This window comes from Nelumbo lutea, chromosome 6, assembly GCF_056320005.1.
Source record: "Nelumbo lutea isolate HS-2025 chromosome 6, American lotus-T2T, whole genome shotgun sequence".
Lineage (NCBI taxonomy): Eukaryota > Viridiplantae > Streptophyta > Magnoliopsida > Proteales > Nelumbonaceae > Nelumbo > Nelumbo lutea.
The window spans coordinates 5,236,854-5,304,066 of NC_142689.1; the positions used below are offsets into that span (position 1 = coordinate 5,236,854).

The 67,213-nt window shown below is 41.6% G+C and overlaps 5 protein-coding genes across 12 annotated transcripts; 2 read left to right on the forward strand and 3 right to left on the reverse strand.

Annotated features, from left to right (window-relative positions):
* Window positions 1-14,595: 14,595 nt before the first annotated feature.
* On the forward strand, window positions 14,596-23,207 carry LOC148846986 (uncharacterized). Of its 4 annotated transcripts, none has more exons than XM_088951479.1 (6): window positions 14,596-14,779; window positions 15,540-15,772; window positions 19,135-20,666; window positions 21,367-21,716; window positions 22,437-22,497; window positions 22,660-23,207. In XM_088951479.1, the coding sequence occupies exons 3-6, from the start codon at window positions 19,404-19,406 to the stop codon at window positions 22,789-22,791; spliced, it is 1,806 nt and encodes a 601-aa protein (XP_088807605.1). In that variant the 5' UTR covers window positions 14,596-14,779; window positions 15,540-15,772; window positions 19,135-19,403; the 3' UTR covers window positions 22,792-23,207. The 4 variants fall into 4 exon arrangements, with proteins under 4 accessions (XP_088807605.1, XP_088807606.1, XP_088807607.1 ...); XM_088951480.1 differs by having other exon boundaries at window positions 14,718-15,269; XM_088951481.1 differs by lacking the exon at window positions 14,596-14,779 and adding an exon at window positions 15,006-15,287.
* Window positions 23,208-24,543: 1,336 nt separating this feature from the next.
* On the forward strand, window positions 24,544-25,934 carry LOC148846987 (serine acetyltransferase 5-like). Its single transcript, XM_088951483.1, has one exon. It carries the CDS (start codon window positions 24,690-24,692, stop codon window positions 25,740-25,742), a length of 1,053 nt encoding a protein of 350 aa, XP_088807609.1. The 5' UTR covers window positions 24,544-24,689; the 3' UTR covers window positions 25,743-25,934.
* Window positions 25,935-31,666: 5,732 nt separating this feature from the next.
* LOC148846988 (Mitochondrial substrate carrier family protein) lies at window positions 31,667-39,499 on the reverse strand. Of its 5 annotated transcripts, none has more exons than XM_088951487.1 (8): window positions 38,659-39,499; window positions 37,287-37,372; window positions 36,959-37,166; window positions 36,391-36,517; window positions 36,108-36,292; window positions 35,911-36,033; window positions 35,730-35,818; window positions 31,667-32,541 (listed from the first exon to the last, which is right to left on the reverse strand). In XM_088951487.1, the coding sequence occupies exons 1-8, from the start codon at window positions 38,815-38,817 to the stop codon at window positions 32,493-32,495; spliced, it is 1,026 nt and encodes a 341-aa protein (XP_088807613.1). In that variant the 5' UTR covers window positions 38,818-39,499; the 3' UTR covers window positions 31,667-32,492. The 5 variants fall into 5 exon arrangements, with proteins under 5 accessions (XP_088807613.1, XP_088807612.1, XP_088807614.1 ...); XM_088951486.1 differs by having other exon boundaries at window positions 35,646-35,818; XM_088951488.1 differs by lacking the exon at window positions 31,667-32,541 and adding an exon at window positions 34,557-35,195.
* A 3,203-nt stretch (window positions 39,500-42,702) lies between these two features.
* Window positions 42,703-44,674, reverse strand: LOC148846989 (inorganic pyrophosphatase 1-like). The gene is made up of 4 exons (XM_088951489.1): window positions 44,082-44,674; window positions 43,823-43,944; window positions 43,513-43,708; window positions 42,703-43,254 (listed from the first exon to the last, which is right to left on the reverse strand). The coding sequence occupies exons 1-4, from the start codon at window positions 44,217-44,219 to the stop codon at window positions 42,898-42,900; spliced, it is 813 nt and encodes a 270-aa protein (XP_088807615.1). The 5' UTR covers window positions 44,220-44,674; the 3' UTR covers window positions 42,703-42,897.
* A 6,689-nt stretch (window positions 44,675-51,363) lies between these two features.
* Window positions 51,364-57,152, reverse strand: NDL2 (N-MYC downregulated-like 2). The gene is made up of 11 exons (XM_088951490.1): window positions 56,857-57,152; window positions 55,192-55,291; window positions 53,565-53,662; window positions 53,316-53,404; window positions 53,038-53,098; window positions 52,853-52,939; window positions 52,670-52,747; window positions 52,528-52,584; window positions 52,338-52,393; window positions 52,098-52,233; window positions 51,364-51,934 (listed from the first exon to the last, which is right to left on the reverse strand). The coding sequence occupies exons 1-11, from the start codon at window positions 56,914-56,916 to the stop codon at window positions 51,713-51,715; spliced, it is 1,044 nt and encodes a 347-aa protein (XP_088807616.1). The 5' UTR covers window positions 56,917-57,152; the 3' UTR covers window positions 51,364-51,712.
* Between the last annotated feature and the right edge of the window lie 10,061 nt (window positions 57,153-67,213).

Sequence of the window (67,213 nt, forward strand, 5' to 3'; positions counted from 1 at the left end):
GCGGTGGCAGGTGGTCGTTTAGAGTGCGGCCGCCAAACGTTAGATCCCAAGTCAGTCAGGCACGGCGCCCTCGGGCACGAACTTCCTTAGTGTCAGGCATGGTACGACTTGTTTGGTTTTGATGCCCAGAAGGTGATGCGAAGTGCTGAGCGAGGCAAAGTCTTGAGCTCGAAGGTATCTATAGGGCAGGTCAGTTCGGCGAGGTGTATCCCAAACTATTACAAGGTGGCCAATTCGGCGAGGTATATCCCGAGCTGTTACAAGGTGGGTCAGTCCAGCGAAGTGTATCCCGAGCTGTTACAAAGTGGGTCAGTTCGGCGAAGTGTATCCTAAGCTATTACAAAGTTGGCCAGTTCGACGAGGTGTATTCCGAGCTGTTACAAAGTTGGCCAGTTCGGCGAGGTATATCTCGAGTTGTTACAAAGGGAGAGTTCGGGCCCCCCGTAGGGAGTTCGGTCCGCTGGTGTCCCCTTGTTCCCGCCTAGGCTTGGCCCCTTTTGCCGAGCTGTTGTTTCTGCCACATGTCACATAATAGTGAGGTCGGGCCAAATCTTCCTTCATCAGAAGACGTCATAGATAATGCTTTTTCTAGGGTTCTTTCGGTTTCCGAGAAGGCTGGAAAAGTGCTTACTCAAGAATACTGATGGTTGTGACAGCGCTCGTTTTAAATTTCAAACCAATTCGTGCCGCTGGGACGTGACAGCGGGTCATTTCAAAAAGGCGCGCCACTGCTGTACGTGCGCGGGCGACTGTCAAGGAGACGTGCAGCGCGTTAGTTTTGGAAAGACGCATGTCGAAGCGACGTCGGTTTCAAAAAGACGTGCGCTGACGTTTCACTTTTTTCAGAAAGACGTGTGCCAATCACGTCTCAACCTTAAGGGTCGTGCGGTCAATAAGAACGTGGGCTATCGAATCGTCTTCGATCTGCACGGTCGATTCTTGGTTACTATAGCTATAAATAGTGGGGGACCCCAGTCGGTTTGTCACTTCAGCGGTTTGTCTACTGAGCTCGCGTCCAACCTTTCAGCTCGCGTCCAAGTCTTTTCCAGCTCGCGTCAAGGCAGGTTATATAGCCTTCACGATTCTTTGGCTTGTTCTTCAAACTTTCTGGTGAGTACTTTCCTGAATCCATCTTTTCCCCAATGTCTAGCTTTGATAGCTCAGACGATTCTTCGAGTAGGGCCGACATAGGTTCCACCAACCGAGCCATGTGCCCCGACTACCTCAGTGATCCTGAGGTGGAGCTTGAGGACTATGAACCAGTAGGCCGAGCCGCTTCGAGTAGTTTGGCGTCTACCTCCCGTCGAGGTCGGATGCTAGACAGGTTTGGTCCTTCGACCATGACGCCTGAGGGGCTTCAATCCATACTTATGTCTTACAACCTTCCTGGGGGGTATACATATTTTATTCCTTCGGGTAGCTTTCCTTGGGAACACGGTCCTGACGAGATCGTGATTTTTCGAGAGCAGCTCGCTGTGGGGTTGCGACTTCCTTTTCATCCCCTTCTCGTCGAAGTCATAAACCACTTCGGTGTCACCATTGGCCAACTTCATCCGAACTCTATTCGGAACCTGGTGGGGATAGTTTCCCTTTTTTGCGAGCAGAACTTCCCCTTGGACTTAGAGATACTCTCCTCTATCTTGATGCTCAAGAGACAGGCGGGTTCTCTTCCTGGGGGGAGACGGGCATATTACCTTTCTCCTCACCAGGGTTTTAAGCTTCTGCACGATCTTCCTAATAAGGTCCCGGCGTGGAAGTGGGACTACTTCGACGTGCAAAGTGCACAAGGATGGCCCTTTCAGACCGGGTGGGGAGAGGCCGCTCCTGATTTAGGCGTGACTCTCGATAAAGAGACGGTGAAGGGCCTCCGGCAATGGGCACGACAAGGTTTAAAGTGCCACCACTACTTAACGGAGGCCAAGCTTATTGCAGTCCGCCTGAGTTCGGGTAGGTTTCTAGCTATGCGGTTTTCTTGCTTGCTCTGTTCTTTTCGTTTTTTTTTTATGTCGAACTCGTTTCTGCAGGTGTGATGGACACGGAGAGAACTTGTGGGGGGCGTTTGTTCCAAGGTATGAAGAGGAGGAAGCGGGTCGCCAAGCGAACTCGTACCGAGCTGCCCTTAGATGAGGAGCCCCAAGTTCTAGACCATACGCCAGAGGATCTGCCCAGGGAGCCCGAAGTGACTCCACCGATGCACGAAACTGACGGGGCGCCTTACGCTGAGACCACTCATATGGGCGCTCCTGCATACTCAACTACTCCTGCTCACTCCGGGTCCGCTCATACGCGGGCTGGGCCCTCGGGCTTGGGAGCTCAAGGGGAGTTCAGGAGCGTGTTGACGCCGAACTACGCTCTTCAGAAGAGTAGGGACGCTACTTTCCCAGAGGAGGTCGCGGCGTGGACCGATCTTCCCTTGAATCAACTCGCTTGCCGCGTCGTAACACATGCCATGGTGGTAAGTTAGATTCCGTCTTCCTTTTTCATTTTTGTTGCTTCTGCTGTTATTGCTCACTTGTTTCTTTTGGTAGGTGAATTCTTCAATTCATGCCTTGGCGGCCCAAGTGGAGAGGAGCTCGCGACAGGCGCGAGCTGCTGAGGCTGCCGCTCATGCTGTTGAAGAAGCTTTCCGTGCTGCAGAGGCAAATACCCGGGCTGCTGAGGTGGCTGCTTACGCTGCTGAAGAGGCTGCTCGCGTCACGATGGCCAGGCAGGCAAGATCTCAGCGTGACGCCGAAGCCATGGGGGTAGTTGTCATGCATATGGCGGACTTGAAGTTGGATTTGTAGCATCAAGTCGAATATCTTCAGGAGGACATCAGGGAGAGAACACAGGTTTTTTTCCCAAGGCATTGAAGACACCAAGAAGAAGGTAGTTGAGGACTACATTGCCTCTCCGTGTTTTGACGATCTAATGGTGGATTCTTACAGGAGGGGGTTCAAGTTGAGCAAGTGGATGATCCGGAATACGTACCCCGACCTCGATGTAAGTGCCATATCCACTCCGCGTATAACTCAGGAGATGGTCAATGCTGTTGATGGCGAGTCGGACTCTGAAGGAGAGGCAGGGCCTTCAGGTGTTGTTGAAGTGCCTTCTGATGGCGAAGAGGTAGCTTCGGGCATGTAATTTTTTTTTTGTAAGTCCTTTCTGATGGCCAATGTACTCCTGTTTCTTGCAATGGAATAGATGGTCTTTTTGCCCGTGTTATTTTTCCCCGAACTGATTCTTTGTCGGTCACTTTGTCCGGGTTATTATACTTCCGCGATCTGTTCTGCCGCGAACTGGTTTTTTACCGAGCTGATAATATGCTCTTCTTTGCTTGTTTACACCGAGGTATCTCTTGGCTTGCATCGTGGCACATAGGACCTGATATACTTCCGCGATCTGTTCTGCCGCGAACTGATTTTTTACCGAGCTGATAATATGCTCTTCTTTGCTTGTTTACACCGAGGTATCTCTTGGCTTGCATCGTGGCACATAGGACCTGATTTTGTCCCCTTCGCTTGGTGGTTTATAGGTAGTATCGCCTTAAGTTCATGATGTTCCACGCTCGAGGTACTTGTTTGCCTTCCAAGGTTTCGAGTTTGTATGCCCCCCCGAGTGCTCTTTTTAATTTATAGGACCCTTCCCAGTTAGGTCCAAGCTTGCCCACGCCGGGTTCGGGCACCATAATTTTACGTAGGACCAGGTCGCCGACTCGGAAGCTTCGTTGATTTACTCTGCTATTGTAGTAGCGAGCTACCTGCCACTGGTATGCCGCTGTTCGGATGTGCGCGAGGTCCCTTACCTCGTCCAATAGGTCAAGTTGGTACGTAACTCGTCTCCATTCGTTCGATCGTTGTATGTTTCTAATCGCAATGTTGGTACTTTGATTTCCGTCGGGATCACTGCTTTAGTGCCGTAGGTGAGGTTGAAGGGGGTTTCTCCCGTGGCGATTTTTTCGGTAGTTCGGTGAGCCCATAAGACACTTGGTAGCTCTTCGGCCCACAATCCCTTAGCTCGATCCAGATGTGCTTTCAGTTCGCACAGGATGGCTCTGTTCATTACTTCCGTTTGACCGTTTGCCTGCGGGTGCGCGACTGATGTGAAGTTTTGCCGAATCCCCATGTTCTAGCACCACTCTTGGAACTTGATATCCTCGAACTGCTTGCCGTTGTCGGAGATTAGTACCCGAGGTAACCCGAAGTGACATACTATGTTCTTCCAAAAGATGTTCTGTATGTTTCGAGCCGCAACAGTTGCCAGAGGTTCGACTTCTATCCACTTCGTAAAGTAATCAACTGCAACAACTAGGAATTTTCTTCCACCTGTTGCTGGTGGGAATGGCCCCAGGAGGTCGATGCCCCGTTGTGCAAAGGGCCACGGGCTGGCGAGGTATTTGAGGTCGGAGGCAGGTTGATGGTGGGTATTGGTGCGCTTCTGACACTTGTCGCAGGTTCTGACGAGCTCGACAGCTTCTGCCTTCATTGTTGGCCAGTAGTATCCTTGTCGAAGTGCTTTTTGGGCGAGTGCTCTGCCCCCCAAGTGTCCGCCACACAGGCCTTCATGAGTGTCACGGAGTACGAACTCGACTTCGGTAGGTCGCAGGCAACGCAAGTAGGGGAGCGTGTAGGACCTTCGGTATAACCGTTCGTCTATTATAACGTATTTGGCTGCCTGGCGCTGCACCCTCTTGGCTGCATTGCATTCTGCAGGGAGGGTTCCGTCTATCAAGAAGCTCGCGAGCGGGTCGATCCAGCTCAACTCTGCCTCCAAGACGGGAGCGACCTCCTCTGTCCCCCCGAGAATACTAGGCCGAGGTAAGTCCTCTATGTAAACAGTTCTCATGTTGTTGTGACTTGTACTGGCTAACCGGGACAGGGCGTCGACCTCAGTGTTCTCTGACCTCGAGATTTGCCTGATGAAGTGTGACTGGAAGTTGAGCAGGGCTTCTTTTACTTTGGCCAAATATGCGATCATGGAGAGCTCGCATGCTTCGTACTCGCCTGTAACTTGGTTGACCACGAGCTGAGAATCGCTGCAGATGACCAAGTGTTTTTGCCTTTACCTTTCGCGCTAGGTCCAGCCCGGCGATCAGTGCTTCGTACTCTGCCTCGTTGTTGGATGCCGCGAACTCAAAGTGTAGTGCGTATTATAATTTTGTGCCGCCCGGGCCACACAAGACTATTCCAGCTCCGTTGCCTTGCCGGTTCGAGGAACCATCCACGTGAAGGATCCAGGGCTCCTCGTCCCAGTTCGTACTTCACCTGACCAAGAGAGATGCCACACTGGCTGCTACTTCACGGGGTTCAAACTCTATGGGCTCGGGATCTCTGGGTTCGCCCGAACTGGGGACCTCGGGCTCGACCTGTGGGACTTCGTGGCTGAAAATGCACTCGGCAATAAAATCTGCCAAAGCTTGGGCCTTAATAGCGGTTATTGGTTTGTACTGGAGGTCGTACTCGCTGAGTTTGATGGCCCATTTCGTCAGTCGACCGGAAACCTCGGGTTTGAGTAAAACTTATCTCAGAGGTTTGTCAGTCAAGACGATGACGGTGTGAGCCTGGAAGTATGGGCGGAGTTTCCGAGCTGCTATCACTAGGGCGTATGCTAGTTTTTCTATCTGCGGGTACCTTGCCTCTGCTCCCTGCAAAATTTTACTAACATAATAGATGGGTCGTTGGACCCAGTCTGTTTCTTTTATTAGTACCGAACTGACCACCTCGTCGCTTGCCGAGAGGTACAGTTCTAAGACCTCACCCACCTCAGGTCGGGTTAAGGTTGGCACACTAGCGAGGTAACCTTTTAGCTCGTCGAACACGAGCTGGCAGTCTTGGGTACACTCGAACCCTTTGCCTTTGATTGCCTTGAAGAAGGGTAGGCAGCGGTCTGCTGATTTGGACATGAAGCGGCTTAGAGCGGCTATGCGGCCGTTTAGCCTCTAAACCTCTTTTACTTTCCGAGGTGGTCTCATATCTAGAATGGCCTTTATTTTGTCCGGGTTGGCCTCAATACCGCGCCGATTGACAATGTACCCTAGGAACTTGCCCGGGGTGACGCCGAAGACACATTTGTTGGGGTTCAATTTCATGCTAAACTGACGCAGGATTTGGAAGACAGAATCTAAGTCTTGTATTAATTCTTGTGAAAACTGAGTCTTGACGACCATGTCGTCTACATAGCACTCTATCTTCGTGCCAATCAGGGGTCGAAATAGCCTATTTACAAGTCTTTGGAAAGTCGCCCCGGCATTTTTTAGTCCGAAGGGCATGACCTTGTAGCAATACAGGCCAAACTCGGTTATGAAGCCGGTTTTTTCCTCATCGGATGGGTCCATCCTAACTTGGTTGTAGCCCGAGTAGGCGTCCAGGAAGCTTAGCAACTCGTTTCCCGAGGTCGCGTCCACTAGGCGGTCAATTCTGGGGAGGGGGAAGCAATCTTTCGGGCAAGCTCGGTTCAGGTCGGTGTAGTCGACGCACATGCGCCACTTGCCGTTTTCCTTTTTTACCAACACCGAGTTGGCCACCCAGCTCGGGTAATGGACTTCCCTTATGAAGTTTGCTGCGAGGAGCTTCTTGACCTCCTCGTCGACCGCCCTCCAGCGTTCTGGGGCTAAGTTGCGTTTCTTCTGTCTAACGGGTCTGACTACAGGGTCAGTATTAAGTTTGTATGTTATCAGTCTGGGGCTAATGCCGGGCACGTCGGCCGCAGACCAGGCAAGAATATCTAAATTTTGAAGTAAAAAACTCACCAGTTCGGTTCGTAGGGGATCCTCGATGGAAGCTCCGATATGAAGTGTGCGAGCTGGGTCCTTAGCCGAAGTCGGGATTACGACCGTTTCTTCCGTGGGCGAAGCTCGTTCCTCACCTTGCTCCGCAGGCCGCTCCAGTTCGAGGTCGTCGGCCGCCTTGGTTTTTACCTTCAGGGCAGTAACATAACACTTGCGGGACTCGAGCTGGTCGCCCGGTGCTACCCCTACACCGAAGTCCGTAGGGAACTTCGTGGCCAAATAGTAGGTGGAGACCGCCGCCCGTAGGATATGCGTGATCGGCCGCCCTATTATGGCATTGTATGGGGAGGGGGTCGCGACTACCAGGAAATCATGGTTGAGTCTGACTGCACAAGGCCATGTGCCGACTTCCACAAGGACGGTTATTTTTCCGAGGGGTCTGACTTCCTCTCCGTTGAAACCCACCAGGGGAGTGTTCGCGGGCTTCAGCTCGCTCCTCTGTAACTGCAGCTGGTCAAATGTCGATTTAAAGAGGATGTCCGCTGAGCTGCCTGAATCTACGAGTACGCGTCTGACCTCGAAGTCGCTGATCCTTAGTTTAATGACAAGCGCGTCATCATGGGGGTAGTGGACCCCTCGCACGTCGTCCTCCGTGAAGAAGATTGGTTCTTCGGTCTTTGGTCTCTTTGGAGGGTTACGTTCTTCAAGGGCCGCTTCGCGAACTGAAGTCCGGGCTGCTGCCGAGGTACACCCCGCTACCACCGAACCTCCCACGATTACATGGATGGTTCCCCGAATTGGCCTCTCTTCCGGAGGCTGCCGCTGCAACAGTTCGGCAGGTCTATTGCTAGACTCGGGGGCATCCTTTTCGTGCTCCCCTTGCCGACCTGCCTTATTGTTATTATTGTTGTGCTGTACAAAGTTTCTCAAGTATCCGCGATGGATGAGCCCCTCTATCTCGTCCCGGAGGTTATTACACTGCTCGGTACTATGACCATGGTCTCTATGGAAACTACAATACAAATTCTTATTTCTCTCGTTCGGTTTCCCTTTAGGCGAGGTGGCCACTTCACGTACGAGGCATCTTTGATCGTCATTAAGATCTCCGTCCGCCTCGTGTTTAATGGCGTGTAGTCTGTCCGAACTGCTAGGGGAGCCCAGAATGACTAGTTCAGCTTCGGCTCCCGGGTCGGGTTTTTTTTGTCCACCGGGTTGGAGAGCTCGCCTTCTCTCTTTCTTTTCTCGTTCCCGCCTTCGGTCCGTTGGTTGATTTCTTCCTCTGTCCTCATGAACTTATCCGCGAGCTTAAGGAACTCGGCCACGGTTGCGGGCTGGTTAGCCACCATGTGCCATTTGAATTCTTTGTGCGTCACCCCTCTTTTGGCTGCAGCGAGCTGCACTGCGGGGTCCAACCGCAGTATCTGCAAGCATGCTTCGTTGAATCGCTTGATGTAGCCCCGGATGGATTCTCCTTCTCTTTGGACTACTCCGAAGATGCTTTCCTCTGTTCTAGGGCACCGTTGGCTAGTGATGAAGTGTGCGGTGAAGACGTGCATGAACTGGGCCCAACACTTTATCGACCCGGGGGCCAGGTTCCTGTACCAAGTGCGGGCTACCCCCCTGAGGGTGGTGGTAAAGGCCACGCACATGCACGATTCGCTGGCCTTGACGAGGTGCATTTGGGACTGAAAGGCGTCAACGTGGTCGTTGGGGTCGAAGGACCCGTCGTACTTGTCTAGAGGTGGAAGCTTGAAATCTCTGGGTAAGGGGACCGCTAGGAGTTCTGATGCGAGGGGGGAAGGAACCGAGAGAATCGGGGCAGCCCCTACCTCGTCCGAGCATGTATCTTTGCCTCTGAGTTCCGACAAGGCACGGGTGGCGGTTCGACGACTTCGCCGGCGCCTTCGTTGCTGAGCGGGCCTTGTACTGGCGCTGCTGGCCTCCGTGTTATCGAGCTTGATGGGCCCGGAACGCTGGTAGTCTGCCGCCAGGGTGCCGAATCGGTTTTCGGTGAGCGGGAACTCAAGCTTGGAGCACCGGGGTGCCGACCTCGCGGGCGAGGTTCCCGACCCGCCTACGGGTTGCGAGGCGGGGATGACATTTTTCTTTCTTCAGCCTGGGGACAAGGCCTGGCTATTAGGGGGGTTCTGGGGCCGGGAGGCCTTCGCCTGGTGGGGGCGTCCATCCTGCGGGGAGGCCTTGACCGGCCTCGGAGCGGGGTGGCGAGGTGGAAGTAGTGGTTGGTTCAGTGGCAGTTGGGGGAACTGCTGTTGGTAGTGATACTGGGAGATGTTGTGCAGTACTTGGTGCTGGTGAAGTTGGTGCTGCTAGAACTGTTGCATTTGGGCTTGCATTGCCCGCATGCACTGCATCAGGTCGTCTAACCGGTTTTGGCTGGCTGCCAGGGGGACGGCAGTCGGTTCAGTGAAGGTTGTCTCAATGGGGAGAGGAAAGGGGATGCTTGTGGTATGAGGGTTTACAGGCGCCACTGCTTGTGGCGCGTTCAAGCTGGGGATCCCATCCACCGAAAGGGGGATGGTGAACTGTCCAACGCACACCACGGGGACTTGAAGTTGTTCTCCGATGGCATTTGCCTCCGTGCCACGTCCTGTGTTGCTGGAGGAGGCCATGAGTGTTGGGTTTTTTGAAGAAAAGGGGTTATGGAAGTTTGGAGGGAGGCTTTTTGAAGCGTTTCCCACAAACGACGCCAATTGATGGAGCGCAATCCAGCCGGTCTTAGCTGTCCACGGCCTTGCTTCTGAACGGGATAGTAGGGAACCTGAAACGGAGGAGATGGGGAAGCTCCAAGGGGAACCCGGTGTAGAGGCTCTGAAGCTCAAGTTAGAATCCTTCAAAAGCAAGGTAATACCAGATAGCGCGAAGTTTGCATACCTCGTTTGTCGGGGGGCAGGGGGCTCTTATAATCGCTTCGTGCACTCGCCCCGAGGCCCTTGTCAGGTCGGGTATGATTACCCTTGTGCTTGTCAATTCGGCCGTCGTCCTTTCTGCTGGGACAAAACCGTCACTGCCTAACCGTCTTTCTAACTGGAGATGGCGGTGTCAGTGGCGGTGGCAGGTGGCCGTTTAGAGTGTGGCCGCCAAACGTCAGATCCCAAGTCAGTCAGGCGCGACGCCCTCGGGCATGGACTTCCTTAGTGTCAGGCATGGTATGACTTGTTTGGTTTTGATGCCCAGAAGGTGATGCGAAGTGCTGAGCGAGGCGAAGCCTTGAGCTCGGAGGTATCTATAGGACAGGTCAATTCGGCGAGGTGTATCTTGAACTGTTACAAGGTGGCCAATTCGGCGAGGTATATCCCGAGCTGTTACAAAGGGTGAGTTCGGGCCCCCCGTAGGGAGTTCGGTCCACTGGTGTCCCCTTGTTCCCGCCTAGACTTGGCCCCTCTTGCCGAGCTGTTGTTTCTGCCACATCTCACGTAATAGTTCCTTCATTAGAAGACGTCATAGATAATGCTACATTTGCATTATGTTCTTTGCATTATGTTATTTGCATTCTGTCATCTTATTCTTTTCTTCTTTTGAGCACAAGTTAGGGTATGTTTTATTTTATTCTTTTAAAAGGTTTTCTGGCAAAATTTTACAAAAGATTTGGGAGTTATTGAGGTTAATTTTTCTTGGTGCCATTAGAAGATCAGTATTTTTTTTTTTTTTTTTGTGTTAATGACCTTCTACTTTTTTAGGTTGGTCATGCTAGGATCAAAGAGAGGTTAGTTAAATTAAATTAACTTGAGTACCTTAACTAATTTACTTCATTTGCTTAATAAAAATAAGTTAATTAGTTATACTAATTAATTAGTAGTTAGTTAACTTTGTGTACGCCTAACCTGGGTTATTTAATAATTTACTTTTATTTGTTATTTTACTTTTATTGGTTAAAGTAGCAAATTATTAATTAAGCTTCTTCTAATTAATACTTTTTATTAATTTAATAAAAAGAAAGTAAACCCAATCTTATAATTGAATCGAAGAAAGTGAACCCACATTTAATAAAAAGAAAGCAAATTATTAATTAATATTTTTTATTAATTTAATAAAAAGAAAGTGAACCCACAATTAAATCTTATAATTTGATAATGACACTACAATTATTTTATAAAAATTAAAAAGTAATTAAATTATTACATTCATCTATTATTAATTTAAAATCCTTTAATCCATTTAAAATAATAAAAACTACTACTAAATAAAAATTTAGTAAAAGTTAAAACAATGTAATAAAAATTAAAAACTCTTTTTTGGGGTGCAACTTAAGCGGGTTGGGTCAGATTAAGGGTCAACCCAATCATAAGTCTCAAACCTCGAGCTTAGGCTTGGCTCAAGTCAAGGTTAAGCTTGAGTTTACCAAACTAGGCGCAATTTCTTCCATACCCGATAGATACCCACCCCAATGGGGCTGATTTTTGCTTGAAGGATGGGTTGTGGAGCAAGTTGGGTTTTGGGATTCTACAACCTGTACGTTATGAGTAGGGTATGGTACTAGACTAACCTGACCCTCCGATCCCCAACCCACATATTGTTGGAAAGCATATAAATTTTTGTAAATTAGGTGTTGAATTTAATAACATTTTGATTTTGATGTGAAGGATAATTGACAGTTTGTGTTTTTTTGTTTTTTTTTACATCTTAATAAAATATTTGGAAACTTTGTTGTTTATTTTTGTTACTTTAATATACTTATTTATTAGTTTATATAACAATAAATAATAGGAAATTAGATGTGGGTTCTAAACCCTATCACCCCTATCCTTGAATGTGGGGTTGAGAAGGTTTTACATTTTTACTGTGGGTACATGTTGTGAGGTTTAGGGAGACGGGTAGAGTCTAGAATTTACAAAAACTTGAACCCACTTTGTTGCCATCCCTACTTGGGATAGGCTTGGACTTAGGCATATTGATCTTTGTAGCTCAATTTCCATGTAAAATAGATTTATAATAAATAGATATGTATAACATAAAGTGTTGAGCAGGCTTAGATTGCATTGGATTAGTACCCAAGGCTTCAACCTAAGCCTACTCAGAGTTTAGTTAGGCCTAAATCTTTTGACCCAAGCCCAGCATAAAGTTCAAGAACTCAAGTCCAACCTATGCAAAAGTTTTGGTTGAGCAGGGTTGGGCTTGGATTGGGTCCACCCAATTTTAACCCTTAGCTCATTTTGTTTCAAATTATTTTAACAAAGCCCTTACATCGCACCTGACTGATTTGTATAGGACAATCCAGCGGGATCTAGGGAGGGATAGATGTATGCAACCTTATCCCTCCACACATAGAAGATGTTTTCTAGGATTTCAGCCTTGGCCACATAGGTTGCATAAATATTGAAATACTCGAGTAAAGAATGTAATACATAAATACACGTGTGATGTACATGTAATATATAGAAAACAATGAACTTTCGTATATGAATAGGGAATGATATATATAGCATATTAGCTATTCTTAATTTCTAAGGGGTTCTAATTTAAAAACCCATCCAAAACTATTGCAATAATGGGGTCTTCTGCAAGTAAAGAAATCAGTTTCTATCAGGGCAAATCTATGTTCACATCATTTTAACATCTTTTTGTAATCTTGCATTAGGAATATCTCCTTATAAAATAAAGCGCACAAGTATAAAAATATTCTCAATGCAAGACAGTAAAAGATGCCCAAATAGGATTTGCCCTAACTGAAGTAGAACGCCGGATGCCACATTTTTAAAATGAGCCTTATTTTGTAGGTACATTTTACATTAAAAAATAAATAAACTTTGAAAAGTTAACATTTATTTTGAATATCAACAATAAAAGGTGGTGAGGCATATGGATTGGGGCCACAGATGAAACAATTGGCCAATACAGTGGGTCCTTTATTTGATGGACGGTTCGTGTAGGGTTAGTGAAATTCACTAGTTAAACAGTTGTCTAGTTGACCTAGAGTCATAACAAAAGTCCTTTAATTGAGTTGATTTTACTTGCATCCCAATGAGCAAGCATATAGAGTTCCACCATTTGATGACTTTACAATCTGAGGTGGTCTTCACCAACTTAATCAATTATCCATGGGTGCCTTTTTCATGTAATGTGGCCCACACTTGTACTAGAATCTGGCTATTCATGAAATTGAAATCATATGAAGTTTACTATTTTTTAATACAAACTAATTTTCATATTTCTCAAGTGGGTCTCACATATACATATTACATCAGTAAAACATCAACAAAGTAGACATATGATGAGACCCACAAAGATTGAACTTAGTTCTCACTTCTCAGTCTCAGGAAGTCTGAAGTTTTTAATTTCTGAATCAAGGGAACATTTCAACTTTGCAATGACTTGGGTTCTATGGCAACTTCGAAACCCCAGGATTGGAATCAGGATTTTCTTCTTTATATTGGTCCTTTTTTTTTTCTTTTTAGGCAAAAGGGGCCAGACAAAGGAGGGCAATCCATCTCCCAATCCCCATGTCCCCGATGAAGTGGGGTAGCCCATCCCAAAACCCTGCAACCCATATCAAGGCAGACCGGATCCTAGGTCTTTGCTACAAGCAGTAAAAGACTTTGCCTCCTATCACTCTCCTTCACTTTCTTTTGTTCTTTTTATCTTTAATTATGTCTTCCACCTCTTTTTATCAACCCATGCTGCTCCTTCTCTTTAATCTCTTTCTCAACCAAGGCACAAAGTATTGATACATTGCAATCAATTGGTCTTAGGTGATGTTTGGAATCAATGCTGATTTTTTCTTGCCAATTTTTCAAAAGTCACCAATTTTTAAAATCAGTGTTTTTTTTTTCAAAAATCGATAAATTTTGTTATTTGATATCATTTCTATCATGTAAATCAATTTTTTGAAAAATCAGCTTTGTGTCTATTTGGTACCAATTCTAAAAGGTCGATTATTTTTATATTAGAATTATTATTCAATGCTATATTGGATGTTATATCATTCTCAAAAGATCGGAATTAGCTAAAAATCAGGAAATCACCCCAAAAAAAAATCATCCCTAAAAAAGGTTGATTTCAAGAATCAAATTTTGACCGAATTCCTGAAAATCATCAAAATCGACCAATAAAATAAAAATTTCAATGCCAATTCCTCTAACATGGAAATGATTTGCGAGAAATTATCATTTATACTAAACATCACCTTAATCCTACTTACCTTTAACATGGATCAAAACCCCAAAATACCCATATTTCAGTGACAATAAGATTCTAATATGATGCATTTTTAGGCAAATATTTATTTACTCCTATTTATTTATTATGGTGTATAAGGTCAGTTTGAAATTTGAAAGGAGTATAAATATAAATATATAAAGTGTAAAACTTTGTATTTTATATTATTTTGTATGTATTTACATTGTACACGTTTGTATTCCTACTCCTTCCAAACTGAGCCATAGTTATATAGTTGAAAACAATGATTATACGAGAAATTAATACGATCATAAATAGGATTTTTTTTTTAAAGTTTACATTTTGCTGTGACAATACTTTCCTTCTCTCTCTCTCTGAAAAAGAAAAGCGATGGGCCGCTTTGTTGAACTGGTTTCGGGTCGAATGTGTGAAGCGACTCATCATCATGCTATACGAGCTCTCCTGGGCAACTACCTCAACCGTACAAAGCCAAAATATGACTAAATATAAAACGAGATGGGGATTTAAAATCGCCCCAATAAATTCGCCAAAGATCTCCTCTCCAGATTTTTCTCAGCCATCTCTGGTGTTTGCTAACTTTGCTTACATCATCTCTCTCTCTGCATACTTGCCAAAAGTACAATACAACCATTGCTTCTCTGTCTGTCACTCCCTCTCTCTCTCTTTCCCTTTTCCTTTATCGCAACATTTGCTTGTTGTCTAATTAAAAGAGCTAAAAAAAGTATAGTCTTTCTCTGAAAAATGGAGCTGGAAACATCTGCCATGAACAGGAGTTTGAACAGAGAGATTCCAGATATTTTGGTTGTGATGATTGCAGAGAAGCAGAGGATGAGAGGCGGGGGAACGCAAAGAGAGAGGAGAGAGAGTGAAATGGGCCCTCTAAAGCCTGCAAGAGAAATGAGTAGCACTGCACCGGGAGTAATGTTTTCTCATCTCCTTGTTTTTACTCTTTCGTAGCTCTCCTTCTCTCCATCTTAATCAATGGGTCCATATATCCCAACCTGTCTGCCGAAGGCTTTTTGGCTTTTTCGACTATCTTCCTTCTTTCTACTGGTTTTTCTGCGTTGGATTTCTTTTGTCCCGAGGACCCATCTATGCATTGAACTTTAACATCTTGTTGCTAGAGTGAAAACTGGGCAAGAGAGAGAGAGAGAGAGAGAGAGAGAGCGCATAATTCTTGATGGGTTCTGAATCTCAGTCTCTTGGGCTTTGGGTTTCGGGAGCAGAACAAACTTTCTTTCTACGCAAAGATATTAGCCCACTTTTATTAGTTGCTTACTTGCTTTTGGTTATGTGGTTTGAAAGAGCCAGCAGTTGATGCATGGGTTCCGTGTGCTTTTGAACCCCATTCTTTTGCCTTTAGGTTCTAAGAAAAAAGAGCCAATTTCCTGATCAATCAGAAAGAATGGTAAAGAAGTTTTAAAGAGTAGGCCATTTTCTTTGCTTTTGATTATACTACTTCCAAACAAGGGAAACCAATGATTCATGGCGAACTTTTCGCTGCATGTTCTTGTATTTGAGCTGTCTGAGAAACTTACTTTTGGAATTGTTCAGCGTGGGAAAAAAACCCCACTTTTTCTTTCGAATGAGGAAAAAACTTTGACTTGTGATTAGTCAGGAAGGTGGGGAACCTATGACTTGATTAATCCTTATCTCCATTCTTCTTTTTTCTGGCCAGGTTTTGTGGAGGAAATTGCATCCTTTATTCCTGACTGGCTTTTCTTACTGCATATTCTTCTTTGAGTCCTCTGAGAAAGCTTAATTGCGGTGTTATTCATTGCGGAAAGAAACTATATCATCTTTCTAATGCAGAAGGGGCTTTGAGTTGTGCTAGTCAGGAAGGTGGGGAACCTAGAAGTTGATGAGTCCTTTCTGTTTCTGGCCGGGTTCTGTGAAGGAAATGGATGGAAGGTTGGTTCTCTGAGGAACTTTTCTTACTGGCTTCTTAATTTCATAATTTTTGCTTATGTTCGGCCTTTTCTTCTTGAAAGTTGTTACTTCAAACTGCTAAACCGTTAATTGAAGTTGTGTACTGAGTACTTAATGAAAGAAATATCTGGTTATGAACTGTCTGCAATCCATTCTGTCAAGCTGAGTTTGCTTACATGTGATGTCCTACTTTTGCTTCATGTGCAACCTATCAACTGCATGCTACGCTGTGTAGTTTGAAGTAAACTCAGCTTGACAGAATTGACATTCTAATCAGAATGTCATAGGCATGGGCATGCGACCATAAATGGAGTTACATACTAGTTGCTTCTGTTGTGTTCTTCAAAAGTTATAATTGAAATTATGCATTTCTCTGTATTTGGAAGTCTGAGGTTCAAATTTTGGTACTTTACATAAATAAATGATAAATCCCACCTTTTTTTGTAATATCTCTTTGCTTTCATATGTAGTTGTTTGGAGAAGTGTTGTGTTTTGAAGACAAACTATCAAGCGCTTTTGCATCGTAGTTCAAAATCATATAATTTGATGGTCTTCTTTGTCCTTTTATATGTTGAATGTTTCCTCTTTTCTTTATATTTTCCTTTCCCATGCAGGCATGCAGTACTGGTTGTTTAGGAACCACTGTTCAGTTCCTTTCTAATTTTCCAAACATTTATGGTTCTCTTACTCCTCTTTCTTGTTTAATTCAATTTTAAAAGTTTTCTGTCCATTATTGTTTTTTCTTGAGGATCTATAAAGTTAATATGAAATTAAAGCTGTTTCTTATGACTATTTTGATCACAAGTGTCTCCAGATGCTGTTACCTCATTCAGAAGGCCCAGCATTGTATGTTCTTTGGTCTAGAGGAGGATTCTTATAGACATCTAAAAAGCCACACTTCAGAAAAAAAGGGGGGGCTGTCACTTTGGTCAAGGAAAATTGATGATTATACCCTACAAGGTTGTCTCTTAGAAGCAAAGTTGTTCATAATTTGAATGAGAATTGGGATATTACTATAACTAACATGGAATTATCCTGATTTGTTTGCTGTAAAACTTAAAAAGACAAATAATTTTTGTTTATCTTCATTCCAAACCTGTACACACTACAGAATCAGGAATAGCATGGCTGAGGGAAACTGAAACCAACCAGTTTTTCATAGGTAAGGTCTAAATATGATTCTTTGCATCATTATGAAACATGAATAAGGTGCCAGTGAGATGTCAGTGAGGTCCATGCTCATGCAATTCCAACACTTATTCATGCATCAATTGAAAGGTGTGATCCTCATGAAAATATTATGTAGCTACAAGAAAAAATCATGTCTGTTTTTGTTAAACATGAAAAATCAACCAGTTGATAAGAAATCTAAAGTTCAACTAAGATTAAAGTAATACAAGTTCATTTGTCAAATAGAAAGACACAGTAAACATGGACACAAACAACAAACAGACAGAAAGTTATCCACACATGTATGCATGTCATGCATGTGCATTTGTGGACAGAGAGGCTTGCAACTATGGCTTATACCTCAACTCGGGGGGGTGTTTTCAATATGCATGATTTTATTTCTTAAACAAAAACAATTGCCACAGCAGTGATTTAAAAGGCACGCCTAGGCATTCAGTCAATGCACATTTTAAGGTATGTGCCTCGCTTAGGCCCCAGGTACAGCACTTTCAAAAGGCATGTGCCTGGTGTGCCTTGCATTTCAGCCCAGGCGTGCACCTTTTTTTTTATTTTTTGCGCCTTTTGTTCTTTTTTGAACCTAGCGGCTGGTACAAAGGTGCATTTGAATTATAAAACATCTTCTTAAAAGGAAATTAAAATTATAAAATCAAATTTTTTATGTGGTGATTAAGAATTTAAGACCCTAACGTGAACTTGTTTGAACTTGCCTTGAGGGGCTTGGTACAAAGGTGGCTCGTAGAATCAGGAACGCAAGATGGTTTACACCATATCAGCTATTTGAAATAATTGAATTAAGGAAAAAAGAGATTGTGAGTTTTACATGCTTGAAAATGTTTTATATCTTTGATTTTATTTTTAAATCTTCATTTGAATATGCTTTACATGTTATGTTTATGTATTTTAATTTTAGGTAATAGGTTTTTTAAAACATTTATTTTAAAATTTAAGTTTATTTTTATTAATATTATGTTTAGTTTTTTTTTTTTATTTTGGCATTTTCTGAATTTTTTTGGCAATTTTTGTATTTTTGTGCCTTGCTTCAAAAAGGCACATGCCTCACCTTACACCTCGGGCACAAATTGCCCCTTGTTTTTTTTGTGCCTTGCGCTTTTAAAACACTGCCACAGCAGAAAAAAAATGTTTTTAATGATGTGACACTTGTTTTGGTTTTAAAGGAAAAAATGCATATTGATAAACAACCCCTTAGTGTGCAAAATTGTATTATCATGAGTTATCAATCAAATTACATTTATCATATGATTTCACTTAAACTTATATATGCAAAATGTCATATATAAGCTAACCTATATTATTGAAAGCTAGAACTATCTGTGCATACATATAAATGTCAAATAAAACTTACATAAATGTATAGTCATTAAGATTGATTGCAAAATACATATCTAATATCTTTTAACAATCAAATAAATGTCTATGTCCCTGGTGAAGTATTTTCTGCAGACATACATTCTCATTTACCCCTTGCTCTTTTTTTAATAAAATTGTTACTTTTTCTAAAAAAAAAAGTATATGTATTTCTTTCACCGATGATCATATTGATACAATACAAAAGTCATGCAACTGAATTTATCTGATACTTTGCCATTCCTTCTTGTTTTCTGGGCACAAATGTATTTATTGGTAGGAAATCTAATCTTTACTGATCATATACACAGGAAACAGTTTTTCTAATTGACTCGGTTAGGGGGGAGTTGTATATTTTATGTATAAAATTTGCTCCATAAAAGGGCTTATTTTGAAAACATGGTCCTCAATAGCAGAAACCGTTGTCAGAGAGGTTCTCCATGGTTCCATTTTGGATTTTGAGTTTCTACGTAGATAAGTAGATGACACATATTGTAGATAACTGTCTATTTGATTATGGGCTTTTTTCTTTTAACGTTCTCTCAACCCAACACCAAAGGCACACATTGTTTATGGTTTCTTTTCTTTAGTATTCTTCAATCAAAAGGGATTTTTTTTTCTCAAGGTTCTCTAGCATGGTCCAGTCAATAAGAATATTTTATTTCTATAAACCTTGATTTTTGTTTTGTTCTGTCTCTCAGAAGATAGATCTCATTCTCATGTCATATATTTCTTCCAGATTAGGTGGTACATTTGCTTCCCATTCACTTTTATTGATTGTTTTCCAGGTCCATCTTAGCCCAAGGGGATCAATAGATTGGACAGATGATGAAAAATAATTGAAGGAAGCAGTTTAACCCATAACCATTAAAAGTGAACTACTGTCTTATGATCTCTCTTGATTGTCAGAGGGAAAATTTATTGAAAAGTGTTTGAAGCTGCAGACGAAATATAGTTTTAGATTGGATTGGTGTTTAATTCTTTGAGAGCCTATATCCTTCTGAACATCGACTTACTTGGATCTTGGCACAACAGTTCTTTGGTTTCTAACTGTGCAATGGAGAACAGCATAGTCAACAACTCAGTAGATGTTAACTATCAAAATCCTATGGTTATAGATGGAATGCCTTCAAGTATGTTCCCTGGTATGGTTATTCACCAAGATTCATTGCTTGTTAACAGCCGAAACCAGATCATGGCAGGATATCCTTTGCTTTCAGCATTGCAAGGAGAACCCATAAATGTCAGAAATGATCTCCATGTGGCAAACCATGATGAAGTTAATAGTAATGCTTCAGTTTCTAGAAATTTGCCACTTGATGAACATGGCATTGGAGATTCTTCACCCATCATTTCACAGTCCATTGATAACAACGAGTTTCAGGGGCAGTTCATGGGAGGAGCATCCTTAACTGCCACATCACTTTTTAACTTTTTGGCAGCAAATGGTAGTCTGCAGGAAGATCTCAACAGGATTTCAATTTCTTCTAACTCATCCTTCCCATTGAAAGATTTGAGAAGTACTGTTTCAAATGGCTGCTGTGATACATCCAATTCTTCACTTACGGCCTCAGTGAATTGTGGATATACTGGAGAAAATGATTATGTACAGTGTATAGTTTCCAAGAAAGACACGGGTGTCACTGACCAACTGGATGGTAAATGGACTGTTCACAAGTTTCCGGGTCCTGAGGATATTGCGGGTAAAGCCTTGCCACATGGTTTTGTAGGAAGCTTGGACCCACATGTATGGATGTCATCTAACAAGTCCAGCATCAGTGCAGATGACACATATGGCTACTGTTTGCCTAGTAATGAGCTATCTCTAAGTCTGGCCACGTGCCAACCCTCTATTATCAGTGTACCAAACATAACAGATCAGTGCTCAGAAATAAGTAGCTCTGTTGTTACACAGCATTCATTGCATGAAGTTGGTATGGGAGTGGGATTTGGTTCAGAGCAGGCATCTAGAAAGAGCAATGAGCTTTCTTTGGGTTTTGGTTCATATGCACCTGTCCAGTTCTCACAGATATTGTCTGAGTCAAAATATCTCAATGTAGCTCAGCAAATACTTTCTGAATTTGCAAGTTATTCTCTAAAAAACCTAGGTTGCCTGAGTTATTCAGCAGGTGAGATTGGAACTGGACAAAAAATACCACTTTCATCAAATTTCTCTGCTGAAAGAGAGATTCAAAAGATGGGGTCTGATGAATTTCCTCTTCATTCTGGAGAAACTGGATCCAATAGTCAAAAAAAGCTTCCATTGCAAAGACAGGAGGTTGAAGCCAGGAAAACTCAGCTATTCGCTTTGCTACAAGTGGTATGACTCTGTGTGTGTGTGTGTGTGTGGAAAGTCTAGATGGTTGGTAGTGAGCTTACTTAAATGAACCACCAAGAATCTTCCATGTGCCAAGTATTTTTTGGGTTCAAAGGGAGTCCCTAGTTTTTGCTCCTCATCCTAATTCATGGAAAATTTTTTCAGACCAACCGACCAAGAGACCTTGCAAATTTCTCTAGATAAGCTGTCTATTATGAGTCGAATTGCAGGATTAAAACATGGCCAATCCAGGGTGTCCTCTATTTGATGAGTCATTTGGGTTAGGCTGGTTAGCAGAAGATTCTTCCATGTGGATAAAATATACTAGGTCGTAAGGAGCTCCCTATTTGACCTGAACTTGTCTATTTCACCATCTTGAGATTCAAACATGTTGACCAAGTGGATCAAAAGATCTGTTGAATCATATTCAAATCTTTTTTAACTTGAATTGTTTTTCAAAAATATGATTTCAAAAGTTAAACATAAAAGAAGATTGACATGATTGAGTCATATTCGTCACATTCTTTTTCTTGGCCAAAAACCACAGTTACCCAGTCAACCATGAAAATTTGGTCCTTGAATTGCCTTTCTCCTCAACTGACTTCCACACTTCTCCACCACCTAAAATATTGGTTACTTGGTGTATCCACCTAAATTCTTTGTTACTTAAAAATGCATCCTGATTATTCTTTTTTTAACTTAGGTTGACAGCAGATACAGCCAATGCTTGGATGAGATCCACACAGTCATATCTGCATTCCATGCTGCAACTGAGATGGACCCTCGGATACATGCTTGTTTTGTTCTACAGACAATATCTTTTCTGTATAGCAATCTAAGGGAGAGAATTGCCAACCAAATCCTTGCATCCGGAGAACACGTTAGCATTAAATGTATGGTAGGGGAGAAATTCAAATCATCTTTCATTCAAAAGCAATGGGCTCTCCAGCAACTAAGGAGAAGAGATCATCAGTCATGGAGGCCACAAAGAGGCTTACCAGAAAGATCAGTCTCAGTTTTACGAGCATGGATGTTTCAAAACTTCCTCCACCCGTAAGTTCCTTTCCTAGAATGATTGTTGATAAGTGATAACGCATATACAGATATAGCAGCACATATTCACAAATACCAGAGCTTAGGAGAGGGTATCCATCAGAAAGAACTCTGACCATTGGATTGGAACTAACCAATCTCGGGATGCTCGGAATATCTGACCATCAGAAAGAACTTGCATTTTGTGCATTTTCAAGTTATTTTCACCCACAAAGACTTGCATCCAGCCAGAGCCACCTGACAATTCTGTTTTGAAATTCAGGCGTTACCAAAAAAGCCCCCTGACAACAGCATGAACTTTTCTGGTTGCAGGTTCCACATGTAACAGTTCAATGACATCAAGATGTGCTTTTTTAAAACCACACTATAACTTTGAACCACACAGAAGTGGTGTTTTCAATATCAATACAGAAAAAAAAAACATGTTTTGAAGCATAAAATTCGTGAGTTTTGTTTTTATATCATAAAGTTTGCTTGTTTTTTTTTCGAATTATATGATTGAAATAAATTTTTAAATACCTCTTCTTTATAAGTAGATTATTATAGAAAAGTATTTTCATAATATATGAAGCAAAACGTGTGCGTCTGTGTATGTTTTTGGCTTTTTCCAGAGTACCGTGTGACACCTTTTTGCATCAATGAAAATGTTGAGAAATGACATACATCCAAATCTTGGTTGGGTTAGAGGTTGTTCAAGTCACAAAATTTATGGATTTTCAGGTATCCCAAGGACACAGAGAAACATCTACTTGCAATAAGAAGCGGGCTGACAAGGAGTCAGGTATTTAATACTTTACCAAGCTTGTAATCAGTTCATCTTTTATCCGCTTAAAAAGACACTGGGGAGTACCATTCTCTTACTCTCTATTATTTGATGGGTTTATTCTTTGCATCATTTCTTATTTCTTTTGCCTTGATCATTGTGTTGTGGTGTTATCTTTAGGTATCCAATTGGTTCATAAATGCACGCGTTCGTCTCTGGAAACCTATGATAGAAGAAATGTACTCAGAAATGAACAATAGGAGGGGCCGTCGAACTGATGATGCAACAGAAAATGGTCATAGGACCCCATAAGCATTGACAATTGATAACCAGAGAATCTCAATGAACTGAAGCAGATGGAAGTAAATCTGCCTGCACCACTATAGTAAGTACCAACTGATGGACTTCTTGGTAGGTAACTGAGGTAGAAAAAGATTCAGTCCCTCTGACAGGCATGGTCTTCTTCATGGAGTAAACTGCTTTCACTTGCTTGGGTCTTACTTTCCATGTGATGACAAGTGAGCAAGTAAAATGTGGATCAAGAAAAAAGATCATGCAGCTGGATGCTTCATGCATGGATATGATTAATCTTGTATATAACAGTATAATGTATTCAGTTGGATGATAAGGACTGGTAATCTGTTCTCTTGCATGAATAGTTAATCTCTGAAGTCTGAACATGTCTCAACTATGAGTTCAACCTTACAATACTACTACATTTTTCACGACTTTTTTTCCTGCATGCCCTGAAGAAAGAACTCCATTGGTATATTAGCATGTTAGTTGATGCTTAGGATTCATTATCAGCTGGGTGCCATGGCAATTATGGCTCAGAAATTTAGCAGTTGGTTGTAAACTCAGGACCATCAAAACTTGGGAGCCTGCTTCTTTGAAATGTTGACTTGGTCAAAGTTTCTCCTTTGCATGTGTTAATAATATGCAATATATTCTCTAATTTATAATCCTATTTTGATGTAAAATAGGTTTAAAAGATGGGTCTCAGAACCATTTGCAATTTTTTTTAGTTTTATTTGAATGAATTAAACAATTTAATCATTTGGTTGAATCGTTTGACCCGAGACCCAGACTTCGATTCAAGCGTGTTTGTGTTTGTGTGAGTTGCAAGAGAGGTGATGAGACCAAATGCAGTATTACAATACTTGTTTCTTTAGCGTTCTTGAGTTAGATAGATATACAATGGGCGCCCCATGTGTCTGTGTGGAGCCCTTTTTTATTTTATTTATTGTTTTGCGTCATTTTGTAATATTTGGACTACTACCATGCTTACTTCAGCCATTGCGTTTTCAACTCTGAATTTCTATTTTATTTATTTTAGGCTTACGATATAGCATAGCTATATATGATTAGAAAGACAAAGGGTACCTTTCATTCATTTCATGTGCTTCAACTTGCACCCCATAACTTGCCACGTGTCGATAAAAGTTTGGGCTGTTGATCATCACTGTTCAGTGGGTCCTACTATGAAGGGAAGTTTAGTTTCTTCGTTAGAGATCGGAGGGGGGTTGGGGGACTTGGGGTGCAACGTGCAAGTATTTCGATGGATGGTGAAGAAAAGTTGAATTTGAGCTCCTTTGAAATATTCTCATGACAGTTTTTTTTTGTTTTTTTGTGTGGCTCCCAATGCTATGTATATCAAACACGTGGCAAGATTATGAAAAAAGTTTTATACAAGGGTTACAAGCTTGCCAGTTGCCACGTGGATATATATCAGAATATCAGCAATGTAAACCACCTATTCCGCTGAAATAAATATTAGCCATTCAATATTTTTTCCAATTTTTAATATGATGAGTGGGTCTCGTACTCTCGTCGCCATTTAATATTCACAAGTTTTATTTTATTTTTTTTTATTTTTAGGGTGAAATAAAAGATTGACTTAAAAGTTCCAGACTGCTCTGCTTCAGGTAGATAGACTGCTCTGCTTCGGGTTTCCTCAGGGTGGTTCGGACAATGCATTGCTGGCTAAGTGGCTAGGGGCTAGGGAGAAAGCTAATCGGGTCGGATTTGATGCTGATATCCACCACTCGCCATTGTAAGTTTGTAACCTTGTGAGTTGTGAGTTCCGAAGGTCGAAATGGATTAGGTTGCCCCATTGAACCCGAACCGAAGGTTCCTGTTGATGTCAGCGGTTGACCTCTCCACTCAACTGCTCGTCGGGACATCCACCGAGTTTCCGAATAAAGAAGAGGATGGAGTTCTGCAGGGCCCCACCAACATTTCCTTATAACTCCTCCCATCGTCCATCGATCCACAGCAGAGACTCGTCCAGGCCATACGCCACACACGAACCCCTTATCCCCTGCTACCTTCATACTCAAATCCAATTCTGCTACTCGCCGCCGGGCAAGATGCCAGCCGGCGAAATACGCTACCCGACGGCAGCCCCACCCCGCACTTCGTTCACCGGCTTCACCGACTCATGCGAAGACGAGGCATGGGTTTGGTCCCAGATTAAAGCCGAGGCTCGCCGGGACGCCGACGCGGAACCCGCCCTCGCCAGCTATCTCTATTCCACTATCCTCTCCCACTCCTCCCTGGCTCGCTCCATCTCCTTCCACCTGGGCAACAAGCTATGCTCTTCCACCCTCCTGTCCACCCTCCTATACGATCTCTTCCTGAGTTTCTTCTCCACAGATCCCTCACTCCGTGCCGCCACGGTCGCCGACCTCCGTGCCGCCCGAATGCGTGACCCAGCCTGCGTCTCCTTCTCGCACTGCCTCCTCAACTACAAGGGATTCCTCGCCTGCCAGGCCCAGCGCGTGGCTCACAGGCTGTGGAACGAGTCGCGTCGCCCACTCGCGCTCGCTCTCCAATCCCGAATCGCGGACGTATTCGCCATAGACATCCACCCGGCGGCGAAGATCGGGAAGGGGGTTCTCTTTGATCACGCCACGGGGTTGGTCGTTGGGGAGACGGCTGTAATCGGTAACAACGTGTCGATACTCCATCACGTAACGCTGGGCGGAACAGGGAAGGAGAGTGGAGATAGGCATCCGAAGGTCGGCGATGGGGTATTGATCGGAGCTGGCGCCACGATATTGGGGAACATAAAGATCGGGGAGGGAGCGAAGATTGGAGCGGGATCGCTGGTTCTGAAGGATGTACCGCCGAGGACCACCGCAGTTGGAAACCCGGCGAGGCTTGTAGGAGGGAAAGACCAGCCTGCAAAACACGAAGACATTCCTGGGGAATCGATGGATCATACGTCCTTCATCTCGGAATGGTCAGATTACATAATTTAAATCTGAATGGCTTACTTACTTTGTTTCCGTGAGATTGATAGTATTGTATAAGACGATTACTGATGCTTGCTGGTCTGTGACTGTAATTGAGTGCGACATTTTTTGGTTTCGTTGATCCTATGAGTGCGCCACCATTGCGACCGAGACGTGTAAGTTATTAATTGGATGAGGATTAGAAAGAATTTACACCCACTTTTGGTCGTCTGAACCTTGGAGCGATGGACACAATGCGCTTTCAGTTGGATTTTCTTTAGATTCCAATCCAACGTCTTAAATCTACGGAGTATTGACGGTAAGCCAATAGAATTGAATTTGTAGATGCTCTCTTTGTTTCCGTCTACACTTGTTTTCCAGTTTTGCGATCAATTGATACGTAGCAAAATCTATGGTGCATATATGAAAGTTGTCACATAATTCAAACAACAAATGAACCAAGAAACATTACAGTGACATCTGTAAGGTTGTTAAAAGAAGTATATCTTATTAAACATGAAAATACATCTTGTATAAGTAAATGAAAAATAAATAATGATTGGTTGAAATTTTGATTTAGGTTTACTTTACAAAGAGAATAAATACAAATGCATTTCAATTTGGAAGGAGTATAAATAAAACTTTTTAGGGGCAAATTTTTTAAACTATCCTTTTTATTGAGCTGATTGATAAATTGGAAATGTCCCTTTTGCCTTAGTCTCTTCCTCGTTTAACCTAATTTCAAAAAACAACTGGTCATTCTCTCCTTCCTGTTTACGCATAGCAGAGAACCGAAAGAGATGGGCAGTGATCTAAATCCACTTAGAGGATGATATCGAGATCAAACACGCATCATCAGAACGAGGGGGAGAGAGAGATTATCTCCGCTTTTTCGTTCCAACTCTTCTGCATCTCCAACGATCCAACCCTACTTGCCCAAATGACAAAAGCTTCCCTATTTCGGTTGGAAACCTCTATTCTTGCTGCTAATAAAATGCCACTTATACCTGCAAACTCATATCTTCATCGATTTCAGTGACCTCGACACCAATTCTTTGTTTCTACAATATTTTCCCTCTCTCCAATAGAGGGTTTTTGAACAAAGAACAACAAATCATCATTGCTTTTGGTTTTGAAGAAGGATGAATTCCATTGTAATGCAGACCATTGCGTAGGAATGGCAACAGGGCTGGGTAGGGACGGGGAGCCTCTCCCCATCTCCGTCCCAACAAAAATCTTCATCCCCGTCCCATGGGGACAGGGTTATCCCCATCCCCATTCATACGGGGATCCCCACTCCTTGTGATTTTTTTATAATGTTAATCATTTTATTTTTTATTTTATTTAAAAAATAAAATTAAAATAATTAAAATTTACAATCCTATTAGAAAAGATTCAACTATATTTTTAAAAATTATTAAGATATAGATGTATGTGTACATATATACATAAATAATGTATGCATATATTAGTGGGGATCTCATGGGACTGGGAGTGCTTTCCCCGGGACAGATCCGCACAGGAATTTGAGAAATGAGGAAAATTATCATCCCTAGAATTGGCCCAGAGACTTAGGAATATTGTAAATGAACTGATTATTGGAAAGATCCAATGTCTGAAACTTGGAAAGGTTTTTGAGTTCCTTCCAGTCACCTATCTGCTTGGAAAGATACAAACATTTGATACAACCAAATCTGGGGACCCCCAATATGCAAACACCCAAAAGCACTTTGGTTTGTGCAACTACATTTTGAAGCACAGTCGCTTGCTCTGGTCTTTCTCCCCCCACAGCAACAATTCGACCACCAAATTTCTACCACCTCTCTCTCCTCTCTCACTCATTCCTTTTCAACTTGCATCCGACCATGTAAACAAACGGGCCAAGACTAGGGGTGGCAATTTTTAATCCAACCCGCCTATTTACTTAGCGGGTTGTGTGATCAACCCGTCACCCAACCCACCCATTTAAATGGGTTGGGTTGTAGATAACCATTGGGTTAACCAGTATAGACATAAGTATTCATTCCTTATCTTTTTTTTTCTTCATTTAAATTAAATAATTTATAATTAATGCATTAATTTTCTATTAGTAATTGACTAATTTTAGTTTTGTCTTGAATCAATATACTTCATCCAACATAAATCCAAATCAATTTGACCTGAGTCCAGACCAGTTCAACACAGTTTGACCCGATCCAACATATATTGATATGGATCGACCCGAATCCGAATAGACCCCGGTGAGATGGTTCAATGTCACTTGCTCTGTCCAATTTGGGCCATTCGTCCCAACCAATATTCACACACACCCAACCCGACCCGATATAAGTCAATCCGATTCGACCCGAATCCGAAATGGTTTTGGGTGGGATGATTCGACCTCTACGTGCTTTTCCCAATCTGGACCGACTAATATCTGCACTACTGACCCGATTTAGCTACATTGACCCAGTTCGGGTCAGCTGATTCGATCCCGACCCCGTGCACAAACTTGATATGGTCTGGTCTAAGTAAATCCACCATTGACTGAACTGGTCCAATCCATTCCGATCCGATCGGATTGATCTAAATTTAAACGGTTCAGCCACCCTTGAACCTAAGTAGTTTAAGTTGGTCTGGCCGGTTTGAACCTATGTTGTTCGGTCAAACCCATAGTCCAAACATAGTCAAATGGCTTCACCACTTGTGTAAAAATAACATGCATGTAATGTAATTTGAACCTTCACCATTTACGTAAATAATAACTACAATAACCACCAAGCTACAACCAACTTATTTGTTAAGAGAGAGAAAGCGTTTGTTTTTTAAGTCCATAAATATAAGATTAATGGGTTTGGGCAGGTTGGATTAGGTTAAAACAGGTTTGGGTTGAACCCAACCCATTTAATTTTATATAACTGGGTCATTAGATGGGTTGGGTTGAAACTCAACCCAAACCAAACCCAACCCAACTCCCCCAATTGCCACCCCTAGCCAAGACCAGTTCTCTCTCCTCTCTGCCATCCTCTCTCACTCATTCCTTTTCAGCTAAAACTTGACCATGTAAACAGACGGTTGCCACTACAACTCCACTCCAACCATGTAAACGGACCATGGAGAGATTAAATCCAATGGGTTTGATTGGTCAATTACATGAGAAGTTGCACCTGCACACTTGTTTGGAAAATTAGTTTTTTTCTTACAAAACCCAATTTTGAACTTGTCCCACATTGGAAAATTATAAATTTTGTTTTCAGTATTTTAATAGGAGCTGATTTACACTCCTTAGAAATAGTAGAGGAGAGTATGGAGGTTTGATACCATACAACGCGTGCACACGCGTGTGCGTGTGTGTGGTGCAATGAGGTGCTTTAGAGGTGTACTTTGCTCGCATTCGCATGGCTCACGAATGGCGGCTTTGGTTTTGGTGTAATGTTGACCCTTGATCACCGTTGATGAGATGAACGGTTATGATTTGATCAAGGGTGATCAAGAGGCACAATTCAAAATTAACTGTCATTAACTGTTAACTACCTTTTAAAAAGTCATAATGTTTGAAATTGTGACTATTGAATGTGCTTTCTCTGAACCAACACCTACATTTTCTTCATACCTCTTCATAAACTATTTAAGGAGCATGACTCAGATTTCTCAAACACACATTTTTCGAAATTCATTTCTCTCTCTCTCTCTCTCTCTCTCTCTCTCTCTCTCTCTCTCTCTCTCTCTCTCTCTCTCTCTCTCGGTCCGGTCTGCTACAGTCCCACAGAAAGTTTCTTCAAAGACTCTTCAACTTTGCTAGTTGCAGATTCTCGCTCAAGGCTCTATTGTATCCTAGAAACAGATTTGTTTATAACCCAACAACAAACTTAGTGAAACTGAATGGAGACAAATAACGTTCTAAAGACAATGTCTTCAAATATGTCTCAGAGCTTCTCCTCCGAAGTTTTCAATGACTCCATTTTCCCAACACTTTTCAGCTAAAACTTGATCACGTAAACTGACGGTTGCCACTACAACTCCACTCCAACCATGTAAACAGACCATCCTCTCTCTCCTCTCCGCCATCTTCTTCGTTTAAGCTCATACGCATACACAGTCGCCACTACAAGTCCACCACCTCCTTTCCCCTCTATGTTTCTCCCACATCTCTCCCACTCCTTGCCATCATTTCTCCCCTCCTCATCACCTTCCTATCATTCTCTCTCATCTCCCTAATTCTCCCTCACCACTCCACGATGCCCTTATTTGAGTTTTCTTTCCCCCTGGTGCACCACCAATTGCAATTTATGGTGGTGATTCTAGTTTTCATGCCCGCATCCCCTCCTCTAACTTAATTTGTGAGTGAAACACAGCCGAAAACATTTGTCGCCTCCTATTCCACTACTCCGTCGATGGAGAAGTTGTCGAAGCGCCCCACCACATTGGAGACAAAAGCTGTCGGAACTGAAGATGGTAGTTGGCAACCTCCGGACAAGTAGGGGTACCGCTTGGATTGGATTTGGTCCAATCCGATCCACTCCAATGTGAATTCATTATAAATGGATCAGGTTCAATTCAATCCAATCCAATAAATAATTTGGACCATTTTTGATCGGTCCAATTTAATGTTTAGACCATTCAATTTGTTCAAATTCATTTTAATTTAGATTGGTTTTAACTCAGACCCAGTCTATTGATACATATATTCTTATCTTATATCAATGGATCACATATTGGCTTAATCCAACCAAATCCAATATAAATTTATTATGGATGGAGCCCTAGTCCAGTCTAATCTAATAAATATTTTGGATTGGATTGATCTAGTCCACTATGTCTTTTTGGTCCGTCCAATCCATCTAAATTGATTTTGGACTGGACGGGGTCCAATCCAAAACCAGTCCATTGCACCCTTATGAACAAGTCCTCGAGTAGGAAACTAAGTTACCAATACGATACGGACGCTGGAGATTGAATTGGACGATCTCAAGCGTTGAAATAGAAAAATGAGTTGCAGCAATAGGAGTAAACTATCGGCGTTTTTGGGTGGCTTTGCTTGGACCACCAGTTGCACAACAGTGCCATTTTTTTTCTAATTTTAGAGAAAGGGTATTACTACTCACATTGTGACAGAACCTAACGATAGGGGAGTAATTAGTAAATTATCAAAAATAATAAGATAATTTAAGATAATAATTAAACAGTAAGAATAAACTTGATCAATTAAGGATACGTTTAAGAAAAATTCTTTCTTAAAAACTTACATTATCCTTTATCTCTTGTAAGCCAGCTTCGGGTCTGTTGTTTGGAAATGGCTTCAGATCTCTCTTTAGATGACGAGGTCGCTGGTGGCTTTTGGACCGTAGACAACATTCTCCAATGTCATTGCTCTCGCTTACTTCTCCATCCCTCTGGAGCTCTTCTACTTGGTTTGATGAAGTCAAGAGGAGGCAAGTCAGTATGTTCACATGCTCACTAGAGAAATCCACCAGTCTCTGGACTGCCACACCATCTTATATACCACCCTCATCCAGCTCTCCAATGTTCTATTTTTGGACAACTGTGCCATTTGCAAATCAGATGAGTTCAATTCTACGATGAATTTGATGCATGAGTTAGAGCGGAGGGACTTGGTTTCTATTACCGTCCATGACCTTGAGCTGGTGGACATCCTCCAAGATTGTTGGAAAATGGATTCACTTAAATTTGGAAGAGAAATTTTAAGGTACGTCTGAATAAATTGTTTTTAGAACGTTATGTGCCTCCAACAAAGTTAAAAAGACTGTTGTGCAGTAGCATGTTCTGCACTGATTGAATGGTACCTCTTGATCATACCTGATTGAATTCTTTCAACATGTTGTGCAGTAACAAGCCTTCATACTTATAAATCAATTCCTATTAAAAAATCTAAAACAAAACTTATAATTTTTCAATATAATACAAATTAAAAATTGTTTTTATCAAGAAAATAATCTATTTTAAGACATCTGTGCAGGTATAAATTTTCATGTAATTGATTAATCAAACCTCATCCCATTGAATTTAATATATAATGTGATTAAAATCCAATAATAAGGGGTTAAAGGTTCTGGGACCTGATTCCAGGTTAGAGGATGGGTGGCCGGAAATGGACATGCTATTGCTCGATCGTCTAAGATTCCGGTGTATCAGCATCTGCTTTTTTCGAAGGAGATGTACTGCTAGACGACCGAGTAGTTCCGTCTTGCTTCACAACTCCGACAAAGAACCTACATCAGCTCGTCCTGCTGTCCGACGAAGACGGGTGGAAAGACCTCGAGCAAAGAGAGGGCTCCGTATGCGCATGGAGGGAGACTTGGCCGGAACCACCATCACGACCACCACCACCTCTGACTGCGCAAAGACAGGGCTACAACGAAGACGGTTCTGCTTTGTCATCTATTCGATTACCATCTGCCTTTCCGAGCTGGGAATCCAAAAAAGCAAGCTGCGTTCACCGGGCATGAAGACAGAGTCATCGAATCCACCCTGCGTTCAACCTGCTTTTGTCGTCCACTGAAACGCCAAAATCCACCCTGCGTAATGACGATTCCCCTGAGTCCACCCTGCTTTGCCGTCCATTGAAACGCCGGAATCTGCCCTGTGTGAAGACAATTCCCCTGAGTCCACCCTGCTTTGCCGTCCACTGAATCGCCGGAGTCCAGCATGCATGAAGACGATTCCCCTGTGTCGCTGAACTCTAGAGGGGTTTGGAGAGAAATCACCGTTTGTATCGCCTCTACAAGGGAATCGCCGCAGCTCAACAAGCTGTGTTCCTCTGCCCGTGGTTCGCAGCGTTCAGCTTTCGCAAGGATCGAGTGGGTCTCCGGTCTCCAATTCGGCAAGTCTGTTTGAGTTGCCGTTGTTTGAGGAAAGATGGACGGGATTTAAAGGAATGGAAAAATTGACATTTCATCATTTGCATTAGAATTTAACGACGAAGACAATTATTAGAAACAGTGACAATTATCAACAGTGGAACGCAATAGTTAAACAATAAAAATAGAGTTACTAAATTATTTATAGGGAAAATGGTACAGATAGTTAAAGAAATTTACCTGAAAAACCTCGTATTTTATGTTATTTTGCATATATTTATATTTATACTTCTTCTAAATTAAGCGGTACAATGAATATTAGATTGAAGGATTATAGGACGTGAAATGTGTTGGCATGCAGTAGCTTGAGGCCTTCCGTAGATTGAAGGATTATGGATTCCATCCGGTGAGGACCATTTATTTAGCTTTTATCCCCGACGAGGAAACCGGAGGTCATGATTCTTACCAGGTGAATTTATTTTATTAAAGCAGATATGCCAAGTGAATTTCATTATTTTTCCTCTTCTTTGATTGATATTAATTTAAATATTCAATTGCCCTAGTTATCGTCTCTTTGATTTTTTTTACGGGAGGTAAAATTCTGTGGCACCAATCATCATTATTGATCATCTTGATGGGACCGGGTGAGCAATTCTTCCTCAACCGAAATTGAGTAATGGATTTTTACCACAGAAGAAGAGAAGAGAAAAAGAAAATAACGCAAAAATCCACATAGCCATCTTGAAGTTATAACATACCAAATAGGGGATTCTAACCATATGAAAGTTGAAGCATTCACATCATTCTGGTATAATAATTACAAATCAAAGAACTTCACTTGGGTTCATTCTATGGCTAATCTCTGCAAATGTCCTTCCAGAAGCTCCTCTATTATTCGCAGTGGTGACAGGAAAGTCTCCAAGAAGTCACACCAATAGCACAATGGCACTAAAGATGAGGATGATGACAGATATCGTAGGGAAAATATTTCAATTCCCATTTTATAAAAGAGTAAAATAGGTATTTTGAAAAAAAAAATATGCATTGACTTAACATCTATTTGTCTTAGTTAAGGCTTAAGGGAGGTTTTTGTATTTGTTGAATTTTTTTAAAATCCAGGAGAATTTTTTGTATTTTATCCTTTAAGTTTTTTTATAATGGATGGAATGAAAAGATGAAACCAGCATCATAAAAGTGCTAACCAATCTGGTGTTATTTATCAAAATTATTGTTAATCAAACCCTTTAATCTGGGAAACGATCATATCTCTGGATATGATTTTTAACTGAGTTATTTTTCTGAAAAAAAAAAACATTGATTTAGTCAGAAAACCATTAACCCAGACAGTCAAACCAATAAACTATTCCATCCAAGCAGTGACGTATGATTTAATGAAAATTTATTTACTTTTTTAAGGGAGCATTAATAGAGGACATCGAGAGATGGGAGAAGGATTGGAACAAGATCTCAGATCTGAGGTCACTGAGTGAGTGAGAGAGAGGGAGAGAGATCAGATTCAGATCTGAGATCAGAGTGATGGAGGGATCTGAAATGGGTTGGGGCAAAAACACCACCGCTGCTGTCTGACACCGTCATTGCCACCACTGCACTGACTGCAGTCGTCATTATCACTGGTGAACATGGCCTCCTCTTTCTTCCTTTCATTTCTTTCTTTTTTTCTTTTTTTTTCTTTCTTTTTCTTTCTTTTTCTTTCTTCCCTTTTCCAAACCAACAGCCACCTACCTCTTTTTTCTCATAAATAGACGTGTAGAATCCTTTTTACCCTTTCTTCCCTTTTCCAGACCAACAGCCACCTACCTCTTTTTTCTCATAAATAGACGTGTAGAATCCTTTTTACCCTAATATTCCAATCTAAGGTCAAACATATCAAACTATCTGAACCGTTCGACCTGAACAGTTAAACCACTGACCTGAAAGCTAGTAGTCAAAGCAGTTCCATTTCAGGGTGGATTTTTAAAACCTTGATCAAAATTCACAAGGATTTTTGATTGGTCAGCCCTTTCCAGTATCATATTTTCCAGGATAAGCAGAAGATTTTGATGGTAAAACTGTATTTATGATGCGAGAAAGACATAAAACTGTATTTACATTAATTCATTCATGGGGGTTTTGATTGGTCAATGTCTTTCCGGTATCATATCTCTACAACATCATAGATTTTTCTGGTAGATAACTAAAAGGGCATCCCAGTGCACAAGACACAACCTTACCCCCGGCACATACAGGGAGACCGTTTTCAAGATTTGAACCCCGATCATCCCCAGTCGCACGCCAAGGCCCACCCTCATTTTTCTTATCAATTTCAATATATATATTTTAGAGGCAAAACTCATTCTAGAATTAAGGACAATGGCATTCGCATTCTCTTCTTTCCCTCGGTTCAGGTATGATATGCTCTTATGCGTTCAGGATTCTCACCTACAACTCTCGCAACAAGAAAAGGCTTCTGAACATGACTAGGAAATTGCTGCTAAGCCAACAGTTCAGAAGCATAACACGGTGCAGTGCTGAAAAGTAAATGCCATTAGGCGCTGGGATATCATCCCACGTCTCAAGAAGCTATCAGGGTCATAACAGCAAGTCAGCAAAAGCAAAAAAAGATGACCAAGGGTGGTAGTTGTGGGGAGAGGTGGTAAAAGCAAAAGCAATTTTGTTCTACCCTCTGCAAGACCATAATCATCAACGCAAAGAGAAACCAGGTTAGAAGTACAAATTTGATTGGAAACATGTAAATGTACACTATGCAATTATTTTGGACACAGAAAAGGGAGACTATAATTGTTCAGTTTAGGAGCTACAGCTTAGTTTGGAAGGAGTACAAATGCAAATGTGTATAGTGCAAAATCTTATATTTTGCATTATTTTGTATGTATTTGCACAGTACATATTCGCATTTGTACTCTTTCCAAACTCAGCCGTAACAGAACCACTAGAGGGAAGATAAAATCTTCTAGTGATCCTAGCTCAGAAATGCAGTGCCAGGCTCACAGGAATTGACAGGAGCTACGAAAAACCTCATCAACAAATTATTTGGAAAGAATGGGATTTTTACGTGGGGGGAGGTTACAGAGTAAATTGGACCTATAAGAGTAGTCCAGATTACAAAGCAAACCTCATCAATGGCTATGGCCAAGAATAGGATAATAGTCAGGAGTGGAGAGACGAGTTATGGGCATTTCTTCCTTCTGTTACTAACCCAGAGGCAGTGTTATCTCGTGATGGAACTCTCAGCCATAACTTCATGCTATCATAGACAGTAAATCCAATTGCCACAGATGGTACTACCTGTTACAATGTAAAAGCACTTAAATACCTCATTCTGGTAGTAGTGTGGATGGGTCAAATATATTTTTCAATTAAAACACAGATTTTTATACCTTCAGGTAGTTGATACTTAACCCTGAAAACAATTGCTTCCAACCTTGATTCTGACCAATCATGATGAGAGTTTCCATTGTTCCCTTCACTTCTCCACTGTTAGATGCTGAGAGACGTTGTACCTAGAAATATGGTTGTTACTTTTTTTTTTTTTTTGAAGGAATTGCACATTTCATGTTAGAATCTAAACACTTACCTGCATTTGCCGTCTTACAACATCAAGAGGGTAAGTGAAGGTCTGACCCAATAAACCTGCAATGGATCCACATACAAGTTTGACCGTGACATCCTTTTTGTGTTCCTCAGGAACATGACTTTTGATCTCCTCATAGAAGTAGAATTTCAAACCAGAATAAGGGAAGATTCCGTAGAGTGAAGGAGCTGCCAAAAAATTCTCCATTATTGGTAAGAGTGAAAACATGAAAACATGCAATAACAGCAACAAGACAAAGGCTAACAGAATCTAAATCAATACATACCTACACCACGATAGAGCCCGCGCAATCCACTTTCCCTATAGGTCTTTGAGAAACAATCTAAAATCCCTTTATAAAGTTGTTCAGCATGATTTATACCCTTGATGCCTAACCTGGATGATTGAACAACCTGCACTATGAACAAGTGCCATTTATGTGAAGAGCATGACTAGAAACTAGCTCTTTGTTTTGTGAAAATCACAGCTATGAAGTAGAATTTAAGATGGTTTGGCCAGATGCATAGAAGACCATCTACAGCACCCATTTGCAAACTAATGGGACTAGAAGGGCTAGGGGGCAGACCAAAAAGGGCATGGATTGAAGTACTAAGAAATGATTTAAGCACTCATAAATTAATTATGGATATGGCATTAAACAGAATGGTATGGCGAAACATGATTCATGTAGCTGACCCCAGTGGAACAAAGCTTAGATGATAATGATGATAATGATGACAGCTGTGAAGTAGCACGTCGTTTGGATTACTCAATCTATAAAATCTATCTTATGAAAGAGACAATCATAAAATTTGGGAATATGATAAAAAAGAATCCAGTTCTAAGTTCTTCACCTGATAAGCCAGTTTGGTCCTCACTAAATCAAGAGGATAAGTAAAAAGCACAGCAGTTCCTCCAGACAACGACCCTGCTATAAGATCAAGAATGGAGCCTCTTCCAACACCAGGAAAAGTGAGTATAATCCAACGGCGGTATTGCTCATAAGCCATATAATGCAGAGCTGCATAAGGCACAATCCTAGCAACACTAGCTCCATTTCCTCTGAAAAAAGATCACAAGAAAACACTAAATAAATGTTTGAAGATGAAGACAAAACCATGTCAAACTAAAGATAAAGGAATGAATTTGGATGTTGAAGAATATTCTTGCAAAAACTCCTACCTGTAAAAGCCTAATATTCCTTCTGTCTTTATAATCCTTTCGAAGGACCCCAACAAGCCTATACTCTGGAATTCTGCCCTTCTGGTCTGCAAAACTGTGATTAGTTCCTCTTACAGTGATACTAAGGAGTTACATTTTCTAATTAGTTTCAACAGATAAAATCACTGATTAATGTTCCTTAGAAGTACAAACTACAAAGCCTTTTGTCATTGAACAAAATCTAATATAGTACCTAAAAACAAATGCCAGATATATGACAAGATCATTCTAAAATATACTTACTAGCATCTTGACACTAGAAGATTAAGCTAAAAGCTAAACATAGCAAAATATTTCTTGAAGCTATCCTATCCAAGATTCTTTCTCTTTAAAAGTTCAACCATCAGTTTTTCATTTTGCAAAAGAATCATTCTTTATGAAGTTGCATTAAGAGTAAACCTAGGTATCACACTGCAGTAAAAATCTATCTGACTTGAAAGCAAGATCAACAAATAATTATCTATGGAATGAACTATGAAACTAAACACAGTTGCCAGATGACTAAGAACTTTGCCCATCAATTTGTCAATTTTTTCTAGAAGAACTCAATGTTCTAAAAAATATAATCATTTTGCAAGCAAATAGCCCGTTTGTTTCTGAACTCTGTCACTACCCCAAGAAAATCAATTCAAAATTCAAGATGGGTTTCAAACAAAAGTCAGTTGTGTCGACTGTCAACAGAGTTTACCAAGTAAAAAAGAAATTTTGGATACAGAGAAACCCATTTCTTGAAAATCTAAGAAACCTATCCGTTTCGCTTCCTCAGTCCAACCACACTAGCCCCTGCAACAACCGCTCAGCATAAGCAACCACTCCGTGGTTGCAATTTCACCAGTAACTCCAGATGAAACCATTATAGGGAAATCCCAGAAAAACTTGAAGAGGCGTAAAGTACTCAGATACATCAAAAATAAATAAAAAATAAAATCTAGACCCCATTGCAGGAACCAGGAAAAAAAGTAATAAGAAGTTGAATTCACAGAAGAAATCAATGTAATCGTCATAATTTTTAACAATAGTGTACGAATAGTTAATTGTGAAAAATGAAATAAAAGGGAAAAAAGAAAGACAAAATAAAAGGAAGATACAATGAAAACCCTTCCCAACATCAGACCATCAATAATTTTGTCTGCTAGAACTCAACCGATATTTCAGAATTAAGAACAATCATCCGCAACAAGAATCACCCACAACAATTTCTATAACAAACCTTCATAGATTACAGAAAATGACTAGTAAAAGAAACCCAAACAGGCATATCTCGAGAATTTTCTCTACGGAAATATATTCTGAAGAAAGCCGATAAGTAGAAGGTGTGGGGGTCCAACCATACCTGGAACAAAATCTTGACACGCTCCAGCGGGGCCACAGCCGTCTTTGCGAACCCACCAGCAACACCTCCAGCTACAAGTTCCTTTGCAAAGACGGGCATGGCGTCTATAACTCCGTCCAAGATCTGACCTCCCTCTCGCTCACCTCCTTCCATCGCCATGAGAGAGCTCAAGAGCGAGAGAGAAGGAGCTCTGAGAGCCCCTTCTTATGGATAGCTACAGAGAGCTTGCAGGAGGAGGGAAAAAAGAAGAAGAAGAAGTGAGAGGCAATAATTGAAACGTTTGAGATGTTGTCTCTCCATCTACGTATACAAATTGTTCTCTCTCTGCTCTCCATCCTTACATGTTTCGTTTTTTTCTGTCCTAACTTTGAGGAAATTGACATTTTGAGAAGAAAGTATTGACTGCAAGTTTTCGGGAGATTTGAGAAAAAGATCGAAAAAATACGGACAAGTCCAATGCAAATCTCTGATTTCCACAACATATCTCAAAAACCGCTAATCTACACACAATGCGAACCCCCATTTACACATCAAAATGGCTGCCCGTAAATTAACATTAATTCCGATCTGACACCAACCCAACTGTAATTTGAGCCTAAAAATTCTGACCCTATGCTTAAAAATTCTAACCCATCATTCTCTTAAGACCTTGAACGGGGATAACAACGACCTTTACTTCCGAGTCTCATACTTTAAATCCTCTACTTCCAAACTCGCCTGAAACTTCCGATGAGTTCATACTGTATTTCCCATTCATTCACTCGGGAGAAAGTATTGACTGAAAGTATTGACATTTGGCGCAAGAACAGGAGAGAAGAAAAAGATAAAAAAAATACGGATAAATCGGATGCAAATCTCTGATTTTCATAATATATCTATAAACATTCAAAATGTCAAAAATCTCTAATCTACACGCAATGCTTATCTAAAAACCCCATTTACACATCAAAATGGCTGCCCGTAAATTAACATTAATTCCGATCTGACACTAATCCAACTGTAATTTGAGTCTAAAAATTCTGACCCTGGGCCTAAAAATTCTAACCCTGGGTCATTCTCTCAAAAAGATTAAACCTTGAACGGGGATAACAACGACCTGTGCTTCGGAATCTCATACTTCAAATCCTCTACTTCCAAACTCGACTGAAATTTCCGATGAGTTCATTCTGTATTTCCCATTCATTCACTCTGGTCAGATAAAATCCAAAAAAAAGTACAATCAGCATGAAAGGGATTGTGTGGTCGTTTCCACCCAAGATTGAAAAAAATGATAATTTTGTTGGTTGGTTTGTTAGTATAATAAATTTTCTTTTAATGGAAATTTATTATATTTTATTTTGTTTGTTTATATTTTATGGCATGTTTGATTACAAAATTTTTCATGATACTCATCCTCATGTGAAGAATATATTAAATAACATTGACAATGTTTTTTTTTTCGCTTCATGGGAATAACATTGACAATGTTAGAGAATAAAAAATAAACATCACCTAAACAGTTTAAGCTTTTAGATTGAATGGTTTCTTGAAAGGGAGGTGAATGCAAAATCTCTAAGAGTTTATTTAGTTCACAGTTAGAATTAAAATTAGAACAAAAATTTTTTGAAAATGAAATAAGAATGGTCTATTCCCATAGTCTATTTGATTCAGATAAAAATAGAATGGATATTGGAATCAGCTGTAATGGGATTTTGTTCCCCGAGTGAGGGGGAATGGCCATTCTCACAAATAGAAAAATATCATTCCGCCTAAAATGAGAATGAGATTCCAATTATATCCAACCAAATATTTAAAATCAGAACAGCCTATTTCAATTCCAATTCTAACCCCTTATTCCCACAAACCAAACGAGCCCTAAATAACTTAAAAGAGAGAGGTTGGATCGTATAACAGCAAATGACCTTTCAGCTATATGATACCAGTTCAACCTTGAGTCAAAATGATCCGGCTTGGTGGAATCCTCTGAATTTGGGGTTGTTGAAGCTAATAATAGCAATGGAGGCTTTAGAATTTAGACATGAAGGGCTACTTATCTTGACTTGGAAATTAATTATATGGTTTTGATTTCTTGCATTCGTTCTTTTAATATATATATATTTTTTTTTGTGCTTTTGAGGGCGTTCCTCCTTGATGGCTAACTGGTTATCAAAGTATTTAGAAGATAATAGGACTGTTAGTAAGGTTGAGGTAGGTTAGTGTTGTGGTGTCTTTTGTTTCTTGTCCTTGTCTTCTATGTATTCTTTTCCTTTGAAAGAATCTTTTTCCAAAAAAAAAGGCAATTTTTTATCATCGTTTCATCTATTGCTATGGTAGAATAAATACAAATATGGTATAGTATAAATACGTACAAAATAACAAAAAATATAAGCTTTTGCATTCTACATATTTATAACAAGTTAAGCAGGATGGGCTGGGTTTAAGGTCAACCCAGATCCAATCCTAAATATTCAACCTAAGGCTCAAACCAAGCCCAAGCCCGAACCCAGACCTTAGCTTGGATTGGTCAATCAGGCTGAAACAGGCGTAGACTTTGCCAAGTCTAAAGTTGCATGAATTTCAATATTCAATATGTCAAATTTCAGTTTGCGAGTGTAGTCAGGTTAGGGTCGACATTACTCGGGTGTAGAGTCAGGTTAGGGTTTAGATTCTTCACCCGAGTTGGGTTCGAGTCATGCTACCCTACCTCAGCGGGCCATGATAAATTTTGCATGCTTTATAAGTTCTAACCCCATGAACGCTGTGTTTGGTTGCAAGACAAATAAATTTGCACTGATCCAAAATTATGGTAATACAAATTATTTGAGTGTAAATTTCGATCTATTTTTATTTTAAATTTTAATTTATTTTATTTGATCACAGTACAAATGAAGTAAATTAAAACCCAAAGTAGAATAAAGCAAAACCCATAACAAAATTAAATAAGAATTTGTGTTTTTTTATTTGCATTCCCATGCATTTGTACTAATACAAATAAGGGTTCGACTATGATATAGAAAAGATATGATAACTGAAAAACAACTGACCAATAACACAGAATCTTAAACGTGGTTAGAAACATGGTGTGATTTATCAAAATTCATGGATGGGTTTTGATTGATCAAAACTCTTTCTATACCATATCATAGATTTTCCCTACAAATAAAATTACATTGCAACCACACAGTCTTAGAATTTGTTTCATGTTTTTTTTTTTTTTTTGAAAAAGTACAGACAGCCCATTACAGATTTCTGAATTTTATTACAAACTTATAAAAATTCAAAATATTAAATATCCCCACCTTATACATCAAACTTGCCCAAAAATTAGAATCAATTCATCTACCCCAATTATACTTTGGACCTAAAAATTCTGACCCTAGGCTGAACCTGGGCTGATTCAATGTTTGCTTCTTTTGTATAAAGTTGGAAGGCTAATACCCATTACTAGTTTAGTACAGGGTCGGTGGGTGTAATTTACATCGGTGCAATTTGTCAATTGATCAAACAAACGAGGGCAATAACTAGCACAAACTGTCGATAATGATAGTATGATACATCTATGATGTAAGGTTGGACCAAATCAAATGAAAGTGGAAACAAGGTTGAGATAGGAAAAAGAAAGGAATATACCACTTTGATAGATTCGAATGCCAAGAAATATTATACTATTCATGGTTAAAATTAAAAAAAAAAAAAGGATAAATGGATTATGGAAAGCACTACCACATGTGGGACAGGTAAATGCTACAACACATCGTTTAGTGAACTTCAATCATGCACCCATGGATCTCCACGTAACCAAAAAATTTAAGGAATGATAGATGGCAGAAACATCGTCCTAAGCAGAAACCTGTTCAAACTGTGTAGTCTTATCAGTGTTGTCTGTAGTTTTCTAGTGGTCAAATTACAAACTCTGTTTGCATGGTGCTGTCCCACAAAAAAAGAACTTGGTCTGCATGGATGGCCAGTAAAGGCTACAAAATTTGCAATGAAATACCTGTCTTTACGATGACGGATTCATCACCCACCGAAATATCCAAAACCCAGGAGAAAGAAACAAAGAAATTTTGCAGAGGAATAAGCACGAAGTTTCCAAAGAAACTGAAGTACAATCTGTATGCCCATTGCCTTTGCGTTTCATTGGCGTAGTACACATCAAAAACACATAGATTTACCGGTTGTTACCGGCCAAGGTTTCGGAAAGAAACAAGGGAAAATCAGAAGCCTAACATTTGATTAAGTTGTTGGGCAGCTACCATACTAATTAGGAACAGGGAGAGCTTTGGGGAGGGGTTCATAGGTAGAGATGGGAATCGTGTGGAACTTGTAATCCACAGGAATCATCTGAGCTTCTTCTTGGTCAAGGATATTGTTGATGAGTTGCAGTAAAACCCTTTCAAGATCCTCCCCAACACTCCATTCATGAATCTCTGCCTTGACTAGTAATGGGTTGCTAGAAATCAGCTCCCACAGTGGAAAGTTCTTCCTGGGCATCACATAGTCGCCTTCACGGAGCTTCAGGGTTGGGCAGAAATCACCCTTCCCATCTCCAAGGTAGATGAATCTTTTCTTCCCCTCAGCAGCTAGAGTTTCTTGTATCCTTTCAATCACCAGACCCTGATGGAATTGGAAATAACGTTAGATTGTTTTAACCCAAATTACAGAAATCACCCAAATTTTGAGAATTTGAAGGGGGATAAAAGCTGGATGTGGGCCTGACAGAGTGGGCCAAGTGGGACCCTGGGCCCATACCAAAAAGTCAAAAAGTCAGTAGAATTTTTAAAACATGTTCCCGTATGTTTGGGTCTCACTACTCACTAGAGAGTCTAGAAACTCATGCCCATTAATTAAAAAAAAAATTAAAAAAAGAATTACTTTGCACATGTTGGGAGGGCAAGGAGAATGAGGAGACGAGGTGAGATCATGGTAAGGGAAGATTCTGAGCTTTCCCTCTTCATCAACATAGCTTGGGTTGGTGTTAATCTCTGTGAAATAATCCATGAGCCCATGATGCTTCAAGATGGTCTCGATGAAGAATATATTTGCATCGCTCACAATCCTCAATTCACACCTGAAATTTTAAACATCAAAAACACGGGCTTCAGTATTTTTTTGAAAACATTTTAATGGGAAAAAAGGAAGAACAAGATGAAGAAAAAAGAAAGGGAGGGAAATAAGAATTTACCCCAGTGCATGGGCTGATTTAATGGCTGTGATGATCCGGGGATGCAATGGAGCCCGTTTCAGGCACTCTACGATGTCTTCGATTGCCTTCCCCTGTGAATGAAGCTCTCTCATCATCCTATCCTGCAAAGGTTCACAGACCAAGAACAATTTAATCTCTCTTGCTCTCAGTATCAAAATAGCCAAAACCCCATCAGTCGTTCGACGAAAAGCTGAGAACAGGGGTAGTAAGAAAAGTCCAAAGAAAAAGACAAACTAACCATTAGAGGGTTCCAAGGCATGGTCGGCAAGAGTTCATCGAACAACTGGGTGGCACCCATCTCGTCAACCACCCAATTATCGCTATCGTAATCGATAATCGTCTTGTCGAAGTCGAAAATCACCACGATCCCTGCCATTTCCGAGACCCGAAACTCCTTTTCCGGCGTCGAGAAAGTGCTCGTCAGTGTGCCAAAGAAAGCAAAAGATGGTTCGAATTTCGAACTTTGGTTGCAGGCAACGAGAGGAGGGATGGAGTTATTTATAGCACAAGGGCATGTGTTCGAGAAGCAACAGCGGGTGAAAATGGCGGGACGGGCCCAGGAGAGATTTTGGATGCCAAGGAATATTACGTGTTAGTGGGTAGTGGCTACCCTTTTGGTTTCCAACCTAATCACGCTCTACCCACAAATTACCAAATTCTAGATTTTCAAAGAACCAGCCAAACATCGCCATAGTTTCTTTCAATGGAATCACGTAATCATATCCGTCGGATCTCGAGACCATTGACCTGATAGAGTGAGATAAAGTTCAGCTTTCTTTAATCTAACGGCTGACAGCTCCAAGTACAACTTCTACTGGGATTTGGACTGCTTTGGTATATCTTTCTCCAGTTCTCCTTCTTTGACAGAAACCCCGGAATACGAGGAATATTCGCTGTGAGAATAAGAATAATGGGTTGGGTCGGGTACCTTTTAACCCGCGTTTGCTGGAATATCCAAAGCATGCGTGACTCTGATTTGACGTGAGATGCTTACCTAATATAAAGGAAGGTAGTGATGTTCCTAAACTAAAATCCTAATGTAATGGGTGTGTTGGTTGGTCCCCCATAAGATGGGCCAGCAGCTTATGGATTGGGGGCCCATCAATGCATGAGAACGACCAATTGGATGAGGGGGATATTCACGATGTTCTGTTGCAGTGGAGGAAGGGAATAAATATAAGAATAGGTGCGATTAATAAGTGCAAGAGGGAATTTGATCCAACGGTGAGGAGAGAGAGAGATGGTCATAGAATATTTGGAGAGTGTTCTGGTGATAGTGGATTCATGCATGGCGAATAGGCACTTAGGCAGGGATATTGGGGATTATTGGATTATAATAGGTGTTGGCGCAACTATTTATTTAATTAAGTAGTTAATCGATCCCTGAATGCTTTTCAAAGTCCGCTTCCACTTAGTTTAGGAATCTGATTGTCTGCTCAAACCAGTTTTGGGCCGGTAGGCCCAGTAGGCCACACGGAACTGCCAACCTTCTTTGAACCCAACAACCAGGAAAACCTGGACTACCGGACCGGACTTACTAATACAAGGAAACGTGGGCCCGTGGGCCGGAGATAAATGATGAACTCGATTCCTTGTTTCTTTGGGGCACACGTTAAGAGGAGATAAATGAGTGGTCTGGAGTGGGGACGGGGAGTATGACGGCCACCGTAATATTCAACTTTTTTACGGTCCAATAATAATCGGTCTCTAGCTCCGGGGATATGAACCGACCTTGTCACGTTTATTTATTTATTTATTTATTTATTTTTGCATAACCAGTATATATATGACTTGCCATCTGGACACTTACGGTCGAATAAAGTTCTCAGTTTTGGAATCAGATATTCTTATTTTGAACGCCCTGCTGCTCTGATTGGACCGTCTCGTAACAGTATATATTAGCTACGTGGCACGTGAGAGAAGATATAGCAAAATAAAAGAAGTAAAATTTTGGGGCATTGATGGTTTTTTAACCCTATAGCGTGTCAATATCATCAAATAGAATAAAATTTGTAAGAGACTCAATGATTGTCGTTGTAGTATAGTGGTGAGTATTCCCGCATGTCACCCGGGTGACCCGGGTTTGATCCCCGCCAACGGCGCTATTATGATTTTTTGATTTTTTGATTTTTTTCCCGATGTAAGGAAGGCCGTGAATTGGTGAACATGTTCATTGACATTAGCAAAAAATTGAACCAATCCGCGAATCCGACCCAACCCAATCCAAAAAAATAGGGTTAGGGTCTCATATTTAACAAACCGAATGTAAAAATGACCCGACCCAATCCGAAAAAACTGGGTTGGGTTGGGTTGGATCATGGGTCAACCCATTGATCCAATTGTCAAGTCTAATTGGAATTATTTATGTATTGTTAGAAGTTTTCATTCTTTAACTTTTATTATTTTGTCTTTATTTTTTTTTTTACTCTTTAAATTGTTAAATGTTCAGAATTTTAAGGTTAATTCTTTTAATTTTGACATTTTTTATGTAATTTTTCTTTATTTTTTAAATTTAAATTATTTTTTGAATGACTCAAATTGACCCATGAGTTAACCCTAACCCGAACATTTAGGATTAGGGTCTAGCATTTGAAAACTTGACCTAAAATCAACCCGAAATACCTTAACTCAATATAAACCCGACCCACCCAACCCGATTGCAAGGTCTACATGTTCAGTCTAAAAATGCCCCCAACAGTCAAAAGTTAACTCGAGAATATATATAATTCTTCCGAATAAATTCTGGAGACGTTGATTTTAGGTCTCTTTATTCCTCAGAATCAGAATTGGAATGGAATCGTGTGTTTCTATAGTTTGTGGTTTAGAGAGGAATTAAAGTGGGAATTGAAATTAGTAAAAATGGAATTTTATTCTCAAGAACGGCCCAGATTTTGGAGATGTTCCTGTGTTCTCAGTTTAAAAATTGCAAAAGTTTTCATTCCGGGGTTTTTTCAAACTATACCCTTTTCATCGATGTTCTTTGATTACAAATCCCCCCATCAGGCTTATAGTTTTTCTAAAATAACAAAAATAGAAAATTTATTAAATAAATTATCAAAAGTTAGAGGGTATTATTGACTTAAATTTTGGGGGAGGCAATTCTGATCAGATGTTGTAGTATAGTGGTGAGTATTCCCGCCTGTCACCGGGTGACCCGGGTTCGATCCCCGGCAACGGCGAATAATGTTTTTAAAACTTGAACAAAAAAAAGCTCGTAAGCTCTTTTACGCTTTGTTTGGTTTGTAGAAAAAGGTAGAAAAACCCGATATAAGTTTTGTAAAAATTTCCCTACTTTTCCTTTTCTTTCTCTACTTTTTTCTTCAAACCAAACACGGTTTTATAAAACTGCCGCACATCTCGCTCAGTTCGTATGTTAACTGGTTTCCTACTTGCTGTCACCACTTCGTAAGAGAGTCCGATATCATAAAAGTGGTAACCATGGGTTTTGATTAATCAAACCATATAAAAAAAAAAAAACCTAAACATATGAACCGGACCAAATAACAGCAGAAAGCCAGAAACAGAACACAGTAACAGAAAAAAAAAAAAAAAAAAACAAACAAACAAAGAGCCTAAGAACATTGAGAGAAAAAAGGGGAAAAAATAACAAAGAAAAGACAACTACTACACTAAATAAGACTTTAACCTGGACAGGTCACAGCAAACTGAAATCAAAAGATTTCCCCGACTCAGCAGCAAGTCACCATGACTATTAAAATCATTAGCAGTCACCTTTTCAATTAACACCTTACACTCCTGTTTCAAAAATAAGTAAATAACCGAATCCAGATTCAAGGAATTAGCTGTTTTTAGAGCATCTGATAGGGCTTTAGCTTCAGCAAATAAGGAAGAGGCTGCTTTCACTGGACCAGACTTGGCTAGAAGGCAGATTCCTTCATGATCTCTGAACACAAATCCAAAAGAAGCTTTATTCGAATCGATAAAACCACCATCCACATTTACTTTAGTGCAGCCTATAGAGTTTTCTGATCTCAGGGACAAGGTGTGAGATCTCTCCACTATATATCTGCGAGTGGAAGCAATCTTTCTCAAAAAACAAAAAAAAACATTTTCATCCTTCCAGATTTCCCATAAACAGTTAGCACAATTGGCTAAAATATCTGCATTTTTTCCACCAAACTCCTTAACAAGAAACATAAACCAATTATCGAAACAACCAATATGGCTGAGATGATTCAAATTAATACCAGATCCTACTCCTAACCTTATCACAGTAAACCAAAGCATGAAGAATGGATTCATTGCTAGAATCACATCTTTCACAGATGGGAGAGTCATATATTTTTCTAATGAAAAGGTTTTTCCTCACTGCTATACTACTCAAACAGCACTTCCACAAGAAATTAAATATTTTTGGCTCCACTGGGATATGCCAGAGAACTTTCCATCCTTCATGAGGAACCTTGGTGCAGGCTTTACATTTTCAGTCTTCACTAGACTATCATACGTAACTTTATATGCTAATTTAACTGAAAAAAAAATGCCTTTTTCATTTTGGGTCCACACTACTCTATCTTCCCACAAGTTTTTTGATGAATCTATTTCTTTGATTTTTTCAATTGTAGAAGGGGGAAAGATTGATTGAGCTTCTCAACATCCCAACTCCATGGGTTCTGATTTAACAGTTCAGACACAAAACAAGTCTACCAGGTTCTGGTCTCAATCCAACAGGTCTGAGGTCTTCTAAACTTGGGATCCAAGGGTCATCCAAACTAAGATATTATCACCCCTATTAATTTTCCAAACTAAACCTCTCTCAATCACTTTTCTCCCCTCCAAGACACTCTTCCAACCCCAAGATTGCCCACTCCTACTCTTGGCTTTTAAGAAATGCATACTTAGAAAATATTTGGCTTTCAAAGTTCTGGCTTAGAGGCTTGATGAGTCACAGCACAACCTCCAAGCTAATTTCAAAAGCAAGGCAAGGCTAAAAGTATGAGGATCTTTGAAACCAAGACCCCATAATTCCCTAAAATACCCTCAAGTTTTCTCACAATAGGATAAACAGTCTTTAGCTAGCATATCATTACATTTAGTTCGCATGTGAGATAGCATGTGACTGTTATAATATTTAAAACCCAATTTTATCCTCCTATTATTCTTCACCATCTTTGATTTTAGGCTTTTAGGGTTCTTTTGGCACTCGCCCATCGCTCATAAGGTCTGGAACCAGGTTTTAACATTTTCCGTGTAATTTGTCTGGAATTGAATCCGCATCAAAATGCTGGAGCGAACCAACTAATATTCCAACTAAGCCACTCAATTGATCTGGTATTGGGTTTGGAGGCCTCAAAACCCAACCTGACGGGCTGACATCGCCCTAGACATGACATCTTAAATGGAAGAACCACTCTCGAAGCTGGTTTCTCTGCCTCCCTCTACAACTGATATTTTCATTTTCTCACAAATTTCTGCCATAGGCTACTCGCAGGGGACCATGTCCTTGTTTTTTTATTCATAAGGCTGCATTTGTTTTAGGTGTAAATTCAATTTTACACCGATCAAAAATATAAGTCGGTTATAGATGGAAATTAGAACCGGTTGTTTTTCAATATTTACACCGATCATGTTTGGTTGTAAAGGTGTAAATTTTGATGAAAATTTTTGTCGGTATTTAAAATACACATCGATGTTTGAAACAGGAGATGCAATAAAGGATTTGACTGACTTGGACTGATATCCTTGCCCATGTAGCTTTTACAATTAACCAAGTAACCGGGAGTAGCCAATGAGAAATCCCACGGAAGAGGAGGGGCAATAGAGTAAAATGAACTGACTTGGACTGATATCTGCATCTGACGGGTTGTTGTCGGCATTGTCAAGAGAGCTGGCTATTGAATATCAATATATTGAGGAGGGGCAATAGAGTAAAATGGACAAGCTTGGGATGGAAGAAAAGTGAGATGGAATTTGACATGTGGTGGTTATGTCCGGAAGGGCTAGCTCTTTATTGTACATCCAACAGCGGATTCTTCTGCAATGTTGGTACCAGCCAACAACAACCATGTGATTGATTGTAAATCCAACGTTCCACATTAAACCAATGGTAGGCAAGTGATCCTAACCGTAAATGCGGCTTCTGAGTGGGTTTCGTGAGGAGTGAAGGTAGAGGAGAGAAGGCGAAAACAAAGGAGGCTAGGAGAAGGTAGAGGAGAGAATAAGTAAAAGCTGAAATTTTTTTCCTCCGACCTTTTTTTGTAAACTGGTCCGGAAGAGTTTGACACTACAATCGTTTTTCTAGTCCGAGGAGGGCATGAATTTGGAGTTTTCTTCCACTGAATCCGGCGACGAATAAATTGTTGAGAAGGAGATAAAGGAGCAACAATTTGAGGGACTTGCCTGGTTCAGATTTCTCCAATCTCTCTTCGATACTGTTTCTCTGACCTTTTTCTGTTCACTGGTTCATCGGGGGAGAGTATGATCTCGAACCGGATATTCCACGGAGAAGCAACGGCACTAACGAGAGAGAGAGAGAGCAAATGAAAAATTGGGGAACATAGACGTTAGAGTGAGAAGAGTTTTACTTCAATGGTAAAACAAGTAGGTTTTACATCAATAATTTTGAAGTATTTTTCACATCAATTATCAACGTAAAAGGATTTAAGAATGGAGTTTTACAGAGTGTAAATATACACTCTATCCAAATCAAACTGGGGTGTAAAGTACGAGTTTGGATCTCCTGTCCAGGAGAACCCTGTCCACGTTTACTATGCAGAGGATGAGATGTGAGCGGGAGATCCGGACTCGTAAAGTTTACCCCAATTTGATTTTACACCTCAAACAAGTGCTGTGGGGAAGGTGTAGGGGCAGATTTTGTAAGGAGAAAATCCAAATTCCACTCACAATACATGGAATTTCCAAATAAAATCCCAAGTTCCCAATTGAGAATATCTCCACATTTGGATGTTTTCGTTCATGTAAAGATGTATGTATTTGATTCCGTTCATGTTTATTGGATAAAAGTTTATACTTTATTTGCTAGTAAAATTGAAAAATGCAATAATTACAACCATTTCTGACCACTACGTGCCACCATGCTCCACATAGCATAACAGTAATAAAACATCCTAACCGTTTGTGAAAACTTTAAAAATAACTTTACAAAAGGGTGGCATGCATAAAAAAATAAACTTTTTTCAGAAAGAGAAAATACTGAAATGACACCATTAATAAACGTTTACTGAATAAATGTAAATAGAACAAAGCACCCTCGCTGCCAAATGCATGACACTTAAGGCTCTATTTGGTTTGAAGGAGAATGTAGGAAAAGGTAGGAAAAGGAAGGGACCTTTCCCTACTTTTTCCTTCAAACCAAACACTGCCTAATGTGTTGTGAGAAATTTGCTAGGACAAATAGTGTGGATTAAATTCAAATTTTTTTTGTCAACACGTGAAATCAAAGAGACCCTTTTGACCAAATCTCACATGAAATCACACACAATAACTAGTAATTATATACCACATAACGCAAGCTGCTTCTTGAGGCAACCACCGCAACATTTTCTTGAGAGCCAAAAGAGGCTAATTCCACCACATTTATTATAATTGCTCGTCAACATCATAATTCATAAATAATTTGTTTGTGAGGATTTACAGACAGAACAGCTCTGCTCAGCTCAAAATGACTTATGACTAGTTACAAATGAATGAATTCAACTCCACTCTCTCTGTCTCTCACTATAAAAATAAAAAATAAATATGTATGTATTCCTTTTTTTCCCCCTTCCTTCTATCACTTCACTCGGCTATCTACAATCCCCCAACAATTCTTCCGCATGACTAATGATCCGCCACTACCACCAATGAATAGAAAATATACAACAGGGGTTTTCCTTTCTGCTGCTGCTCTCAAACTTGCAAAGAAACCCGTGTCTTTATCGGCTTTAGCTTCAAGCCCATGCTCTCTGGTGAAAGCAGCTCCGGAGATATGCATGACGGGCTCAACGGGCTCCTCGGGCTGTTACTCAGATGGCATGGCCTGTACAACCCATATCCCATTAGAAAGTACTCCATGGGTATCAACATTGCGTGAGGCTGCTCCTCTGTCACCATCGATCCACAAACCTGAACCTGTTACCACCCCCCACAATGCAACCGTCTTCTTCATTAGGCAAAATATTGCATTTTTGCACGATCAAGCATTTCCTACCTATATGCTTTCATCTCTTGATTCGATTTCTAACCAACTAATGAATCGCATTGCTCACATGATATAAAAGATGTAAATATATACCTCAACCAAGGCACTGTATCTCCTGTCAAGTTTTGAGCTCATGTGGATGGCTTCCAAGTAAAAAGGAGAGTTGTCACCAACAAATACTAGCGTCCGGCAATGTAGTTTCTTCAATCCTTCAGTGAGGTCATATCTCCTGCCATATGGAAATATCAGATACTTGTACAGCTCTTCAAGCAGCAGCTAATTCCAAAACAATCACATCATAATAAGAAACAGATTTTAAGGAGGAAGTTTTACCCACTAATGGCCTGAAGAAACCGTAAAACATTTGTGCTCTGCCTTTCATCCAGCAACTGTAGCAACAAAACACAAGCTTACGAATCAAACAAACGCTCATCCCTTGACTACCCAAATATTAAAATAGCAGCAGCAGGGGCATATCCACACTAAAGAGTGGAAGAATAAAAAACAAGTGTTGGGTACCCACTCTTCTGCATGCCTGTACAATATCTGATTCCGGGACTTGTGCATCACCACGAACTTCCTGGTAAAACATTAGCAAATTTATCAGCATACAGAAATGATGAACATGAATAAGGCATCAAATGTAATTACAAAGCACTAAATACCGGGCCAAAGTAACGCTGAAGCAAGATTTCCTTCAACATACCACACATCCCATAAAAATAGAGCAAATTTGACATCACCTGCAAGTAAGTAGCCATTTTAAATATAAGACTAGTATCATAAACAGAACAGCTTAGTAATGTTTCACCACAAGGGCTGATGTGAGGGAGAAAGAGAGAGGGAACCTTATTATACAACCACTCAGTCCACGAAGGAGCTTTACATAGAGGAGAAACAAGTATCAAACCAATTACCCGCTCCCTGTATTTCATCTGTAACAGAAGTGGTAAAAACACCATATCAATAAAAACCCATAAATAATAAAGCTATCCAAAATACACACACAAGCTGCTCTACAAAGATTGCATACAGCAAATAGGGTAAGGATGTAAGCACCCGCTGTCACCCCCATACACATCACTGCACCAAGCCTGAAAAGAGAATTGCAGCCAAGTGATCAGAATTAACTCCTTGCTCTGTTTCACTTTTCCTTTTTCTTACTACATGCATGTATTAAACAGAATGTCTTAATCCTGATGTAAGACAAGTGACTATTGCCAAAGAATCATTGGTATGAACGAGACAACAGAGATCAATAAAAAAACTAGAGTAAATAGATAAACAGAGCAACTAGAGCACTGGGATTACCCAAAGTAGTCAAGAACCTCCGCAACCTGATCCGCTAGGTCATCAACAGAAGGCACAGGGATATCAGGAGAAATTGCAGCAGCTCCCAACTGCAAGAACTCTTGAGGAAAGCACAAGAGTAAAACCATGTAAATAATAGCATTCAAGAAGATATGCATCTTTTAGTCAAACTTAAAAGAAAAGAAAACAAGATAAAACAAAATCAACAATGAAAACAAAATCCTTTATCAAGTGCACCAAGTTACCGACCTCATGCCCGGGAGGACTAATATGATAAATGCAGAAGTTATGAAGTAGCAAAGAAGCAGCTTCTGGACAAAAGAACAATCCTTGGAAACAGGACATATCTGCCCAAACACAGTAAAAGTAAGAGAAAATTAAATTAGCTATTAAGCATTTATAATATTTCGCTAGAGAAGTTCAATCAACTTTAAACAGAAACACTTCAGATTATAAGTGGCTTCACTAGCACAGCAGAAAGTCCTCAAATTGGTGACAGAAACACTTTGTCAAATTCAAAGTCTTTGTCTAAAATGTCAACTTATTTCCGAATCAAGTTTCAAAATATTGACACCCACGACAGACATTTTTTGCATTTCATATGATTCAAATGGCCAGAACTCATTTTTTTAGCCTAGGTGGGGTTCTAATGTTTAACTATAAAGAAATCCCCTAACTCCCTGTATTTGGTGTTTCGGTGGATTAAAAAACCAGTACATGCGATATTTGAACCTTGTTCCTATCTTTCCATTTCCATGGGTACCAACCAAAAAAATATTACTGAAATCAGTATATTCCCATTGAAAACTACTAGCACTATGTGGAGTACATGATGACCACTTTGAGCTAGCCTGAAATTCTATTTGAAATGATGCTAAATTTTAGCTTTTTGTTTGTTTAAATAGATTATTTTGTTGATCTGTTAGAATCATTTGAAACGATGCTAAACTTACTGTTATTATGTAGTTTTAACTCTATAAGTCTAGAAGGCAACTCCACAGCATATTGATAATCCAAAAAGGTGTACCTATACTTCCTTTTTCACATCACAAAATATCAGTATATATTTCCACCATGTCTATAACCTTACAAATCCATACAACATTTTTTATATTCCTGACACGTTTTCTTGGATGACCATTATTTCCACTGACACTGAAATTTTAAACCCTCTTCAATGTATAAACCATTGAATTAAGGCAACAAAACAATTAGACATTCATTCTGTTTATGTTTCACCCATGAGGCCTACCTGTAAGTTTTTTTGTTATCTACTTTTGTATTTTCAGGAAGTAACCACTAATGTCCCAAGTTTATGGGAGGTCGTTTTGCATGGACAGATGACATGTCCGTGTTGGGCATGAGTCTGAGTCTGCCACTCCACAGGTTCTTAAGAACACTTCATAACAACCCCATTTTATCTCCTGGATTATTTGGCATAAATGAACAGCTAATGTACAAGATGAATGTCATTTTCAGTAATCAAATGTTACTTGGTGAAAAAATCAACATCTTAGTTCCCTTTTTTGTTGGTATAGAATGTTAGGATTCTAAAGTTATGAACTATTTTAATAGATATGCTTTTACATCAACATGTCTGTGAGTTCAAGTTTTCTCATCTTGCTGAGTCAAACTCTTGGACATGCATAGCCGCATAGGATTCCAACTGCCATGTCCATGTCCATGCAACACTGCTAGGAGGAGGTAGCCAAAATTATTTAGGATAGAGATGATTCTAATACAGAACAGGATCTGTGTAAACTACAAGAACCACAACATTTAAAGTAAGCTCTTGTTAAATCTTTCCAAGGGGCCAAAGAGGTTCCTACAATGAAACAAGGATCATCTTAGCTCCATCTTAAACTACTGCACTTACGATTTAGAGCTAAATCAGGGTAAGTAACAAGTGCTGGCTTGTCCTGATCTCCAAACACAGCAACAGAAATGGAACCACGGCCAGTTTGTACAAGATGTTCCTGGAACAGATTATACAAAGCATAAATGTAAGTAAATAATATTTAATACTTCAAAGGTTTATTGTGTGTCTGTGCATCTGAGAGAGTGAAGAATGCATATCAATCTGCAAGCAAAATATTTTAGATTTATATGGAAAATTGTCAAAGATTTGTGACACATGGTAACTAATCCCCTTTAACATGAAGGTAAAACTGACTGAAAGGTTGAAGTGCCCTTTATTCCCTTAGGCATGGATACCTTATAAGCATACCTACTTTGCAGTGCCTATAACGGTAAATAAAAGTTTACTGATTCCGATCATTCTAATCATTCAGCAAGCTGTAAAGAGCAGTTTAAAAGGGAAACAAAAAATATCCCATTATGAAGGAAAACAAACATTGACATGTATGCTGCTTGCCAGCATATTTCAAACTCCTTTCAAGAATCAATAAAAATTAAAATCAGATGAAAAAAGAATGGGGAAATAGTGGAGATATAAGCAAAAGAATCAAAACAAAGGAAAGGAGATAATGATGGAATCACAATGGTGTTAGAGAATTAACAAAACACTGTTTACTCGATAAGAACTGATAGAAAAACTTTAATTCCCCTGACTCATGGGAATAGCGTGTTATTTAAGTAAGGAATCTGGATAGAAACAAGACAAGGAATTTAGGAAGAATCCCCTGGAGGAAGGAGTAAAACTCTAACAATTTAACAATTAAAAAGACAGGGACCTCTTCCAACCAATTGGGTGGGAGAGGACGAAAAGCAGTGAAGAATTATATAACCTAATCAGTTAGAAGACTTGGGGCCAACTCTCCCTCCATTCCAAATTACACATTCTAATAAAGAAGCAAACAAAAGAAGCCGCAAATATGTTATAGCTTCTGATACTGGCTCTAAAGTCCATGATGGTCATAGAATTGTAAAACAATGGCTTAAAGAAGAAATTTTGAGATTCACAGAAATCATTAATATAGATATTCATAGCATGAAAAACAACTAAAACTTGGAATATTTCCCCAACAATGCCAAAAGGCTTTAGATTGTTGCGCTGGCAACGAGAAATAAAAGTTAAAAGGAATTAGAACAGCAATACTAAGATTCATAACCACCTCCATTACTTAGCAAAACCTTCCAAAGCCAAACCAGAATTGGCAAAAAACAAAAGATACAAAAACGAATAGAAAGACGAGTGCAAGGGCAAAATCCATTAAAGAATCCCTAAATAAAAAATTGCGATACATTCAAACCTCCATTCTCAAATAACGTATACACAATCTAACTTCATAAACCAAAAAAAAAAAAGAAGATGAAGAGGAAGAAGAAGAAGAGAAAACTTCTTTCTCCAAAAGAGAATCCAAAGCGCGAAGTTTGGATATTGAAAATTGGCAATAAATAATCAAACTAGAATAATAAAAAGCCGCAAGATCTGCTTTTTCGCCAACCGAAGCTTGAATATTTCCGCAAAAATCGAACCAAACGATTCAATAGAACGCACATTAAAAAAATACATATCAAAACTAAAAAGAAATGAAGCTCTACATCTTTATCCCCCTCTCTGGTCAGGGAAGAACCTAACCTTTCCACCGAGAGAAATCATCTCCATATCAACGGAAACTGAACCGCTGGAATCTGCCATGGCCGCGGTTCTCTAATGTCTGAAAGCCGAAACCTTCTCTCTCCCTATCTCTCAATGTTCTCTCCTCTCTTTCTCTCTCTCTCTCTTCCGCCGTGGCTTGAAGAATTCTGGATTTGGCATCGACTTCTTATAAATGAAGCGATTCTCGCTCTCGAATTTCTAACTGCGGCTTATTAACCACGGTTAACCCCCACCGACGCTTTCTCCTCAGCAGCTGCTCGAACGTCCGGTCCCGCACTAACAGGATATAACCTGAGACCCTGGTTATCTTAACCACGGTTAGCTAAACGGATTGGTATGAAATGCCACCGAATTTACCAAAATAACCTCAGTGTGATTAAGTTAGGTTTTTACGGTTAAGCCTTTTAGTTTTAACTAAACAAGGTAGTTGTTGGGTCATCCTGGTTGTCTTGTTTTGTGTCGCGGGTCCCATTTGATGATGCACGGCTGATGCTCACTTGAAAATACAGGTAAGCTGCTAAAAGGCTTACTGACATCCACGATTGGAATCCGATGGGTTGATTGATAACAATCGAACGGTTGGATTCGTTGTACCCACAGGAAGCATGTGCTGTTACAGGTTGGTAATCCGTCATTCGTGTCTTTAGCGTTTACCATGGACCGCATGTGACCGTAGATAGAGAAGTTTGGGGCCCAGCAAGCAGGCGAACATCCCGCCGTCCCTTTAGTTCCAGATACTCTGTGATCTGTGCTGTTATCGGTATCCTAAGAGTCCGAATCGTGTGGGGTTCAACTTCTAACTGGCCCAATGGTCCAACCGCGATACAGCACGTCGTTCCGTACATGTGGGGACCTAGAAGTCAGGCTGATGTGGCGAATCCGTAAAGAATTTCTTTTTTCCTTTTTCTTCTTTTGGTAACTAATCCGATATTGGATAATTCATAATTGCCTAAAAAATGGAAGGAGGTAGCAAGCTGCAGGCATGCATTTCCATTTATAGCTTGCATTTGCACCAATGAAAAATAATTTAATAAAGGAATAAAAATAAAACCACGTTTTAATGATGAAAATGGTTTCCTTCTATTTGCCCATACACCCTTGACTCTACGTATAGGTTTTAAATGTTTCCAAGATTATAAATACGTAAATTTATTTTCCTTTTATTCTGCCGGAAAAGACATGATATCAAAATAGCTTTGATTAATAAAGCCGAACTATTACTGTAACAGCCCATCGGTGGTTTAAAGGGCTAAGTTTTTTGGTGCTGATAGAAGTTGGTGGAGATATCTACCTGGTTGGTTAGAATGCTATATTTGTAATTTCTGTGTTATTTAATTTTTATCTTTTCAAAAAAAATAAAAATTTACCCGTAAATTTTTATAAATATTATTGAATGGTTATTTGCGTACTTACATAATTCATAGATGATGATGATCATTAATTGGTTACCACTGGTACCGGTTGTCTTTTCAATATTACAGTTGAACCACAAATGTATAACATGTATTGGTTTTCATCGTCACCACTCACCAAAATGTTATACAATGGGAATTTAGCTAGGTTAAGATTAGTGTTTAAATAATAATATAAAAGCTGTTTGAACAGAGTATAAATACGAAACGCTTAATACAAATATGCAAATATGTCTCCTTCATAAGAATGCAAAGTTGGTATAGTTATGTAATGATAATTTAATTTGTACCTTGTCAAATGATTTTTAATTGTACTAGTAATTAAGTAAGTATGTGAAATTTTTTTCTTTATATTAATTAATTGAATTTTAGATACGTTATAGTTAAGATATAAACTGAAAATTAACAAAAGTAATGATATGATTAAAACTAAACTTATTATTATTATTATTATTATTATTATTATTATTATTATTATTATTATTATTATTATTATTATTATTGTGTTGTTGTTGTTGTTGTTGTTGTTGTTGTTAACTTTTTGTATTCCATTTCTATCGTAAATAAAAATAATTTTTATTTTAACAATTATTCTTATTTAATATGATGAATATAGAACATTAGAAATGTTTCCAAATGTTTTTAACAAAATTCTACACTTTTTCATTTTTTGTGTTCTATATTTTTTAAAATATTTATAATTCAATTACAACATCATGAGTTTCTTTAAAAAGTTAGACCATTGACCCACCATCTAAATAAGAAAATATCTTTGCTTTCATATTAGTTTTATGTAATATATCCCATCTACATTATATAAATAATTTATACTTATCATACTTTATTTTTGTTTTATATAATTGATGAATGAGGATTTGGCCCTCCAATGATATTATGACACATGGCACCTCATGACAACTAGGAGTAACCCAGCACTTCACAGGCAGATCGCCACTAGGTAGCTCGCCACTAAGCAAATCGGCACCTCATAGGCAGCTCACCACCAAGCAGCTCGGCACCTCACAGGCAGCTCACCACCAAGCAGCCCGGCACTCCACAGGCAGCTCACCACCAAGCAACCCGGCACTCCACAAGCAGCTCGCCACCTCACAAGCAGCCCTACACTTCACAGGCAGCTCACCACCATGCAGCCTAGCACCTTACGGGTAGCTCACTTCCTAGTCAAACCGATCGCTATGGGGGTATTTCCAAAGATCTCACCATCGTACCCTGCATCTTACGGGATCGTACCTTATAACGGCCATATTAGCTCACCCACTCCCCGATTCAAGCGGAAATGGGCAACCTTACCAGTTGGTGGCATTATCCCTAACTAACACGGAAACAGATCCCGTCACAACGAAAATCCAGGAACTACTCCACCAAACCCACAAGGAATCCAATATATAAAGGCCTCACCCCCCTAGGGCCGAGGAGAAGGGAGGAGTATGCGTAATATCTGCTCTCTACCTCTCTCATTCTCTAATATCATTTTCAGCTCACAACTAAGTGCTAACTTAGCCATCAGAGTGATCTTGCCGAGTAAACACCCCCCGGGTTCTCTGATTCAATTCTTGCAGATCAACCAGGTCCGCCGTCTACAAAGATAGCCAAATCATCTCTTGTAGGGAGCAGTCGGGTTGGGATCAGACCAAATGACGAGGTACTTAGCACAAAAAAGTTGATACATCAATAATTAATATATAACTTTTTATATATACTTTTGATTACTTGTACTTTTTTTATTTTTTTTTAAGATTTACTATTTAGCTATTATATCATCGATTATCATTTGATCCAAACAACTAACCCATCACCCAAAAAGAAAAATAGTTTGATTTCTATGTTGACATTAAATTTTGTACTACATTTCTGATGGAGCGCGATCCGGCTGGTCTTAGCTGTCCGCTGCCTTGCTTTCGAACGAGGTAGCAGGGATCCTGAAACGGGAGAGATGGGAAAGCTCCGGGGGGAACCCGGTGTAGAGGCTCCGAAGCTCGAGTTAGAATCTTTAAAAAGCAAGGTAATACCAAATAGCGCAAAGTTTTTGCATACCTCTCTTATCGGGGGGCAGGGGGCTCTTATAGTCGCTTCGCGTACTCGTCCCGAGGCCCTTGTCAGATCGGGTATGATTACTCTGGCGCTTGTCAACTCGGCTGTCGTCCCTTCTGCTGAGACAGAACCGTCACTACCTAACCGTCACTGCCTTACCGTCTAACTGGAGATGGCGGCGTCAGTGGCGGTGGCAGGTGGCTGTTTAGAGTGCTGCTGCCAAAAGGTCAGATCCCAAGTCAGTCAGGCGTGGCGCCCTCGGGCACGGAATTCCCTGGTGCCAGGCATGGTACGACTTGTTTGGCTTTGGTGCCTAGAAGATGATGCGAAGTGCTGAGCGAGGTGGTCTTGAGCTCGGAGGTATCCCGAACTGTAACAAGGTGGGTCAGTTCGGCGAAGTGAGTCCCGAGCTGTTACAAGGTGGCAGTTCGGCGAAGTGAGCCCCGAGCTGTTACAAGGTGGCAGTTCGGCGAAGTCTACCCCGAGCTGTTACAAGGCGGTCAGTTCGGCGAAGTCTACCCCGAGCTGTTACAAGGTGGCAGTTCAGCGAAGTCTACCCCGAGCTGTTACAAGATGGTAGTTCGGCGAAGTCTACCCCGAGCTGTTACAAGGTGGGTTAGTTCGGCGGAGTGTGCCCTTGTTGCCGCCTAGGCTTGACTCCTTTTGCCGAGCTATCGTTTCTGCCACGTGTCTCATAATAAAGAGGTCGGGCCAAATTTTCCTTTATCAATTGCCCCCCACTCCTTGCGCCAAGGGCCTTGCCATGGTGCGGGGAGTTTTCACGAGGTGGTTGTAGATTTGTCCCGTCCTTCAAACCTTCACTGTACAAAACGCTTTTGCTAGGGTTTTTTCGGTTTTCGAGAAGGCTGGAAACGTGCCTTACTCAAAAACGCTGGTGGTTGTGACCGTGCGTTTTAAATTTCAAACCAACTCGCGCCGCTGGGACGTGACAGCGGGTCATTTCAAAAAGGCACGCCACTGCTGTACGTACGCCGTCGACTGTCAGGGAGACGTGTGGCGCGTCATATTCGAAGAGACGCGTGTCGAAGCGACGTCGGTTTCAAAAAGACGTGCTGACGTTTCGTTTTTTTTCGGAAAGACGTGTGCCAATCACGTCTCGACTTTAAAGGTTGCGCGGTTGGTAAGAACGTGGGCCGTCGGATCGTCTCCAGTCTGCACGATCGATTCTTGGTTACTGTAGCTATAAATAGTGGGGGACCCCGGTTGGTTTGTCACTTCTGCGGTTGTCTATCGAGTTCGCGTCCAACCTTCCAACTCGCGTCTGTCTCTTCCAGCTCGCGTCAAGGCTGGTTATACAGTCTTCACGGTTCTTTAGCTTGTTCTTCAAACTTTGCGGTGAGTACTTTCTTGAATCTATCTTTTCCCCAATGTCTAGCTTTGATAGCTCAGACGATTCTTCGAGTAGGGCCGACGTAGGTTCCACCAACCAAGCCGTGTCCCCAGACTGCCTCAGTGACCCCGAGGTGGAGCTTGAAGACTATGAACTAGTGGGCCGAGTTGCTTCGGGCAGTTTGGTGTCTACCTCCCGCCGAGGTCGGATGCTAGACAGGTTTGGTCCTTCGACCATGACGCCTAAGGGGCTTCAATCCATACTTCTGTCCTACAATCTTCCTGGGGGGTACACATATTTCATTCCTTCGGGTAGCTTTCCTTGGGAACACGGTCCCGACGAGATCGTGATTTTTCGAGAGCAGCTCGCCGCAGGGTTGCGACTTCCTTTCCATCCCCTCCTCGTCGAAGTCATAAACCACTTCGATGTCACCATTGGCCAGCTTCATCCGAACTCTATTCGGAACCTGGTGGGGACAATATCCCTTTTTTGCGAGCAGAATTTCCCCTTGAACTTAGAGATATTCTCCTCTATCTTGATGCTCAAAAGACAAGCGGGTCCTCTTCCTGGGGGAGACGGGCGTATTACCTTACTCCTCGCCAGGGTTTTAAGCTTCTGCACGATCTCCCTAACAAGGTCCCGGCGTGGAAGCGGGACTATTTCGGCGTGCGAAGTGCACAAGGATGGCCCTTTCAGACCGGGTGGGGTGAGGCCACTCCCGACTCGGGCGTAACTCTTGATAAAGAGACGGTGAAGGGTCTCCGGCAGTGGGCACGGCAAGGCTTAAAGTGCCACCACTACTTAACGGAGGCTAAGCTTTTTGCAGCCGGCCTGAGTTCGGGTAGGTTTCTGGCTATGCGGTTTCTTGCTTGCTCTGTTCCTTCGTTTTTTCTGATGTCGAACTCGTTCTGTAGGTGTGATGGATGCGGAGAGAACTTGCGGCGGGCGTTTGTTCCAAGGTATGAAGAGGAGGAAGCGGGTCGCCAAGCGAACTCGTACCGAGCTGCCCCTGGATGAGGAGCCCCAAGCCCCAGATCATACGACAGAGGATCTGCCCAGGGATCCCGAAGTGACTCCACCAGTGCACGAGACTGTCGGGGCGCCTTTCGCTGAAACCACTCATACGGGCGCTCCTGCGTACTCAAGTGCTCCTCACTCCGGGTCTGCTCATACGCGGGCTGGGCCCTCAGGCTCGGGAGCTCAAGGGGAGTTTAGGAGCGTGTTGATGCCGAACTACGCTCTTCAAAAGAGTAGGGATGCTACTTTCCCCGAGGAGGTCGCGGCGTGGACCGATCTTCCCTTGAATCAGGTCGATTGCCGCGCCGTAACACGCCATGGTGGTAAGTGAGATTCCGTCTTCCTTTTTTATTCTGTTGCTTCTGCTGTTATTTGCTCACTTGTTTCTTTTGGTAGGTGAATTCTTCAATTCATGCCATGGCTGCCCAAGTGGAGAGGAGCTCGCGACAGGCGCAAGCTGCTGAGGCTGCTGCTCATGCGGCTGAAGAAGCCTTCCGTGCTGCAGAGGCAAATACCCGGGCTGCTGAGGCGGCTGCTTACGCTGCTGAAAAGGCTGCTCGCGTCGCGATGGCCAGACAGGCGAGGTCTCAGTGTGATGCCGAGGCCATGGGGGTAGTTGTCAAGCACATGGCGGACTTGAAGTTGGACTTGCAGCATCAAGTCGAGTATCTTCAGGAGGACATTAGGGAGAGAACACAGATTTTCTCCCAAGGCATTGAAGACGCCAAAAAGAAGGCAGTTGAAAACTACATTGCCTCCCCGCGTTTTGACGATCTGATGGTGGACTCTTACAGGAGGGGGTTCAAGTTGAGCCGGTGGATGATCCGAAATACATACCCGACCTCGATGTAAGTGCCATAACCACTTCGTGCATAACTCAGGAGATGGCCAATGGCGAGCCGGACTCTGAAGGAGAGGCAGGGCCTTCGGGTGTTGTTGAAGTGCCTTCCGATGGCGAAGAAGTGGCTCCGGGCATGTAATTTTTTTTTTTTTGCCAATGTATTGTTTCTTGCAATGGAGCGTCTTTTTCCCTTGCTCATCTTCCCTGAGCTGTTTCTTTGCCAGGTTTTTAAATTTCCGTGGTCTTTTATGCCGCGAACTGATTTTTTTGCCGAGCTGATAATGTGCTGAAGTTCCTCGGCTTGCCTTGTGGCACGACCTGATCTCGTCCACTTCGTAGATGGTTTATAGGTAGTATCGCCTCAAGTTCACGATGTTCCACGTTCGGGGTATTCGTTTGCCTTCCAAGGTTTCGAGTTCGTATGCGCCCCCGAGCGCTGTTTTTACTTTATAGGGACCTTCCCAATTAGGTCCAAGCTTGCCGACGCCGGGTTCGGGCACCATAATTTTTTGGAGGACCAGGTCACCGACTCGGAAGCTTCGTCGCTTTACTATGCTATTGTAGTAGCGGGCTACCTGCTGCTGGTATGCCGCTGTTTGGATGTGCGCGAGGTCCCTTACCTCGTCTAGTAGGTCGAGGTTGGTGCGTAACTCGTCTCCGTTCGTCTGATCGTCGTATGTTTCTAATCGCAATGTTGGTATTTCGATTTCCGTCGGGATCACCGCTTCAGTGCCGTAGGTGAGGTTGAAGGGGGTTTCTCCCGTGGCTGCTTTTTCGGTCGTTCGGTGAGCCCATAAGACACTTGGTAGCTCTTCGGCCCACAATCCCTTATCTCAATCCAGACGTGCTTTCAGTCCGCGCAGGATGGCTCTGTTCATTACTTCCGTCTGACCGTTTGCCTGTGGGTGCGCGACTGACGTGAAATTTTGCCGAATCCCCATGTCCTGGCACCACTCTTGGAACTTGATATCCTCGAACTGTTTGCCGTTGTCAGAAATTAGAATCCGAGGTAATCCGAAGTGACATACTATGTTCTTCCAAAAGAAGTTCTGTATGTTTCGGGCCGTAATAGTTGCCAGAGGTTCGGCTTCTATCCACTTCGTAAAATAATCTACCGCAACAACTAAGAATTTTCGCCCGCCTGCTGCTGGTGGGAATGGCCCGAGGAGGACGATGCCCCATTATGCAAAGGGCCACGGGCTGGCGAGGTATTTGAGGTCGGAGGCAGGTTGATGGTGGATGTTAGCGTGCTTCTGACACTTGTCGCATTTTCTGACGAGCTTGACAGCTTCTGCCTTCATCGTTGGCCAGTAGTATCCTTGTCGAAGTGCCTTTTGGGCGAGTGCTCTGCCCCCCAAGTGTCCGCCACACAAGCCTTCATGAGTGTCGCAGAGTACAAACTCGGCTTCGGTAGGTCGCAGGCACCGCAAATAGGGGAGCGTGTACGACCGTCGGTATAACCGTTCGTCTATTATGACATATTTGGCCGCCTGGCGCTGCACCCGTTTGGCGGCATTGCGTTCTACAGGGAGGGTTCCGTCTATCAGGAAGCTCGCGAGTGGATCGATCCAGCTCGGCTCTGCTTCTAAGATGGGAGCGACCTCCTCTGTCCCCCCGAGAATACTAGGCCGAGGTAAGTCCTCTATGTACACAGTTCTCATATTGTTGTGACTCGTGCTGGCTAACCGGGACAGGGCGTCGGCCTCAGTGTTTTCGGACCTCGGGATTTGCCTGATGATGTGTGACCGGAAGTTGAGCAGGGCTTCTTTTACTTTGGCCAAATATGCGATCATGGAGAGATCGTGTGCTTCGTACTCGCCGGTAACTTGGTTTACCACAAGCTGAGAATCGCTGCAGATGACCAAGTGTTTTGCCTTCAACTTTCGTGCTAGGTCCAGCCCGGCGATTAGCGCTTCGTACTCTGCCTCGTTGTTGGATGCCGCGAACTCAAAGCCTAGCGCGTACTCTACTTTTCTGCCGCTCGGGCCGCACAAGACTATTCCAACTCCGCTGCCCTGCCGGTTCGAGGAACCATCCACGTGAAGGATCAAGGGCTCCTCATCCCAATTCGCTCTTCGCCTGATCAGGAGAGATGCCACACTGGATCTTACTTCACGGGGTTCGAACTCTATGGGCTCAGGAGCTCCGGGTTCGCCACAAATGGGGACCTCGGGCTCGACCTGTGGGGCTTCGTGGCTGAAAGTGCACTCGACGATAAAATCTGCCAAAGCTTTGGCCTTGATAGCGGTTCTCGGTTTGTACTGGAGATCGTACTCGCTGAGTTCGATGGCCCATTTCGTTAGTCGACCGGAGACTTCGGGTTTGAGTAAAACTTGTCTGAGAGGTTTGTCAGTTAGGACGATGACTGTATGAGCCTGGAAGTACGGGCGGAGTTTCCGAGCTGCTATTACTAGGGCGTATGCTAGTTTTTCTATCTCCGGGTACCTTGCCTCTGCTCCCTGCAAAATCTTACTAACATAATATATGGGTCGTTGGACCCGGTCTGTTTCCTTTATTAGTACCGAACTGACCGCCTCGTCGCTCGCCGAGAGGTACAGTTGTAAGACCTCGCCCACCTCGGGCCGGGCTAAGGTTGGTATACTAGCGAAGTAACCTTTTAGTTCGCCGAACGCAAACTGGCAGTCCTGGCTCCATTCGAACCCTTTGCCTTTGACTGCCTTGAAGAAGGGTAGGCAGCGGTCTGCTGACTTGGATAAAAGCGACTTAGAGCGGCTATGCGGCCGTTTAGCCTCTGGACCTCTTTTACTTTCCGAGGTGGTTTCATATCCAGAATGGCTTTTATTTTGTCCGGGTTGGCCTCTATACCGCGCCGATTGACAATGTAGCCTAGGAACTTGCCCGAGGTGACGCCGAAGACACACTTGTTGGGATTCAACTTCATGCTAAAGTGTCGCATGATTTGGAAAACAAAATCTAAGTCTTGTATTAACTCTTGTGAAAACTGAGTTTTGACGACCATGTCGTCTACATAGCACTCTATCTTCGTACCAATCAGGGGCCGAAACAGCTTATTTACAAGTCTTTGGAAAGTTGCCCCGGCGTTTTTTAGTCTGAAGGGCATGACTTTGTAGCAATACAGGCCGAACTCGGTAATGAAGCTGGTTTTTTCCTCGTCGGATGGGTCCATCCTAACTTGGTTGTAGCCCGAGTAGGCGTCAAGGAAGCTTAGCAACTCGTTTCCCGAGGTCGCGTCCACTAGGCGGTCAATTCTGGGGAGGGAGAAGCAGTCTTTCGGGCAAGCTCGGTTCAGGTCGGTATAGTCGACGCACATGCGCCACTTGCCGTTTGCCTTTTTTACCAACACCGGGTTGGCCACCCAGCTCGGGTAGTGGACTTCCCTTATGAAGTTTGCTGCGAGGAGCTTCTCAACCTCCTCGTCGACCGCTCTCCAGCGTTCTGGGGCTAAGTTGCGTTTCTTCTGTCTAACGGGTCTGACTACAGGGTCAGTATTAAGCTTGTGAGTTATCAGTCTGGGGCTAATGCCAGGCATGTCGGTCGCGGACCAGGCAAAAATATCTAAATTTTGGAGTAAAAAACTTACCAGTTCGGCTCGTAGGGGATCTTCGATGGAAGCTCCGATGCTTAGTGTGCGAGCTGGGTCCGTAGCTGAAGCCTGGATTGCGACTGTTTCCTCCGTGGGCG

Coding starts and splice junctions, on each gene's coding strand:
- NDL2 (XM_088951490.1), bottom strand. CDS start 56,916: ATGGCAGATTCCAGCGGTTCAGTTTCCGTTGATATGGAGATGATTTCT. Junction 52,748..52,852: donor CTGAGTGGTTGTATAATAAG/GTTCCCTCTCTC, acceptor ACTTACTTGCAG/GTGATGTCAAATTTGCTCTA. Junction 52,394..52,527: donor TTGTACAGGCATGCAGAAGA/GTGGGTACCCAA, acceptor TTGTTGCTACAG/TTGCTGGATGAAAGGCAGAG.
- LOC148846988 (XM_088951487.1), bottom strand. CDS start 38,817: ATGGCGATGGAAGGAGGTGAGCGAGAGGGAGGTCAGATCTTGGACGGA. Junction 36,293..36,390: donor CGGGCTCTATCGTGGTGTAG/GTATGTATTGAT, acceptor ATTTTTTGGCAG/CTCCTTCACTCTACGGAATC. Junction 35,819..35,910: donor TAAGTATCAACTACCTGAAG/GTATAAAAATCT, acceptor ACATTGTAACAG/GTAGTACCATCTGTGGCAAT.
- LOC148846989 (XM_088951489.1), bottom strand. CDS start 44,219: ATGGCAGGGATCGTGGTGATTTTCGACTTCGACAAGACGATTATCGAT. Junction 43,945..44,081: donor TGCCTTGGAACCCTCTAATG/GTTAGTTTGTCT, acceptor GAACCTTTGCAG/GATAGGATGATGAGAGAGCT. Junction 43,709..43,822: donor AAATCAGCCCATGCACTGGG/GTAAATTCTTAT, acceptor TTAAAATTTCAG/GTGTGAATTGAGGATTGTGA.
- LOC148846986 (XM_088951479.1), top strand. CDS start 19,404: ATGGAGAACAGCATAGTCAACAACTCAGTAGATGTTAACTATCAAAAT. Junction 20,667..21,366: donor TATTCGCTTTGCTACAAGTG/GTATGACTCTGT, acceptor TTTTTAACTTAG/GTTGACAGCAGATACAGCCA. Junction 22,498..22,659: donor GCGGGCTGACAAGGAGTCAG/GTATTTAATACT, acceptor TGTTATCTTTAG/GTATCCAATTGGTTCATAAA.
- LOC148846987 (XM_088951483.1), top strand. CDS start 24,690: ATGGAGTTCTGCAGGGCCCCACCAACATTTCCTTATAACTCCTCCCAT.